Consider the following 52,802-nt stretch of genomic DNA (forward strand, 5'->3'; position numbering starts at 1 on the left):
CTTTCCCGCCCCTGGTCTGGCCCCGAAAACTTTTTCTCACGCCGTCGTTTTAAAAGTTTAAAGGATTCGAGTATGGATTTGGAGGTATTAAGTTTTGAATCAATTTGTTGGAGGGAACTTTTTTAAAGGGGGAAAATTGCACCTCTTTTTTCGCCGGAGTGTGTAAAATCGATATTTTGGGGTTCATCTTCACGATTTTGTTGTTTTTATAAAAAAACTTGAACATTTGGGAAAAATCAAAATCCGTTTTTACCATTTAAACGAATTTGTTTTTATCTCGATTTAAAATGATTTTTCAATTTTTTATTTATCGTTTTACCCTCTCAAATTTTTGTAAATCACTTGCATTTGCTCGTTGACATAATAACGTTTGTTGTTGACATGAATTATAAAAGGGAAAAAATTTTATAAAAAATGTTGTGACATGAGTTATAGTAAAAACTTTTTTTTTGAATGGAAAAACATTGTTGTTGCTAAATAATATAGGTTGTTGACATGAAAATATTTGTGGTTACATTAATTATTTTTTTGATTTTTGATGATCAAAGACATAATAAGTGTTTTTTGGTTCATATGTTGGAAAAATGAATGTTTGTTCAACGAAAAAATTGAATAAAATAGTGTGATTGGTGGTGGAGAAAGATGTGGAAATATGTTTGGAAGGTGGGGAGTTGTGGATGAGAGGGGGGGTAGGGTGAAAGGGGTTAGTTTGGGTTTGTATTTTTTGTGTATTTGTTAACCTCTGGGTTTGGGTGTTTAATATTTGAAATTTAAATTTGCGCGTTTTAATTTGATGAAATTTGTGAAATATATATAGTTTTTAATTCGATTATGTTGTAAATTTTTTGAGTTGTGTAGATAAGGTGTTTGGATATTGCCTAAAATAGTATTTTGACAAAAATTTATATAAGTTTTTGACATGAAAATGTTTATTTTTAATAATTATATAGCTCTTTAATAATAACGTTTTTTTTTGACATGAATTTTTAAATTTTGGGGTATAAATTTTATAAAAAAGGGTTTGAATAATTATATGTAAAACATTATTTTTGAAAATTATGTAAAACTTTTGCATAAATAATATCGTCTTGACAAAAAATATTTGTTTTTGAAATAGTTGTAAATAAAGTTGTTTTTCCCATTATTGGCTAAAAAAGTTTGTTGTTAAGGGGACATAAATAATGTTTGTTTTGCTTGATTTTCCCCGTTTTGATAGGAATTATAAGTTTTTTGTTGTTGTTGACTTTTAATCGGTTGTTGACTTCGATTTTCCCGATATTGACATGTGAATAGTGTGTTATTTGTTAGGTGTTGACATTTTAATCGAGTTGTTGCTTCGATTTTCCCGGTTTGTTTGTGTTGTAAGTGTTGTTTTTAGTTGTTGACATTTTAATACGTGTTGTTGCTTATATTCTGGGTATTGATTGAATTGTAAGTGTTATTTGTTAGTTGTTGACATTTTAATGAGTTGTTGACTTCGATTTTCCGTATTGATATGTGAATTATAAGTGTTATTTTTTTAATGTTGAAGATTTGAAGATTCAAGATTTAAACTTTGAATGTTGAAGATTTGAAGATTGAATGTTGAAGATTTGAAGATTTGAAGATAGAATTTAAGATTTAAGATTTAAGGAAGTTTTAAGTTTTAAGATATAATTTTAAGTTTTAAGATTTGAAGATTTGAATGTTGAAGTTTTAAATTTTGAATATAAATTTTGGAATTTTTAAGATTTGAAAAGTTTTAATTTTTGAATTTTAAGTTTTAAGATTTTTCAGAATTATAAGAGGATTTTGAAAATATTTAAACCAATTTAATAAAAAAAGACAATTATCCCCCCTTTTTGTAATGTAGTATTTGTTGACATTTTGTTAATCTTGTATTAGGGCCCCATTGATCTCTTTTTTTCAATTTATAAATAATTCCCCCTAACAAGACCCTATAAATATATATATATATATATATATATATATATATGATTTAAAATGGATCAGTCAAATGGCATAATCAGTTGGAGGGACGTTTGCACTATGCCCAAATTGTAATCTTGTACTAATAATTTGTATGCCCGCAAAAAAAACATGATCAAGACATTTGAATTTGGAGAATTGTGTTTTTGAAATATTAGTTGGATTGACAACATCGATTAGCTTCTGCTATAAACTATGGATTATAATGATTATATGAGATTTGGCATTATCTTGTTAATGATGTATGTTTATTTCAGTATGAGGCCCGTTTACTTTCATGCCTTGTATATAAATTCAAAGGGAAAAAAAAATTTAAAATTTTGACTACTTCTAATTGCTCGATAGTTATGTGAAATCTGAAAACTATGCCCAACTTGAATAGTCCGATTAACATGGATTAGCTCAAAATCTGAATGTATGATTTGTCTATCTATATTAATCAAAATGTGTACATAAATGGTTAAAAAATGCCCCGCTTAACAAGTGACTAAATCATGAACTAGCTCAAAAAATGTTTGCTATTAAAGATTAAATTTTAGTTGGATAAAATTTCAATTGGATTAGCCCAAATCAAAATAGAATCTATATATGAATTCATAGACATTTATTTGTATATATATCTATAATAAAAATAATAAATTTAGTAACGAGTTATTTACTTGTTGAATACTCCATATTTTCAAATTTGGAATGTATGGTTTTAGGGAGTATATAAATATGTTTAAACCTAATCAAAGCGTTCAGTTCGGATAGTAAAGTAGTAAATTAATAAATATAATTCGTTATATTACAAATTAAGGAGCAGATTAACATGAAAGACATAATCTTCTAACACAAATTATTATACCGTTAGTTTAAATAAGGCAAGTAAAAAAAGATCTTAAAATTTCCTTATATACATTAGTTACGGAGTAGTTTGAATAAGGTAAGTTTTTGCAGATCATTACTACTTTCCTTAAGAAACAGCGGAGAAGGGTTACATATAATCTCTTATATATAGATGTGCAGTTCAATCGATCAGAAATATCGAGAAATCAGAAATATCGAGAAATCAGAATTATGGGTGTGGTAGTAAGAAAGGTTTGGCAAAGCAATCTGGATGCCGAATTTCGTTTGATCAAAGGGTGTTTGAAGCAATTTAGGTCATCGATGGACACCAAATTCCCGGCACCATCTTCAAGCCGGAGGGGAGCGTCTCGTCTCTCTCAGCCACCCATCTTTACGCGTTGATGAAGAAAAACGTGGACGCTTTGAACATCATCCAACTCGGCCTCACCCTCGCACGCCCGCGGCAACCTCTCAACGCTCGGCACACCGGGCACATTCTACGTGTGGGAGTTCAACTTCCGCGACTTCGACTCTGACTACGACCGCTACAACCCGGGAGTCTATCGCGTTCCTCCGCGATCAGGGCATCAACTTCTCCAAGCACAAGCGTAGGGGTATCAACTCCCGATTCTTCGCTGCCTACTTCCTCAAATCCGGCCTTGGAACGGTTACCTTCCACGGGCTCTACGACTTTGGGTTCTTGATCAAGATTCTGACGAGGGGGCTGCCCAACCATCTCCCAGAGTTCATGGTGCTGCTGCGTCGCCTTTTGGGGGTCCAGGTCTACGATTTGAAGCCCATCTCACGCTCCTTTGCGCTTCACGGTGGGCTCGGAGTTTGAGTGTCGAGCGGGCTGCTGGGAAGAGCCATCACGCCGGCTCAGACAGTCTGCTCACTATGCAAGTCTTCATCCGGCTTGTGCTCAACTCCAACTACACTTCCATTTGTGTTATGCTTCACCAATTCAACTATCTTTTGTATGGACTCACCTGTTAGAATATATATGGAGTATTCATTTTGTTGTAATTTGTGATTATAAATCACCTTTTTATTTTAACGCAAATAAAAAAGGATTATTCAATTGTTATATATAGCTTCTTTTAGTATTTATTTTCGATCAACAACAACATTATATTTTCATTTTGAGTAAGATTACAATTTATTTTTAGCGAATACTAGTAGTATACTAGTTTGTTTGATAATGCATCTCTTGATGATAGCATTTGTGACAACATGAATTGGTTTGGTCCCAATCGTACCCTTTAATATGTTCTTGAATTCATTTTTGTTGGTTTCAAAGTAGTGAATGGAAATATTCAATTTTCATCAACGATTTTTTTTATGAAAAAAAAAAATGCTCAAGCCATAAACCGGCGAGCTATAAAAGGCAAGCCAAAAGCTGAGACAAAAAGAAGTTCGAAACCCCTACCTTCAAGAGTAGCGGATCCAAAACAAGCAAAAACAAGCCTAACACTAAGCATCCCAAAAAAGTAACAAATCAACCATCCATCATCGAGCCAAACCCACAACAAGTGGCACAAGAGAAGATAAAACCAACAAGAGCCAAGTATTCAACTGAAAATCAGCACAACATACCTCTTCGTGAAGCTCTTGCTCCCGCCCAGCTCAATAACTTTCAACTCATCCACTAACAACCCCGGTGCAAAGTGAAAATTCGGGCACCATCCTTTCGTTCAAGTTCCAAAACCACCTTTATTCTTTTGAAATTTTCGAACCCCCACCTTTTATTTGAGAAAATCCTATTTTTTCGGATTTAATTTAATTCTCGGGATATTTATCCAAGTTAAATCCAGAACCCAATTATTCTCTACTTCTTAATGAGAAAAAATCGACAATTTATTTATTCTAGGTGATTTTCGAAAATCACCTATTTTGGAAGGAGGAATTATTTTATTTGTTTAATTGATCCCTTATTGATTTCCTTCCATACCTAAAATTAAATATTCTAGAAATCTTACCATACCTCAAGGAGATCTTGCCATATCTTGTCTTAGTTAATATTTAAAATCCATTCCTTATTGAATACCTATATTACACGCCTATTTCCTACTTGAATGGGAGGATTTTTATTTTTATTTTGCTCCGTGATATTTTATTCTACTCCGAAAAAAAAAATATACCAAACAAAATCTTGGCTAAATACAAGCCATGATTTTCGAAAATTCATGCCTTGAACCCTAGCTCACTTTTTTTATTTCTTCTTGCCCACTCCACAATATTTGCTTTATTTAATTGTGGAGAATCAAATCTTCCCAAATATTCTTTTAATTACCTAAAGATTTTATTGAACCCTATAAATAAGAGAAATACCTTAAAACCCTTCAACCCCTTTTCCCATTTCCCGCCCCCCCCTTTTTTCCCCCTCTCTCAATTTTTTTTTTATTTTTCCCCCAAATAATTCTTCATCCTTTAAAGAATTAGAGTTAAAATTTAAAAGAATTGTTGAAAAATAAGTCTCACTTTGTTTTGGTTTGTTTTGACAAGAAAAGGTACCTACATATTTATTTCTTTTTTAACCGTTTTGGGGGGTATTCTTGAACCCTCTCATCTAGATTAATTAAAAAAGTGGGTTTAAATTATCGGGAAGTGCATGTGTGTGTTTTATGCGTGCGCGTGTGTGGTGTGTGTATTTTGGGCATAAGTTGATGAAAAATCAGGATTGAAAAGTGAATAAAACATATATGATGAATATGCCTTGTTTTGAATGTTTAAATTCCGGATCGGTGGGAAAAAGGGAAAGCTTTGGGGAAAACATGCATGATTTAAAGTTGATTTAATGTTTAAAGTGAATATTTTTTTATGTGTTTAAAAAGATGAAACTTTGGTTCGGAAAACCGGATAAAAAAAGGGGGAATCTACTTAAACCCTTTAAATCGGGGGGGCTTTATTCTTAAACTCTTTTATGTTGCAAATTTATAAAGTGGAGAGAAAAAGGGTGGTTTCCCCCTTTATGCCATGCCTTGATTATTTGTGATGATGTTGTGCGCTGATCCCCGAGTTTGAGAGTTCGCTCCTTTGGGGGCGGGGGGAACATGGAAAATGTATAAAAAAGGGTTTTCTGAGAAAGGGCCGAAAACCCTCCCAATTTAGTGTACATGGGATGGGGGCCCCGCCCTTGCTAGTCGGCGGTCTCGGGGGAAAAAGTGTGGGCCCCCTTTGGCACTATGGAAAGGTTTTTTGATTGATGGATTGTTGAGAAAGTGGGGGTTGTTTGGGGGAGTCTATGAAAATATTTTTGTGATACTCGATGATCTTTATTTTGATAATTTTAAAACTCGAAATTCCTTTTGGTAAAAGGGGGGCATAACTATTAAAATGTTTGGGAACGAGTTCCCTTTGGGGATTTCAAAATACTTTTGGGCCCCTGGGGTTTTCCTTATGCGGGTTGAATTTTCGGCAAAATGGCGGGGGTTGGGGACATTTATTAAATAAGATGGAAATTTTTTAACTTGAGTGTGGTTTTGTTTAAAAACATTTGGGTTCCTTTCTCTTGGTCGTTTAAAAAGAAACAAAAAAATTTTTGTATCTTTTGGTTATTTTGAACTTATTTCCCCTTTGAGTTAGAAAATTGAGACTTGTGGTGGTTTTTGTTCATTCATATGACTTTTTATCGTAGTTTATGGTATCTATTCTTCATTGATATTCTAGGTTAAACAATTTTTTTTATTGCTTGAATAGTTCGTTTTTAAAACCTTGGTCAAATCTCTTTAAATGAAACCCTACTCCCATGTTTTTTTTTCTTTTAAGTCCGTTTTTTTTAACGCTGGCCCCTTTATTGCTTTCCCAAAAGGGTTTATTTCATTACGTGTGTTGTACGTACCATGAAATTATGATAAATATAGGATCCTCGTTTCTGGGAAAAAACATCCAAATTTAAATATTTGGCTGGAGAGAGGGAAAAAATTTGTGGGCTTATTCGGTCATTACTAGCCATGAAAAAGGATCAAGATAATTTTGATTTAAGTAAGTGGAAGATTTGTTTGGTGTGAGCCTCCATTTTTCCCAAAATTTTGCCTCAAAATCTTCCCCCCAATTTTGTTGCATTTCTTGTAAGCTCTTTTCCTCTGTGCACTCTCCAAATCCATAAACCTCTTGACAATCCCCCCAACCCCATCCCCCTTCTTTAAATTTGTGGCATCAAACTCCCTATCCAGAAACCTCCATCCAACTTTCCAATCCTGAACAATGGCCTTGGCATCCGGGTCTGGTCCATAATGATAGGAAAAGTAAGCACCGCACGCCCGCCAGTAGTGCCTCCTTAGTCGAGTTCCATCCACAGTGCGACAAGAACCCCCGACGAAGGATGAGAGAGCACTCTCAGCTGATCACACCACTCAACCAACACGCCCTTTTCCCCACATTTTTCTGTAACCGAGCCGCCTCTCGTCTAGCCACCCACAAGAAGCTAACACCGCTCTCGTGCAACCCTGCAGCAATCTCATCCATCTGGGCTGCTGAGATATGAAAGAAGCTGCCAAGGGAGATGTACAGCACTGAGCTTGGTGGCTGGTGGTCTAGCCATCTCAAGTAGTCATCGGTGGCTGCGGCCACGCCACTGCTCGTTTTCAAATCCCTGAGCTTCGAGTATACGGCAACAGGGCCCACGGTATAGATTGCTAGTGAAGATTGGTGCTTCAGAGCATCGATAACTTGGGATTCTAGGTGGTAATAGGATGTGAAAATGAGGTGTTTTGCGTTGGAGTCTTTGGGTAATATTTGTATGAGCTTTGGCATGGATTCCTGGTCTCTTATGATTAGTGGTAGATCAGCAACACGAACTGGTGGGAGCCCCGGAATATAGTCCACAACCGCTTCTCCATTAACTGTGAAAATACATGATGTCAGTTTGTAGATTATGAGTACTTCCTCCGTCAGTCCATATGCCAAATACACAGTTTTGTTGGACACGAGTATTAAAAAATTGACTCACTTTATAAAGAAAATAGATGATAAAATTAATTGAGTCATATTTTTACATACTATTTCCGTCCTATAAAAATAGTTTACTTTTTTCACTTTGGTTATTCCTATAAAATTACTCGCTTTCTATATTTGGTTAGTTTTCTCTCATATAATATAAGTCATATTCTCCACTAACAATATTCAAATTATATTTTTCTTTCTATTTCTACTTTACCAACTTTGTACTACTCTTATGCTGTCCCAATCTATATTTTTTTTTAGAGTGGAGGGAGTATTAGTTTAGTAAAGTGTGTGTAATGAGTTGGCATAATACTGAAATTAGTATTTACTAAAAATGAAAAATATATTTTTTCTATTATTAATTGGTGGATAGTACGTAACAAAATAACAAAAGGAAAAAAATCTGTCATATCATCACCCACACTACATTCAAATAAGAAAAAGGAGACCACATTTTGTTAGACAAATCAAATCGAAACTTTCTTCTTGCTAGTCTCATTAAAGTATTAAACTAATTTCATTCTTTCATCATTCTTGCTAGTCTCATTAAAGTATTAAACTAATTTCATTCTTTCATCATTCTTGCTATAATCAATCATTTATTCATCCCCCTTTTTTTAACTCGATCTATTTTTCATGTATACTACTAGTAGGAGTATTATATTGTGAGCTTCCAAATCCATGTTTATCACTCACATAATTATATCATTATACATATATGAAATAAAATAGTTGAGCAAAAAACGAGTACTAACAATTAATCGGAAACGAATAGTTATATACGTGAGTGAAAATGTAGAAAACGAGAGAGGAAAAATGAAACCTGACAAATCAACGGGGTAGTGGCCGTTCTGAACCAGAAGGTCAAAATGGTAAAACACAGTGTAGACCGCCGCCGACATGATCCACATGTGAGCCGACGGAATATTCCGTTTGGTGGAGACTTCGTGGACCCATGACAAAAACGCATCGCCTATAATGAAATCCGGCGGCGGCAGCGATCCGCCGTCCAGAAGCTGCTCGAACGGCGCCTGCATTTTGGTGAGAACCGCTGCAACGAAGGCCTGAAGATCGTCGCCGCGCGCCTTCTCCGACGGCACCACGTTGGGGATGGCGGCAAAAGCGACGTTCGATGGCTTTTTCTCAGAGGCGAGTAAGCCGAGCCACTCCTCTGTCACCACCACGGTTATGTGGATGTTGGAGCTCTGATCGGCCATGGCTGTGCAGAGGCTGAGCGCGGGGTTGATGTGGCCGCGCCCAGGGTACGGCATCACCACCACGTGGCGATGGGATTGGCTGCTCGTGGACCCGAGACATGGTTGTGTTGTGGCTAACCTTATTGAGTGGGGGAATATATAAAGGAATTACTCTCAATATCAGATTTATATATGGAGTAGTATATATTCGTCAAAAATAATACAAATAAAATGATACTCCATAGTGTTTGTGTCCTAATTGTGTCGATTGAAAATTTTAACTTAATTATAATTATCGATTATTTGTATATTAAATGCTAAATCGGCCATGGAAAGGAAAAGCAAACACAAGTCTACAAGTTTTTCATCAATTAAGCACAGTACCGTGTTGTGATTCGTTCTCGATTTGGACTTTGTATTTGTCTTTCTATTTATTAAATTAATTTTAGGAAATTTTGTGCAGGGGAGAGGTATTCATATGGTTTCAACTTTCTACACATGCGATGACCTTTTTCTCCCACAAATACTTTTCAAATGCCTAAAACTTGACTATGCTTTGTGGAAGTTTGAATCCTGTGGATGACCCCCAAGTCATTATTACAATTATATTTATTAATCTTCGATCAGTTAAGATTTATACGTGTAATTAGAATTTAATGATTATACTTATAACTAAATATGGGTGGATAGATGTACCACACATCCGGGTGGCTGTTTTGTTTGTGGTTCATTTCATTGTCGAGTGACCGATCTATTGTAATTTGTAAATTGGTAAAATGAAATACAGTAGTATGAAATCAAACAACAATAGTAGTCACTGAAAAACACTACTTATAAATATTTCGAGCACCAATATGAGCAATAATAGTTGGACCGTTAAAATAATTGAGCGCTTACGAGCACATTTCGAGCGGTCAAGCGTGCTAGGAACATGTTTTGGCAATTGCGAGCATCCTATGAATGTGGCAGGAAATTCCCGGACACCTACTACGTGTTCACAATAAACAGAGTTCCGAGCACATTTCCATTGTAGATATATGCGATTTCCAAGCACCAAAGTGCTCGGAATATAATTTAGCGACTACGAGCAATGTGAAGCTCCTAAGAATGTGTAAGGAATTCCCAAGCACTTACTATGTGCTCATAATAAGCGAATGATTCGAACACTTTTGTGCTCGGTTGTATCCATTGTAGGTATTATGAGGTTTCCGAGCACTAAAGTGTTTGGAATATAATTTGGCGACCTGAACAATGTGCAAGAATCCTAAAAATGTGCTAGGAATTCTCGAGCACGTAATGAACGAATGATTCCAAATAAATTTAGACAATTTATTTTTGAATAAATTTATATAATAAACTCTATTCCACCGGCGTTTCCGAGCACCACTTGAATGTGCATGGAAAATTCGAGCACTTGTAAGGTGCTCGAAAAATGAAGACATTATGTCGACCCCATCTCACCCTCTCTCATTTTACTTTTTCATTTTCTCTCCAATGCGATTTCTTCAATCTCTTCCTACAATTTTTCTATCTTGCCATGTTATTTCTTCAAATCGGAAGTAGTCTCTTTGCCCGTAGCCACCCTGTCCTCGCTATCTCTTCGTTATCTAAAGGTATAATTTTATTTTTTAGTTATTTTCTCTAAATTCTTTATTAATTAATTGAAAATATTATTATATTTGTTTTGATTTATACTCCCTTCGTCCCACTTTAGGAGTCCCGGTTGGAATATTCCATAAATGGTATTAGGCCTCACATTCCACTAACTTTTTTCCCTCACTTTTTATTATAAAACTAATATATAAAAGACACCACATTCCACTATTTTTTTTCATCAATTTTCCCTTTACATTTTTAAAAACTTTTTAACTCAATTGGGACCCCAAAGGGGGACATAGGGAGTTTTAATTTATCATAGGATAGTGAAATGGATAAAATTTGGGGACGAGTGGATGTATGAGAGAAAAATATCCCCAAGAGAATTCAATCGTTTTTATTGATGGTTAGATATGTTTTAAAATTTTTTTGGTGCTCACTTCTAAATGGATGGTTCAAAATTTAGATGTCAATGTACCTTGTGATAATAATAAATTTCTTTCTCGATACACGGAAAAGCCCCTTTTGGGGAAAGGGGTTTACACTAAATTATTTGATTAGAGATTTTATTGCAATGTTAAAGCGACTCATCAATCATGTTGAATCTATGCATTTGACCATTTTTGAATCCTTACCAACATATGGTACACAATGCATGGAGAAAACAATAGGTGACGACCCTTATTATTTACATCAGTGGTGAAGCCCCCTTTGGGGGCCCCCTAGTCCCCCTCAATTTTCCTATTAAACAAATATTGACATGTATATTTGGTACCCAGTTGGTTGGAAAAAGTCTCTTGTCCAATGTTGTTCTGGGTTTGATTCCTTTAGCGATGTTTTTACCTAGTTTTTTTTTTATCTCAACTTTCTTTTCTTCTTCTTCTTCTTCAATTTTTTTATTCTTCTTTCTTTATTCAGATAATGTGAATATTTTGTTTCTCTTTACTTTTTTTTTGGAAAAAATTGATTATTTAATTTTATGTCACAAACGTCAAATTTATAAATATTAACGGAAATTTTGGGGGGATTTTAAAAAATTTAGGGTTCACCATATTTATTTAGAGACTTTTTTTATGGATGGAGATGATACTAATTGTTTAGTTCTACGGGTATCAATTTGGGAGCAAATAATTCTTGGGGGAAAAAAAGGGTGTTGTTAATCAATTAACAACGGTGACATTTCCCCTGATAGCTATCTATTTCATTTTACATTCATCTATATATTCATTAAAAAAAGGAAACTTTTTTGGGCACATTTTTTTTTTTTTTTTATAGGGATGTGCTTTTAATTTTCTTTTGATAACCACTTTTTTCCCAAAAATCCAATGACACAAACTTGACTATGTAACTCGGTAGAAGTTTGAATCTTAAAAACAATAGCAAAATTTGGGTTTTCTAGTTTGAATCTTGTGTACGTTTAAGCTTTGGAAAATCTTCAGAAATTCAGAGGAGAATTTATAAAGAATTTGGTTTTTGAGTGATAAGATATGACTTGGTTAATTATTTGATTTTGACTAGGTTTATTGATAATTTGGTTTTTAAAAATGGGTTTATTCTTTAATTATCAAATTAAATTTTAATGAAAAAAAAACATAAATATTATCACAAAAAATTTTTTTTTTTATTCCTTTATTTTATGTATTTTTGCTGATTGTAACAAAATGTTTTGTTTTTTTTAAAATTTTGATTTTAATCCTTCAATTAATTTATCATATACCACAGGGCAAAGCAAGATTTAGACGAGAACCAAGTCATTTTAACAATTATAGGATAATTTTTTAATTTTCACTCTAGGGTGTGCATTCGGTTTCGGTTCGGTTTTTTTCCCCCAAACGAACCCCGAAAAACCGTTTCTTTAAAATCAAAAAAACCGAACCGAAAAAACCAAAAAACAAAAAACCGAACTAAAAAATCGAATTAAAAAAGAAAAACCGAATTAAAAAAACGAAAAAAAATGGGGCATATATTAATATATGAGTCTCATTATCCACAAACCCACTCTTAAAGACCAACTACCAACCATACAAAATTAGGGTTTAGATCTGTTTTTATGGATGATATTCACAAATTTATAAATTATTTTCGCCCTGCTATTTTAATTCATCCAATAAATAAGTCATACTAACAGTTAAAGTTTTAAACTTCACCAAATATTACTTTTTTCCCAAGATTTTATTCTTTCCCAATGGGATTATTCTTCATTCCTTTTTTAAAATAGCCACCCCCATTCCATTCTTTCTTTTACAATATCTATCACCCCCGCTACCGGCGATATGGTGTAATAAACACATGAAATAATATAATAAATTATTTGAATGAAGATGTGACATTTAAGTCTAGGGAAAGAAGAAAAACCTTATCCAAGAAGTAATAACGTTTAATGAAGTAATAAACCCACTTGAATAAATTGCATTTTTTTAAAGTGAATAAAGTAAAAGCTATGTCAATGTTCAATGGCATATGTTGAATCATTTCAAAACCTACTTAAGCAAATAAAAAAATGTTGTAGTTTAAGGTATTACGAAATGAAGTAATAAACCTATACAATGAAGTAAAATTCTTGTAATGGGGCAAAAAATTTACATGAACATCTCATCAAAAAAACTGATCTAATGGCCTAGATTTGGTCTCTAGTTCGGGCTTTAAGAAGAGTTGACATTGATCACAACTTTAATATATATATAATAGAGAGGAAAAGTTTTTCTCTCTTCTCTCTCTTTTTTATATATATATAGGTTTGTGTTAAAATGACAACCCCCTTTTTAAAAAGACAACGTGACACCCCTTAACAACAATATTATAACCTACACAACAATATTACAAACACTACACAACAATCTATAGATTGCCGTATAAATTTTTCGGATATTTTGTTCAAAAAATTTTGTTTAAAAACCGACATTGTTCCCCCAGTTTTTTTCCACGTGGGGCCTTTTTATTGTCCCCGGTACAAATGATCGGGTAGAAATGATGGGATGGTGTTATTTTATACTTTATTTTTAAAAAATATATATAATACATATTATATAAAATATATTAAAAGAATATATATATTTCCATATAATATATTTAAATTAATAGAATAAATATATAATATTATATTTAAAATATAATTTTTCTTTTTCCCGTTTTTTTTTTGCCCGAACCAAACCCGGGAACCGAACCAAAAAACCCTTTTTTTAAACCAACCGAAAAATCAAAAAAACCAATTTCAAAATTTAGTTTTTTTCGGGTTTTGGGTATTCGGATTCGGTTTTTTTTTCTCACCCCTAGTCGGCTCCACCAAAACGGAGATGTGGGATGGGCAAAAGGGGGGATTTGAAAGAAAATTAATTATTCCCCCCGTCCCCAAAGAGGAAGGGAAAATTGGGGTTTGGGACGAGTTTTTAAGCATTTTGGAAGTAAAGAGAGAGATATATAAAAGTTTTTTTAAATATTGTTAGGGGAAGAGTCTCACCTCATTAGAGAGGAGAGTTTCCAAAAAATTAAAGTTCATACTCTTTGAGACGACGGGAAGGAAAAAACATACTCTTCGGACAAGAGAGTAAAAGATATGTAATAGAAACTAAAGTCACAAGATATATTTATATATTTAACATTATCAAAAATTCACATACTTATTCAATAAATTATGCTATAAATTTTTGTGTTTTAAAATGATGATTTTAAAGTGGGGAAAGAAATTAAACTAATTAATTAATAGGGGATTTGGGGAAAATAATTGATTTTTAATGAATAATAATCAAAAAAAAAAAATTTCCCGATATTTTTAGAATTTTTGAAAAAATGTAAAAATCTGGGAAAGTTGATGCAACTAAAAAATAAAAAAAATGTAAAATAAAGCAATCAATGGACTATGATTCGAAATGTGGAAGCAAATGTAGGTTAATAAAAAAATGAACAGTGGTAAAGTGTAAAATAAAATACTTTTTTCCCCTGTTTTTTTAAAAACGGGGGGAGTAATATATTGTATACTTGGATTATTTTACTTGGAATTCATGATAATAAATTTTTTCATGCTATTTACCTATTTGGTCAAATATACTACTGTAATTTTATATCTGAAAATTATAGTACTATTATATCTTATCAATGTAAAAGACTCCCTCCGTAAAACGAAAATATTTTAAATTTTTTACCATTTTGGAATATCCAAAAAAATAGTCTATTTATAAAACTAGAAAGTTTCTATTTGATATTTTACGTTCTTTTTCCTCATCTCATCTTTACCTATTTTTTCCCCATATCTCTTTAACCTACTTTTTTTCATCTTTAATCAAATTTTTTTATAAACTGGGCTTTTAAAAGGACTGTTTTTTGACGGGGGGAGATGATAAAATTAATACTTAGGTAAAAGTTTTTTCCCAAAAAAATTTTTATAGATAATTTCTTATAAGGGGTCTTTTTTATGAAATTATGATATGAAAATCCAAGAAAATTAAATATGGAAACAAAAGATTTTAAATTACCTTCCAAACAAGTAAAAAAATGCCAAATTTCCCAAAGGATTATTCCAAAAAAGAAAATAAAATAAAACAAAAACAAATTTAAGACATTCCAATTAAAAAAAAAAAAAAAGAAAAAAAGTATTGATATTTACACCCGAAAAAGAAAAGAGAAAATTAAAAACCCGGCAACTGAATTTATCAAGTAAAGAAGCGGGTTTGTCAAAGAAGAACCTCCCTCTGAAACCGCTTGTCGAATTACCTCGAAATTTCTGGGTCTTCCCCCCATCTCTTTCTTCACTGCTATCTGCATCCATGAATTTCTTCACAATCTCAGTTATTTTCCCGCTCCTCAGTATATCTCCGGGCGCCAAATCCTTTTTTGAATCCACTCCGATCTTCCAATCCTCAACCACATGTTTCCGGATTGTTGTTTGATCAAGGATTATCGGAAAGCAGATCATAGGCTTCCCACCGAAAAGACACTCCATAGTCGAGTTCCATCCACCGTGCGTCCAGAATCCCCCGATACTAGGATGACACAACACTCTAAGTTGGTCGCACCACGGCACGACTTTCCCCGCAGCCTCCCGCACCGTTGCTGCAGTCTCTTCGCCTCCCCTCGAGCAACCCACAAGAAGCTCACCCCACTTGCCCGTAATCCATCAGCAATCTCATCCATCTGCTCAGCCGAAACAGACAGGAAGCTCCCCAACGAGACGTACAGAACCGAACTCGGTGGCTGAGAGTTCAACCAATCAAAATAGAGCTGATCGTCATCGCTTTTATTAGTTGAGAGAGCTGTGACCTTTTCGAGATTGAGATAAGGTATAGCAGGGCCAAAAGTGTATATAGGAAATGAGAATTCCTGGTTTAGGGCTTCCATTACTTGGGATTCCAGCTCGTAGATAGAAGAGATTAATAAGTATTGAGCCTTGGTTAAGTTGTGGAAAATTCGACGGACTAGATTGATGAGGCGCTGGTCTTTCAAGTAGGCGATTGATGGAATGTCGATGAGTCGGATCGACTCGATTCCTTCAATGTAACCTATTCGTTCCTCCCCTCTCTAAAAATCGTAATCCAATGTTAACAAAGAGTAGTAATCAATATTAACAATCCAATTTGTGACTGTTCGATTTGCAAGTTTATATTTGGTTCATGAAATTGAATCTCAGCTCAATTTTAGATGATAATTAGTTATAATCATCCCCTTCAACTAAAATAATCAATCAGTTCAATTTCTAGACTACATTTTCATGATCATTTATGTCTAACAAATCAAACAGTCGCTTTAAGTACTAAAAAGGGTGTGCTAACCTGAAACGTCAAAGGGTGATCGCCATTCCGCTCGAGGAGGTCTAAATGGTAAAACAGCGAGAACACGGAAGCAGGCATCGGCCAGAGAGATGCCACCGGAATATTCACCCGGGTTTTCCCGAAGTCAATCGCCCAGAACAAAAACATGTCCGCGATTATGAAATGGATCGGCTCCTCGCGCCGGGCCATGAGCGCTCGAACGGCTCGCCCATCTGAGTCTGTGTGGCGCCGACGAAGCTAGGCATGTCGGCGGCGCGCTCACGCTCCGAGGGGAGCACGTTGGGGATGGTGGCAAAGCGGATACCCGGCGGCTTCTCCTCGGCGCCGATCAAGCGAGCCACTCCTCCGTCAGGACGACGGTGATGAGGAGATCTGGCTTCAAACTCGCCAGCAGTTTGCACAGATTCATCATGGGGTTGACGTGGCCTCTGCCGGGATACGGCACGGCCACCACATGGCATGCTGTAATTGGCTCGCTCCTCGCAGCCGGCGCCATGAGTTTTTTTTTTTTTTTTTTTGCGTGTGTTGAATAGGAAGTTCGGTCGAAATTTAAGTATTTATAGTTGACGCCAACCTTAGTGTTCTTTTTATTTTAGTTTCATTATTTTTTACTGCCAGCTACCAACTCCATTCTAATGTGCATTTCTAACTTGGTTTCTACTCCTTGTAAGCTTTTGTTTTTTGTCTCTTAGTAATTATTCCGATCATTTTCTATGCTTGGGGTTCATTTTCGTAAATCTGAATTACTGTCATTTTTAGTTTAAAGTTAACTTTTTAGTAATCGTTTGTATTCACGGTTAATTGCTTCATGATAATATGGAATTATTTTACTTTTAGTGATGATTGTGTTCAGGGTTAACTGTTTTATGGGAGTTTAAAACAACCCTTATATTTTGAGTTTGTCCTTTCAATTAGGTGAAGGGGAAAACCGAAGATAACCTGGTTGAAATATATTTATTCGACTTGACCAACTATACCAGTATAAGTTTACCTACTTAGATTATATGACTCACTCAAATATAAACAACAATAGCCATTTGACCGTGTCAATATGTAGTAGGTGGCGCTTGGGCAATCCAATTTGATATTTGCCACATTTATATGTATTTTCTTCACTTTTTCATAATGAATGTTTTAGGTTTTTGGTTTATACAAAACTCAATTTTAACATATGGAGGTCAATTTTAAATATAACGATAGCTTTTAGGCCACTTTAGAAAACGGCCTAAAATAATTTTAAAATATCTCAAATTTGAATTTTATAAAATAACCTAAAAACTACTGACTAGTAATGACATCTTTATAAGATGTATTTTTATTGACCATCAGATTGGCAAAATCTCATAGTGATGTCAATTTGATCTTGATATTGTATTAAATTTAATTCTTGTTTAGACCAGAGTCCTATATATATAATCGACAAATTTGGTACAAATAAAAGTTACGAGAACTAAATGGGAGGGGGATAATTTATCCTATATTTATATTTGGTTTGCCATTTATTCAGGAATTTTGCATGATTCATTTTATATCAAATATACTGACCAATATAGGATTGCGAAATGATCCTTTCATTTAATGGAAATCATGACTTATCTCATTAGAAACTAATTTTACAATAAATAGATAAATAGTACTCCTCCGTTTATTAGTAGGAGTCTCATTTGAATTTAGCACGGGTTTTAAGGAAGTGAGAAAAGATAATGGAATATTAGTCTCACTTGTATATATTAGTTTAAAATGAAATGTGAGTGAAATGAGTTAGTGGAATGTGAGACCTTATACCATTTATGGTAAAAGTGAACCGAGACTCTTATTCACGGATGAGGGAGTATAATTTTTATAATAGAATGTGATTGGAATGAGTTAGTGGAAAATGAGGTCTATCTACCATTTACGTATAAGTAAACCAAGATTTCTAATGGCGGACGAACTAAAATGGTAACCGAGACTCCTCGTGACGAAGGAGTACTTCTCTGTCCCATAACTTTTTCAGTTTTTCATTTTGGTAATTTCTTATTAATTTTCCCTATTTATGGTAATAGACATCATATTCCATTAATTAATTTCTCTTACATTATATTACTATAAAACTAATATATAGAAGTAGGACTCACATACCACTAATTTTTTCAACTCAATTTCCTTTAGATTTCTTAAAAGTGGTGCTGAGTTAAAAGTGGGACACGATTAAGGGACGGAGGAAGTACTTAGTATTAGGACTAGGGACAAATACCGAAAAAAATGATATATCACTCGTATCGTATTGAAAAATATCAAAAAATTATCGAATTTTTGGTAGTATATCGTAATTTTCGATACGATACAATACCGTATCGTAAGCATTCGATACAATAACGATATGAATTTCCTTATACGCGATATATCGTTTTATATCGAATATACGATATACGTATATCGATATTTTCGTATACCGAATTATATTGAAAATCAATACATATTGAATTATCGATATATACCGTATATATCGAAATATAGTGAAATTTTGATACGATAGTGAAGTATCGAACTTTGATATCTGAACGGTATATCGAATTTGATGACGATATATCGAAATATCGATACGGTAATGATATTGATATTATCCATATCGAAAGTTCGATATATTGAAACTTTCGATACGATAACGATATGAAATTTTTTCATACCGATATTTTCGATACAATATACGATACAAAGTTTTCGATACGATATATCGTATACAAACTTAGTATTCATCGTTCAAGGAAAATGACTCCTTCATTAGGGGTTGAGATTTAGTTTTATGCGACTTTATTTTATATGTTAAATGCAGAGAATAATTTAAGAGAGAGAATAAAGTAGAGATAAACGTGTTTCCGTTTTTTAGTAATGAGTGGTATTGTTTGGAATAAAGCTGAATAATTAAATATAGTATAATTCAGCTGTGATTGGAGTGAAGCCCAATTATCAAATACTCCATGAATTTGTCTGTGATTGAGATATTATCGGTTCAAAACTTCTGCCCAAAAATATGGTGTCATGCGTGCAGCACTAATATCTTCAAATTTGATGATTAAAAAGTAATTGCAATTTGAATTATAAATTTATATTAACTTTTAATTAATTCCATAATGCTCATCAAACTTAAAATCATAACTTGTCAACATTTCACTTTTCATAATTGTTCCAAGTATCGAATTGGTAGTGAAGTGGTAACGGAAATATTAGACATGAACAAAATGTTCTTTCTTCAAAACGATGGCATGTTATGATGATCAAAATAATATTGTTTCAACAAAGCGTTTTTTTCTTTTTATCAATCCCATCTCCATCCCAATTTTGTTTCATCCTCATTCATACAAGAAGTTGTCGTTGTTTTCCACCATCTACGTATCACACCCTCCACCCCAGATGAATTCACTAGTTCAGGGGTTTGATTCTCACAAACTATCTCAAGTTCACCAATTTTCACAAATAAAACATGTCTAGACGAAAATCAATGGTAAATTCATCAATACTTTCGCATCCACCTCTCTTTATTTGTTGTTATCATTTTATTTGATGAGCCGAGGTATCCAATGAGGTAGCGTTCGATTTCCTAGATAAAACAGTATCAAAATATAATCTATGGACTATGATTGAGTTGAAATTATTTTAATTGGAGGGGTTAACTATGACTAATTATCACATGATTATCCATCTAGAATTGAGTGGTAGGATTCAATCTCATGATCAAACACGATCATATTTAATCTCGAGATACAATATTGCAAATCGAACACCTCCTAAAGGGATTAGATGGTGAATTTGTAGATTTGGGGGATGAGGTTCATTTAAGTCAATTCATTTGGTTTTCATAAGGTAGAACCATTTGGGAGATGTAGGCGGTTGGGCGGGACCGCGGAAGGAGATGGTAGCAAATGGTCGAGGAATGGCGACACAGTGACAAATGAGATTTTGTAAAAGTGAAAAACTCTCTTTGTTGGTAATTAAACTAAAAATATATAATACAACTATTTAATATCGGTGTACAAATAGAATTGAAATCGCTATATAAGTTTCATGGACGGACCTTTTATCACCAATTGATTTTAGGTTTGAACTTATGGATTTCTATCAAAATTTTCTTAGGGGTGCACAACTTTTCGTGGCTTAAACTTCCTCCATTCGATGCAGATGAATGTTAACTCTGTGTGATAGCTTAGACAAATTACAAATGATAAAGGTTATTATGCCACATATAATGATGTATTGTACTAGATTACGAGTACTACAAATTTAAGAAACGAAATAAAACAGGCCCAGATCTGATATACAAAGATGGGGTCCAATTCAATTACCAGCGCAGCCCACAATATGGGCGACACCCGAAAAATAGATCAGACATTTTTTACAGAGAATAAAATAAATCAAAATAAAATAAAAATAAAAATAGAGAAAGTGAAGGAAAACGAAGACGAAAGACCTCTAAACTCTAAAACACCATTGTTACATTAAATTCTCACGCAGAACATACACTGGCATATACATACACGTAGTCTGCCTATCTATCAACCAACATATTCATATTTTCGGAATTGCTTTGATGATTTTCACGTAATCTAGGGCACAAATAGTCCTTTGCTTTGAGTTGAGGTACCTTGTGCATCAAAAGCAAAACCCTAGAGCAGGACCAAAATTCTTAGAGGCCTCACGTTTTACGAGCCCTAGATTGCAATTCGTTCCCTCATAATCGTAATTCAGGTAATATTTTCGCACTCCTAGCTCTGGAACCCTAGAATTATGAACTCTGCTCAACTTCGTTCCAACCCTAGAAAATTTCCGCCCAATTCTTGATTGAATTTGGGGTTTAAATTTGGGGGAATTAACATTTGCGTCTTCCTTTACATGCATTTTGGTTGAAATGCAGCGACGGCATGTGGTATTGAGTTGTGACATAACATACGAGCTCGTCCAACTATTGCCATTCAAGCATTTATCTCTTTAGCGTATTGCATGCTGAATTAGTTGAATTCTGCTTTAACTGCGTGTGTTATGATTTTCCTGGAGCTGCAGTTGCTTGTTTGTGTAACTTTGAGCATGAGGGTTGGATAATACGGTCTGCGAGGTTTGCGTTGGGAATATATTACTAGTTGATGTGTATCTCTTTTGAACACATATGCATATATTTGAGTTAGTGTGACACACAAGAGCCTCAGTATGATTTTGGTTAAATGGTTCTAGTTAACTTTGACTGGCTTTAGTAAAAGTTAGTCACCCAGTAGTGTGCCATATGGCTTGATTATTAGATTATGCAATCAATTATTTTTTTCTCTGTATTCCTTTTATTAACTTGCAATATATTTTAATCTTCTTAGTAGGAGTTCTTTTCCATGATTATAGTAGAGACCATGTGTAGCAGGTGAAGTGGGGAATGCATGGGATGTAGTTCAGCACATGTTCGCATAGTCAATGCCGAAGTTGATTCTATGGGAGGTGTTGTTGAGGGTGGAGTTGGAAATGCTATCAAATCTTCTCCGCATAAAGTAGCAATCGAGAAGGTTCAAGTGGAGCTCAGGTAATGCTACTAAGGTGCTTTTACTTTTATATGGGGTGAAGCATGAGATGCTATTGTCATGTTCTGGTAATAACATATTTTGTCCTACAGGCAAGAATGTGGCGTTCGGGATGAACGAAAAAGAGAATTGGAGTTTCTTGAGAATGTATGATGATTAACTTTATTGTCTTTACAGTATAGTTCTTTGTAGAGTGCTTGATTCTTTTCTGTTGTCAGGGTGGAAATCCCTTAGACTATAATTTTGGGATTGTTGCTTCAGTTAGTGTTCAGTCTACTTCATTACCGACCAACATCCTGACCAGTTTGTGACCAGGTACCCTTTGCCACATGCTTTTATAAGTTATGTAATCTGACTTCCAATTTAGTTTTTCTATGTGCTCAGATTTTTGTTCTGCATTATAGTGAAGCAAAAGGCAGTCTTGCGTTTGCAGCATCACCTCATGGAGACTCTGTTGAGAGTAGTGATAGACCTGGGACAACTCCTTGTGATCCCAATAGTGCTGATAATCTCTTGTTATTTGACGCTGAAAACGAATTTTCTGAAGGTGGTAGGAGTTTGGGCCGTAGGAGTAGTGTTATGCAATCTGAACAATCATTCCAAATGGATGGGGGTCTTAAAACTCAGGAACAAGGGGATTTGGCTATTTTTTCTCTTCCTAGAAAAGCATATAAGAAGGAACAGATCCGGTCCAATCGTGATGGAGCTAAGTCGAGTTCTGCTGATGTAAATCCTCCTCAGGGGCTTCATGGAGCTCCACTACCTTATCTCCATGTCCCCAAGGATGCTGAAGTATTGTCATCTGATGCAGATAATAAAATATAATGTCACGTCTGAATTTAAAACCTACAAGCCCAAGTAATGATATCATCTCTAAGGCTGTAGCAATGGATTGTCAGGATATTGAGTTGGAGTTGAAGTCTTCAAAATCAACAAAGGACCAGGTACAAGGTGTTCCTTGGATGCTGCATCAGATGTTTCTGAGAACCCTTTAAACGGACAACTTAACCAACAATCACTTTTGGTGGTCACAGACACTCGTAAACAAATAGATTCTAATAGGCCTGAAGCAATCCAGACAGCAGAAATAACTTCTGCAGCTATTGAGTGTGTGCCAAGTGCTACTACTATTAAAGTTGAGAATCAATCTAGTTCATGCCAGTATAATGGTTTTGGCAGAAAGATAGGGATGATACCATGACCGACACTCATAATAATGGTGCTTCTCGTGGCCAAAGGTTTTGGTTCAGAGTCATATTGCACGAGACCAGCCTAAGTAATGATGGGAACAATGACAGTGAGATGCGCACTGCAGTGGGAAACCTTGACGCCAATGTGAATCTTAAAAATCGAACTCCACAAGATGGCATCACTGTTACAGAAAGTGACAAGTTTGGAAAAGAAATGAAAGATACTGAAGAAAAAAACAGCCCTGATTTTGTGAACAAGGAGTGCACCTCTGCTTGTCATAGTAAGATGGATAAAGATTCTTTACTCCCCAAAAATGAAGTAGATCAATTTGATTCTGTATTAGAAGACAAGGTAAAAGATCAAGGTACCACTGAGGGCATGGAAGCTCCTTGCACCACTCAATCAGATTCTGGGGCAAAACCCACTGTTCCATTGATTGATAATCCTGGACAGCCCAAAACATCTTCGACTATTCAGCATCAGGAAACTTTTAATCCCTCAAAATCAGATCTCCCTGATGTTGCATTTTCAAATAGGGTTTCGACTGTTCCTATTGAGGCTCAAACTTCTCCAGGGTCCGACTTAAAATTGGCAAGCAGAATCGATGAAGATTCAGTGTTGAAAGAAGCACAAATTATAGAGGTTATCCTACAAGTATTTGTGTTTGATTTGTGTCGTCTATATGTGCCTTAAGAGTTACTTAATTCGTTTGTGGGCAAAAGGTCTAATGCAATTTATAAACAGGCCAAACGGAAGAGAATTGCAGAATTGTCTATTGTAACATCACCAGTGGAGATCTCCCAGAAATCTAAGTGGGATTATGTACTTGAGGAAATGGCGTGGTTGGCTAATGATTTTGCACAGGTTTGGTTTCATTTGTAGCTCTTTATTCTCAGTGTGGATATCTAGCTGCTCTCAAATTTTCTTGAAAATTCATTTTTGTAAACATTCATGTATTGCATCTTCTCATGTAGGAGCGTATTTGGAAACTAGCTGCTGCATCTCAAATATCTTACCGAGTTGCTGTTGCTTCCGGTTGAGAAAACAAGAAAGCCGTTTGGCTTGGATGCAAAGGAGTTGCCCATTCATTGGCTAAAGCCGTCATGGAGTTCTGGCACTCCATAAAGTTGCAAATTCACGTATGAACCTGAACTTTTATTGCTTCATTTCCTCTGATCCCATTTACTGTTTAATGTGGTTCAAACTTATCTACTTCATAATGGATTGGAGCTTGGAACTTGGAACAGCTTCTTGTTTGTCCCTTATTTACCAGAATTTTTGATGATGTATAGCTTCTTATTATTCAATATGATGAGCCATCTTTGATATGATACAATATGATATGATATATGTTAAAGTTGTAAAGCAATCATTGATCCATGTCTTCTACAGTGGTTAAAACAATAGAAATTTGATTCATGTAAACTAGGTGATTATATGGTTTTATCAGTGCATAACTATTTTCCTTAGCTTTTCTTAGTATGTTGTCAGCTTCCTTCCTGAGTATGTTTTCAGGCACAATTTGGTTGTAGTTAAATTCAGCACATTAACTAAGAATCAATGGATTCAAATGAAATATACATGCTGTTTCTTTGTTTTTGTTTAATTTTGTGGTTTGCAGGATACAAGCAAAGAACTGGAGCAGCATCGTCGAAAAACGGGCACTTTCAATCCAGGCTTATGCAGTCAGTTTCTTGAAATGTGATAAACCAGATGTTTCATATAACCAAGCAGAGGTGCCATTAACACCAGATAGAATATCTGAATCTGGAATAGACCTTTCATGGGAGGATAGTTTGACAGAAGTATGGATCATCACACTATATCTTTGTATATTTCATGAGAATTTTCTCTCTCCTCTCTCACCCCGTAGACTCTTGCATACCTATCTCCCAGATAGTTTGTTTAATTCTTTGATATTGCTATCAACTTGCTGTGTTTACTCATCTACTTATTATGTTTCCTCCATTATCATTCAGGAGAACCTTTTCTCATGCAGTACCCCTGGAGCTGTCGAGGCCTACAGAATGACATTTAATTCTCACGTGGCTCAGTTTGAGGTAAAGCTTTTGCTGAAACTGTTTACTATTGAATATATCATTATCTCATATTTTTCTGCTTGCTGCATGGTTTGAAATTTGTTTATTCCTTTAAAGGGAGCAGTTACCACATTCTTTTCAGCTCTCTTCAATGGTTCATTAGTGATCAGGGAATATTACATGAAGAATATCTTATCTCTTTTAGCCTTTAGGTGTTCTGGCTCTTTCTAATATCACTTTCCTGAATTACTCTAATCCTCCTCAGAGAATTGGGAGTTCTGCGCAAGAGGAAGTGGAGACATTGCTGGTGATGCTGCAGCAGGCAAATCTTATTCAATTTCTGTTTTTTCCACTTACCTTTATTATGATTTGACTGGAAGTTTATTTACTACAGACTTGAATCTCATGATAATGGATATGATGAGGATGAGGAGAAACAAACATTTATAGCATGCGATGGCCTTTGAAGGTACCAAATCTTCAAGATATGGCCAAAAGAAGCGTAAACACTTAGTTGAGCATATGGTGCAAGGCCATATGAACTGGGCTCTGATTTGTTACCTATGCAGCCTTCGGAAAATAGATTAGTACTCCACAGTTTGCTATATTGGCAAAACGACCAGGCAGCAATATTAATCGTGTCAATTCCTACGAAACGGATGCGAACTGCTTCCGGAGAGTTATAAGTCCTTTTGGTGCAGGGGCATCTGGATGCATGCAGGTTCCAAATAAAACAGATGCTTCAAGTTGTGATACAAATTCATTTCAGGATGATCAGTACACCTACATGGTGGATTGGCTATTCCAAATAGCTTGGAAGTTGAGTCAGCTGGGGAATTTGATAAGAATTACCATTGACTTGCTGAAGTATCAACAAAACCTAAGAAGAAGAAAAAGCAAAGCATCGGTACACTATAATGCACTGTGTAATATACATAATCTTGTGAACGTCTCAATTATTGAAAACTTTGGAATTTTGGCAGAATGCATCACATGAACAGAGATGGCCTAGTGATTCTAGTTTTCAAAATGAGCAGGTGAATCAATTTTGTCAGTGAATTCAGCTACTTTATTGGGTTGTACGTTCTAACTAGGCATGTTGGTGCACTTGACCTGATGATTAGGTGTTTTGTTCCATTTCTTCTTTAACAAATTACTCCCTCCGTCCTGGAATAGATGTCACACTTGGGAATGACACATGATTTTAGTATATATTGCTAGTGTGTTAAGTGGAGAAGAAAATATATGTAAATATATTGATGTGAGAGGGAAAATTGAGTTATAATGTAGAGAGAGAAACTGTGATTGGATGTATTAATAGTGATTTTTCAAAGTGAAATGTACTCTTTTAGTTGGACAACAAAAAAGTGTGCACTTCACCTTGGAATGGAGGGCTCTCTTAAATCATTGGAAACATGGAGAGGTATATTTTAATGTTATGACCTCAAAATTAGGTAGACTGACTTCTGTTATCTTTATGAAATTATAACATTGTTGGTTTCATTGTTAAGAAGTGCAACTGAGCAGTCATCTATCTATCCTGAAAGGATATATTATGATTATTTCCATCAGAAAGTGTAGGCATCTTTCATTTAAATGCTTTAAATTAAAATTTCTTGCAGAGTGTTTTCTTTCTGGGCTTTTGTTGTATTCTTAGTTTACATTGTCTCTATTTTGTCCACCAGTTTCATAGGGATCTTTACCAAAAGAGGTCTGAGATTAATCATCCAGAGGCAAATGGAAATAATGGTAAATTGTATTACTTTAAAGACATTAAAGTGTTTGTAGATACACACTTCCTATCCTTTATATCCTTTGAAAGGGTTACTGGGTCAACACATTGCAAAGAACCAAGCTTATGCGGCAATCCAAGATAACCTTTTGACATCCCCAAGTGCTCTGTCGTTCCTTCCCAGGGGCTCCCAGAATGAGTAATATGTCCAATCCAAACCAATTCATTAAAATGCTTGGTGGTCGGACTGGGGGCAGAAACCCAAATCTTAAGGTATTTATGCAGATTGCAATCTCCTTTTATCTGCTCCACATTTTATGTCCTGATACAACAGCATGTAGTCAAACTCTTAACTTGAGGCATTTTGATTTCTTTCAGATGCCATCTGGCAGTCAGGTTCAGGAAGTCCGTGGTCACTCTTTGAGGACCAGGTTGGTTTTGGTATATTAATATGCATGTATTAGCACACGGATTATTTTGTGCTGAAGCATGACATGTAACTAAATATATTATTTATTCATGTTAGGCCCTGGTTGTCCTTGCACATGACCTGGGGCCCAACTGGGAGCTTGTAAGTGATGCTTTTAATAGCACTTTACATTTCAAGGTAGGGTTATTTGAAACTTCTCATTTACATCTTTCTTCAAACAACCTTTTGTAGTAAAAATTAATTATCTCCTTGTTTCATATGATTTTGTTTTTACAGTGTATATTCCGCAAAGCTAAAGAATGCAAAGAGCGGCATATATGTTTGATGGATAGAAGTTCTGGTGATGGGGCTGATAGTGCTGATGACTCTGGGTCTTTGCAGCCTTATCCATCTACATTACCTGGCATCCCAAAGGTAAAGTGCCGATTTCTAGATTCCTTGTTTGCTTTGGTAATCTAATTGTGACTACCATGTAGTAATATTTAATCTCAAGTCCTTTTATTGCCAAGCATCTTATTACTTGCAGGTGTGTGATAATCATTTTCTGTTTGCCTGTATGCAGGGAAGTGCCAGACAGTTGTTTCAACGTTTACAGGGGCCGAATGGAAGAAGATACTCTGAAATCTCACTTTGAGAAGATAATTGTGATTGGACAAAAACAACTTTATCTGAAAACTCAGGTATTACCATGAATATGCATTTTCTAGGTCAAAAACAACAGTTGAACATGGGATGCATTTAAGATATTTATTGTGTCCTGTTGAATTTTAGTAAGACCCTGGCTGAGTTTAGCATAATTGGTCAACTCATAATTATCTGTGGTCTTTTCAATGTTATCTATGCTTTTTATGGAATATTTCATGTTATATATGAAAGTTTAATCCCATTAAATTCTTCCAGAACCCTTTGCATTTCATTATTCAATTTCTGGATGAGATTAAACATTCTTCTAAATTAGTCAACTGATTTGCTATGCTATTTTGTTTAATTTCCTTGATCTATCTGTTTTATGATTTTTTAATAGTACAATTTCTTTTAAGAATGATAATCAGGATCCAAAGCAATTTCAGCGCCTCACACTCTCACCATATTGCTCTTTCTCAAGTGTGTCCAAATAATCAAATGGAGGCCCGTTTTAACGTAAGCCATGTAACTAAGTTGTTCTTTTCTTTTCATGTTAAGTTTTTCATGTTTTGCAATTATGCAATTTGTATGCAGAAACTGGATCCCTGTATAAAATTAATTGACTCACTCACATTTCCACAACCTTGTTCTTTGAAGGCCTTCTAGATCTGTGCGATCAGAACTTTCTGGGCCGATGTACTTCCTCTTGGGTATCAAGGGGCACATTCTAGTGGATTGGTTATTCCTAATCAGGCTCCATGACTCAAATGCTTCCTGCATCTGGTGCCACTGCTCCATTGCAGGGAGCCTCAAATATGATTGGCAATAATTTCTCATCTTCACCGGGTCCTCTTAATACATCTACGAGGTAAATATTAAGGACTTGAAATTTTACAGTTGATTTTGTTATTTTCTAAGGCCACATTCTTTGTTTCTGTAGGGATGCTAGATATGGACTTCCCAGGTCTGGATCATTGCCTGCTGAAGAACATCAGAGGATGCATCTCTACAATCAAATGATAACTGGTAGAAACATACCACAATCCAGCATCTCTGCTCCTGGAGCCGTCTCCAGGACCTGATCGTAGTGCTCGTATGCTTTCTAGTGGCAATGGCATGGGTATGATGTCAGGTGCTAACAGAAACATGCCTATAGCAAGGCCTGCAGTGCAAGGAATTCCTTCATCATCTATGGTTAATTCTGGCACTGCAGTTTCCCCGGTTTGTCATCCTGGAAATATGCACACTGGGGTAGGTGCTGGTCAGGGAAGCTCAATTGTCAGACCTAGTGAAGCTTCGAACATCCAGCGGGTAAGCTTTGGACATATTATACACTTACAAACCTTATCTCTTTTTGTCTTTCTTTCTATGCCTTTGATAATGTATGATTCTTTGGTCACTGGCGTTGCAGCCTGGCCAGAGTCAAGATCCACAGAGGCAAATGATGGCGTCTGACCTCCAGACGCTTGGCAACAGTCCAGGAGTGTCTCACGTTGGTGGATTAAGTTCCTCTTTTACTAACTCGACGACTTCACCGCCTGTGCCATCTCACCCTCTTCATCATCAACCACCCCATCCGATATCTCCACAGCAGCCTCAAGTTCTCAGTCCTCACCAGTCACATTTTCAAGGACCAGCAAATCATGCTCCCAACAACCAGCAGCAAGCCTATGCATATCGTTTGGCCAAAGAGAGGCAGCTGCAACATCGTTTTCTGCAGCAACAGCACCAGCAGCTGCCACAACAGTTTGCTTCTCAAATTCTGTGATGTCGCATGTGCAGTCGCAGACTCAACTTCCTGCATCGGCACCTCCAATGCTAAACAGTCCACAAGCACAACCCCAGACAAGTTCTCCAACGGTACCACTTTCTCCATCGACACCCGTTCCTTCGATGAATACAATGCCTCAGCACCAGCAGAAACCTCAAATGCCAACTCAAGGAGTTTCACGAAATGCTCAGTCTGGTGGAAGTGGTTTAAACAATCAGACGGGTAAGCAACGGGCAAGGCAACCACATCAGCCTTCACAAGCTAATAGGCAACATCCTCAGCAGCGACAGCAGTTACAAGCTCAGCAACAAGCTAAGGTCAAGGGAGCTGGTAGAGGGATGCAGCAGAATATCTCAACTGATGTCGTCTTACCAAATGGAGTTTCGACAATTCCTGGGAACCAATGTTTGGAGAAAGCAGAACCTGTCACCAGCTCTATGCAAAGTCAAGGTTTGTCTACTGGTTCGGCACAAATGCTGTGCAACCATCAAGGCAATACATGGCTTCACAATCCAATCAAGCCCTACCCCAGCAAAAGATGTATTCAGGCCAACCAACGCCTCAGCCCGATAATAGCAGTCAAAGTCATGGTCCTTCTGCTTCTCCTTCTGTTTCGTCTGCTCCCCAGCAGTCCAGTTCATCTGTGGCTGTTGCTTGGGCCAAACAACCAAACACCATCTCACCAGACGTTTTTGAATCAAAATCAACCAGCTCTTCAGAGACTTGGTCAACCAATTCGCCAGATTATGCCCAACCCATTAAGTAAACCCCATGGTAGATATTCTAATGTCAATCATCATCCAGCAAGTGGCTCTGCTGGAACGGATGCAATGACAACACCACCTCAGATTTCTAACATCGGTTCAAATGCAGTTCCAGTTGTTTCACAGCCAAGTTCTCATAAGTGGCATGCTTCCGAACCATTAGTGGATTCGAATTCATTAAATTCACCCCAAAGTCTTGGTCTCATACCGTCTAACTCAAGTGATCCTGTGCCGCAAGAAGCCCAAGGGCTTGGCCCGAGACCACCTTCCAGATTGCCCATAGCTAGGCATGACACTAATGCACAAAGGCAACAGCTACAGCAATCACTACAGGCTCCTCTCCGGCACCCCAACCTCAGCAGCACCAACAGCCACTGCAGCCCTACATTCTCAGCAGCAGGCACAGCTTCTCAAGCAGGGAGTGGCAATATGTATGGTAGGTCAAGCGACACTAGATTGGAATGAATGAAGGCCACTCAACACATAGGTGCAACAAATATTGGTCATGACTCGTGCCCATATTGGGTTAACATTTCCTTGCGATAGCAGTGTACAGGTATGATATCTCAGTATCATTCATGCATTTTCCTTGACTATGAGATATTTGTTTCCTTGACTAGACTATATCTGAAACTTAAGTATTCAAATGCAAAGAAAGAAAAGAAAAAAGCTAGTGAGTTTCTCCTTAACTGGGTTTTGCATTTTGTTCAGAGAAGCCCATGGGCACTGAAAGAGCAAGGTAAAGATAACCGCTGATCGATGGTATGACTTCTCAGCAAACTGGAAACATTCTCATTGATCAAAATTCCTGTTAGTGTGCTGTGTAAATTATTTAGACAAATAGGGGTAGATGTACAGTATGTCTCACATCTCCTTTAGGTACTGTCGATTATTTTTAGTGCTAACGCATGTGTAGATCAGTCATGTATAATTGGCCGTAAAACTTAGGAGCTCGTTGTTATTTTGCTTATATGGCCGAAGGCTGTGAAAATTTGTGAACATTAGTCTCTCCTTGTGTATTCACTAAACCGCAATTTGTCCAAAATAGTTCCCACCAGCTAAATTGATTAATCTTATTGCTCATATCACCAGGCATCACATCAGCCGATGAGATGGAATATGTCAATGCACTGCGTGGATATGTCTGACGTTGTTAGGATTACGCCTTAGGATTATGGTGATACGGGGTTATGCTATATTGAGATTGGGATTGGGATTGGGATTCTAGAGTTGATGAACAGGGATTATGCTAAGAAATAGTAGTACTACTCTCTTCGTCCCTAAAAGTAGAATTTTTTTCTTTTTAGTCATCACTAAAAATAGAAACTTCTTTTTTAGGAAATTTCTTCTCCGATAAGGTGAGGCTCAGTTATCCATAACATACTTTCTTCTATCTCTTACTTTTCGATTTTGTATTAAAATAAAGTTTGTTTAAAATGTTTCTATTTTTAGGGGATGAGGGGTATGTGTTTACTTCATTGGTTGACATAAAATTTGTTATTTTGAGCTAAAAAAGGGGAAATTTTGGTAAGCAAAGAGAATTCTGAAAAAAGACCTTTTAAGGTGTGATTTCATACAAGAAAAATATAATTCTGTTTGAAATATTTCGGATTGAATCAATACATCGAAAATCTGTTTACAATCATATTTCATCTTTTGGAAAAGTTAATTTTAGATAGTAGCAAATACACCAAAAATTGGTTTCCTTAATCATACATTCAAAACCCTGTATATATACCAAAATCCTAGAATCCTGAAAACAAATTTATCCTTCTAAATATGCATTTAATTGCTCGAATCTTTAATGTGCAAAAACGCATGGCATTTCTCTACTATCACAAAAGAGACCAAAAAGATGAATGGAAAATATTGTATTCATTGTTCACCAAATGCCAAAAACAGAAAATCAATTACCTTTCTAAGAACTAAATCACAAAGCAGAGGAAAAAAGAAAAACTATATAAGTTGGATTAGAAGTTAAAGCCTCAGCATCCATACTTCCCTAAAGAATACAAACAGAGCAAGAAAACTCCAACTTCCCTAAAGAATACAAACAGAGCAAGAAAACTCCAAACTTCCCAACAATGGCAGCAAGATTGTTAGAGCAATCTTTTGCCCTTTTATGAGCTCCAAACTCGCTCAAGATTGCTTCATATTATTTCCTAAGCAACACAGAGAAACCAGCAATGACTGTCAAGATTCTCGACCCACTTACGCCCGTTTATGAGACCAATGTCCTCCATCTTTCTCTGCCTCAGAAATCATCTCCTTCCCCTTCTTCTCCATCTCCATCTCTGTCTGCAGCATCATCTCAATCTTGATACTCTCCATACCAATAAACCTCTCTATAAAACCCCTAATTTCATTGAGTAAAACTATAAAAACAGAAAATCTACTACATTCCTAACAACTAAGTCACATATCAGAAGAAAGAAACACTCTGTATAAGCTGGAATCAGTAGTTGAAGAAAATCTATTACATTCTACAATACTTCCCAAAGAATACAAACTGCCCAACAATGGCAGCAACCCTCACTACATGTTATATTATTCCCTAAGCAACACAAAGAATCCAGCAATGGCTGTCAACATTCTTGATCCACTTTCGCCCGTTTATTAGCTCCAAACGCCCTTCCATTGTATCCACCATCTTTCTCTGTGCCTCAGCAATCATCTCCATCCTCTTCTTCTCCATCTCCATCCTATACCTCTGCATCTCCTGCATCATCTCAATCTTCTTACTCTCCATCCCCATAAACCTCTCTGTAAAACCCCTAATTTCTGCCGCCAGCTCCATCCCTCTCCCACCACTTCCTCCCGTCTCCGCCTTCACCTCCTCCTCCTCATCCGCAGCATCCTCGTCGCTATCATCACCATCGCCATCGCTAAAACCCCCACCATAATACTCCACTGGCCTCCCCTTCACAAAATTTTCACCACTCTCCCACCCCTAAGCCCTCGACCCACCACGGGCGCTGCCTTTCCACCCCTGACCGCCCCACGCACGATGTTATTAATGCTCTTCGACTTATTCCTAGCGGCAGCAGCCGTGTTCCATTTCTCATCGCTATCATCGGAGACGCCGCTATCCCTCCGGCGCCGCCGTCGTTATGGTAAAAAACAGCCGAATTCGAATACAAACTAGTGAAATTGCCAACACTGTTATTGCTATTGCTACTGATGTGATTGGGGAAGGACTTAGCCATGGTGATTGGGCGCGCATCGAGAGGGATGGGGCCGCGCTCCATCTGATCCATGAGCTCGAAGTATTGCCACGAATTGAGGTAGGGTTTCTGGAGCTCGGAGCGGTAGCGTTTCCGGAGCTTCTCGATTTTGTGGCGGCACTGAGTGGCGGTTTTGGAGGGCTCGTCGAAGCCGCAGCGGGCGGCGACGGTGATGGAGACTTCCTCCCACTGGAAGGCCTTGAGCTGGCCTCTTTGAGGGAGTACCATTTCTCCTGGTAGGCCTGAATTAGGGCTAGGGTTTCCTGGTGCGACCATGGAAGGGGCGGCGAGCGTTTGGGGGAGGGGATTTCGATTCCGGCTGGGGGAGGGCGCGATTGGGGGATGGGGAGGGGGAGAGGGAGGCGGAGAGAGAAGCCGCGGCGGCGGCGGTGGCGGCGGGGAGGCGGAGGGGAGGAGGAGAAGGAAGTCATTGGTGAAGTGGATTTGGTTTGTGAGATGAGTGATTGGTTGATTGGTTGGTGTATTAATAAGTGCGGTGGTGGTTGTGGTGGCGGTGGAGGCGGTTGTGGCGGTGGAGCGGCGGAGGCGGCGGTGGGCTGGAGTTAGATGGGCCTTTTCTTATTTGAATGATTTTCTAAATGGAAATATTTTTTCTATTTGGTTAGTGCATTTTAATTAAAAGAAAATCGCTATAAATTATGCGTTTTAATTTATGTTTTTTTGGTAGAAATTTATAATCTGTCAAGGATGGGAGTAAACAACATTACCACGTAGAAATAATAGGAATGTTAGACTCTATCTCGTCTTAATTAAACTTAAAATCTGATAGATATTTTGCTTTAATAGTACTAAAAACCAATCTCATTTTTGGTTTTTGAGAAAAAAATACCTATCTTTAAGTTTACACTAAACCAAAATCTAAAAGTTTTTCAAATTTTGTGAGTAAAAAAGGCATAACATAGAGAATATTCTTTTAAGTTGAGTTTTGTGTAAATGGTTAGAGTAAAATTATATTTGATGTGACATTTGCACTAAAATGAGTTTGTTTAGTGTAAATTTAAGATGCTCTTATAGGAAAACAAGATTACCATGTAGAAATAATATGGAATCCGTTATAGGAATCTATTCGATCGAATACTAAATATAAGTAAACTCAAAATACTTGCATTCATTAGATCCCATCTAACTGCAGGATTAATACCACGTGTCATCAATAATATAGATTTTTAGCCTAATAATGTAGCTCTGATAATAATTTTGCATTTTAGTCTAATAATGTACATTTTAAATATAATAATATAATTTATCACAAACATTCAATCGACAATCCAAAGGTGTGATTTGTGGGATGTTTTACACTAAGATGCTGTAAGTATCCTTTAACACACCCCATCAATTATATAGGCACTATGGTTTTATTGAATTGTTTTGTTAATATATTTGAACTAAAAAAGGGGTATAAGGATTTATATTAAACATACATAATAAAAGTAAGAAACTTAGTTTAGGGCATCCACAGTGGCTGAAAATTCAGCCGGTCTCGTCTCGGAGACGAGACGCCGGCGAGACCCGCTGTGGCGTCCATCTCGCCGCCTCCCGTCCCTCTCGTCCCGCGTCCGTCTCGCTGAGGCGTGGCGAGACGGTCCTGCAGCTACTGGGCGACGTGGCACGTCGTTGGCGTGACGCCCACTCGCTGGCAACGCGAGTGGGCGTCGAATATCTGATTTTAATTTTAATTTTTTTAAAAAAAAAATGATTTAAATTTTTTTTTTTAAATTAACGGTAATATTACCGTTTTTTTCAACGGTTAATTTTTTTTTTTTTTTTCTTTTTTCTTATTCTATAAAATACACACTACTCTCTTTCATTCTCCATTCCACACACAAACACTACAAACACCACATCTATTCTTCTCTCAATTCACTTGTCTTTCTCTCTCCAATTTCTTTAATAATGTCCAGTGATGGAAACTCCAGCCCGGTGGCTTCGATTTAAACGCGTTTGGCGACCGGGGCATGTACAACTAGCCGGCTCGTTCGTCAACGCCGGGCACCGAAGGCTCGGCTACGCCGGCGCCACCAAGCTCCACATTTCGATCTGGATGCATACTATCGTCCTTCCCTCCCGAGGGCAACGCATGGATTGTCCCAAATTAGGGAGAATTTTCAGAGGAACACATTCGGAATACGTTCCGTCAGCAGCGGTAGAGGCTCCGCCGGCGATACCGAGGACGAAGAGACCCCGGTAGAGGAAGAGGTGGAGGAGGATCTGGGCCGTCATCCATACAGCTCCAAGGATATGTTGGGTCTATACACCTCTTGCTCACCGTCTCGTACGATCCCATCGTCGGAATCAACAAAACAAATTGTGCTTTTGCGAAGGTCACCGAGCTTTACAACACGATTCAAAGCCAGGGGAGCGCCCGCACCGTGAAGATGCTCCCCGGTCATTGGGACCGGGTCGACAAAGATGTCAAAAAGTTTTGCGCGGTCTGGGGTGAAGCGAAGCATTACCAAAGCGAGCCGTGAGCCGACATTCTGCGAGCGGCAATGCGCGTCTTTAAAGAGGACGTCAAAAAGATTTCAAACATATCGATGTTTGGCCTGTCGAAACGAAGATCGGTGGGTCGCGGTGTCCAATCCTCGAGCTCAAACGTACGGCACACGGGGTGGCTACTCGTCTAGTGAGGGCGGCGGATCGTGCAACGCTCACAAGCCGAGGGACACGCCCACTGGCTCTGGGGCCCCTCATCCGGTTCACGACGTCCGGCCGAAAGGGACCAAGGCGCGAAGGCGGCTAGAGGAGAGGGAAGGGGAAGGAAGAGTCGCGACCGAGCTGAGGTGCGGGCGCGGCATGGCTCGAACACTTCCCCGTGGTCCGTATACATGCTCTCCACGATGGCCGACACTTCCAAGATGACGCCACCCAATACGAACATCATGTTCTCTAATGCGGCGATGGCAACGCAACTTGGTCTTCACCAGGTCACCGCCACGGCTTTGGGATGATTCACGTGAGTAGTTTTTTAAGTGTTTTTAATTTCTAGTATTTTAAATTACGGTGTTTTTATTTTTTAGATTTTAATTATGTGTATTTTTATTTTTTAGGATTTTAACTATGTATTTTTTTTATTTTTAGGATTTTAAATTATAATTTTATTTTATTTAATGAAGTGTGTTTTTTATTAATTGGATTTGTTGAAAATAAAATGAAAAATGAAATTGAATGAATAGTTAAGAGATGAGATGTTACAGATTGATTGACGTGGGTCTATCTCTTAGTTAAGAGATAGTGAAGACTAAATGCAAATAGCTTAATAATACAGAGCATAAAGTACGGATTACAAACACACTGGATGCTCTTAGTAATTTCACAATTAATTAAATAAGTTTTTTCCCTTCCAAAAAACTTAGGCAAAGTTAGAAATTTTAAATTTAACTCCCAACATAGAATACATTTTCGACTAAGAACAATTACTACAATTAATTAAAAACTTACCAATCCTATAAAAATAGGCGAATTCATGTTCATATCTAAATTTGGGTCTGAGGAGAAGATGAGAGAACAAGCATTTGGCTCTAAATTTGAGTTTGGATTGAAAAATAGCAGTTGAAGAAGCTAAGAATCGATGTCTACTATCTTCAACATTGCAAAAACTCAAAGTATTGGTAAAAAAGGGTTCTTTTCCTCTCACAATCGATCAAGATTCATCTCAGCCACAGCCGCGCCGCCCTCTGTTTTAGTTCCAACAAACAACCAAATCACCCACCTCGTTCTGGAGCAGAAATCAGCCAACGAAGCTCTGAAACCTTCCAATGGGCTTCCACAATCCCCAATTTTTCACACGATGTCTCCACATACCGAGCTTTGATCCACAAGCTCTGCTCTTTTCGACAATTTCATGTCGTAGACCAGGTGCTCGACGAAATGCCTAAGAGGATTGGTTCTTTACCAGATGAAGACATTTTTATCACGATCGTCCGCGGGCTAGGGCGGGCTAGGATGATCAGGGGAAATGGTTAGAGTTCTTGATATGGTGGCTAAGTTTGGTAAGGCCTCGCCGTCTTTGAAATTATTGAACTCGATTCTTGATGTTTTGGTGAAGGAAGACATTGATATTGCTAGGAGTTTTATAGGAAGAAAATCATGGAAGCTGGTTTGAGAGGTGATGATTACACTTATGGGATTCTGATGAAAGGCTTTTGCTTGACGAATAGGATCGGGACGGGTTTAAGCTGCTGCAGGTGATGAAGAATCACGGTGTCGAGGTTAATGTGGTTGTGTACAATACTTTGCTTCATGCCCTTTGCAAGAATGGGAAAGTTGGAAGAGCTAGGAGTTTGATGAATGAGATGGAGAGGTACAGTGACGTCACGTTTAATATCTTGATATCGGCGTATTGTGGCAGGGAATCTAGTGCAGGCTCTGGTGATGCTGGAGAAGTGTTTTGGCAATGGCTTTGTGCCCGATGTCGTTGCCTTGACTAAGTTGATAGAGATTCTATGCAACGAGGGGCGGATTTCAGAGGCGGTTGAGGTGATGGAGAGGGTGGAGGCGAAGGGAGGGACTCACGACGTTGTTGTGTACAAGACTTTGGCGAAGGGTTTTGTGAAGGCGGGAAATGTTAGAGGAGGGTGTGGATTGATTAGGCAAATGGAGGTGAAGGGATGTTTGCCAATACGGAGACCTACAATGCTCTGATTTTAGGTTTCTGGCGTCTCAGAAGATGGATTCGGGTCTTGATTTGTTTCATGAGATGAAAAGGGCCGGCGTTCGTTGGGACTTTGTCACGTTTGAGACACTGACACACGGGTTCTGCTCAGCTGGGAAGACTCGTGAGGGAGTAGAGATATTCGAGCTTATGCTTGAGGATAGAGGCGGATGTGGTGGAAGAATCGCGTGTTGCAATAGCATCCTATACTCTTTGTACAAGAACAACGACGTTGGTAAAGCGCTTGAGTTTCTTGACTACATGAAAAAATGGTTCCCTCAAGCTGTGGATCGTACTTTACGATCCTGCACCTATGCAAAGAGGGAAACGCAGACGAAGCTAGGAAAGTTCTCGATGAGATGAGAGAGAGGGGCAGGGCTCCAAGTGCTATAGTGTATGCTAGTTTGATTCAGGAACACTGCAAGAAAGGGTGCATGAGGGAGGCAGTTGAGCTCGTAAACGAGATGATAGGGATCGGGTATTTTCCCGTTGCATCAACTTTTAACGCCTTTGATCAGTGGGTTCTGCAAGCAGGGGAAAAGCTGGGATTGCAGTGAGGCTGATGGAGGACTTGAAGACGAGAGGCTGCCTGCTCGATTCGGAGAGCTATGGAGTCGTGGTCGAGGCGTTGTGGCGGAAGGGGACTTGCAACAAGTTTTTGTGATGCTTATGCAGATGATGGAAAGAGGCATTGCTCCAAATCATGATACATGGAATTTGTTGATTAGGGCAGCTATGGAAGGGAAGTCTGAGAATAGATTGTTGGAATTATTGCCAAAAAATTGTAAATTTTGATGGTCTAACCACAAGTTTAACAATCCACTATTTAAAAATATCTCAATTTTCTTATAATTTCTATGAGGATGAGATCGCATGTAGTATATATTTTCATTTTTCTCTAGCACATTTAGCAATACGTCAATTTGAAACATGTATCCTAAATTATCAACATATCACAAATAAAAAATTGGAACATTTCGTCATGATAAAAATAATCCATAGGTTTTTATAGCCAGACTTTTAAAGTTGTTTTATACTACTATAATTTTATCAAAATTTATGATTTTTTGAGCAATTTTATCAAAGTTGTGATTATCTATTTCATGACTATCATATAACTAAAGTGTGAAATGAATATTATTATTATTATTATTAAATATTGTTTTAAGGAAAATCGAATAGTTACCAAAAACTAGATTTCTTATTTTCAAAATTTAAGTTAAGAAATATTCAATTTAAATGTGATGAATCGATCTTCTTCCCTAGAGAAGAATTAACGCCACAACCCTCTTCTCATTCCTAGTATGTTTTTTAATTGCTTTCTATTTCGATTTTGAATTGAGGTGATGGCTTGTTCATCATCTTCTTAATAGTAACTTGAATTACTACTTGTTTGGATTATTAGATCATCAATACTCCATAGATAGATGAATTAGAATCGACATTCATCATCTTCTTGATTATAACTTCAATTACTACTTGTTTGGATTATAATATCATCAATACTCCATAGATTTACTAATTAGAATCGATATTCATGCTATTCTTAGGGCTAATTTCATTGCTTGTTCATCATCTTCTTAATTATAACTTGAATTACTACTTGTTTGGATTTTTAGATCATCAATACTCCATAGATTTACGAATTAGAATCGATATTCATGCTATGGCTAATTTCATTGTTTGGTGGCTTATTAGTTTCATTGATTCAATAGTAGTGTATACTATTGGTTAATCTTGTTGTTTGATAAAATTATTAAATTTCAGGAAAAGAGCTGAGCAAAATGAGTCTATTAGCTGGTGATGACTTGAGCAACCTACACTATGATGAAGAGCTGCTTGATCTCGACCACCAGATCGAGCTCTTGCTAGCTCGAAAAGCTGTAAACTCATTTACCTAAGACACACACAACACACAGTCTTGTTATAATATTAGTCAATTTAACTTTTGTTGCGATATTATGATTCTAGGAGCTTCTCATGAAGATGAAGAATCAAGAAAAACCGGTAAATGATTTACTCAAACATTAGATCAATTTCTTTTTGCGTTAAGGAAAAAAGAAATATATACCGTACGTGAGTGATGGATTTCTTGGTTGATTCTTAAGGAAGAAGATGGGCTATAGTTGTTGCAAATTGCCATTGAATTGTTGTGTTTATATATGTAGTTGAATAATTATTTTCTTTACATGACTAATATTTTGTGTTGGTTTTCATTCAACAGGGCGGTTTACGCTTCACGATGCTTTGGTCTGCCCTGGATGATACTATGCACTATCATAGTTTCGACGAGTTGGGCTTGAAGGATTGTAGTGATCGAGATCTTGTAATATCCAGATTTGAAAGAAAACTGGAACCCAAACCTTTTTGTGTGGGATTTTTCTGTGTGGGTGATACCTTGTTTATGGCTGGGGGCATGATTAATATTAGAGATGAAGAAGAAGATAGAGAAAAGTCTGAACCGACAAACTGTTTGTGGTCTGCAGTGCCACCAGCTGATGGTTCTCTATGTGAGTCTTGGACACTTTGCCCCGCCACTATGAAGGTAAAGCGATTCCCTCCATTCTAGTCCCGTTACATGATGGCAGGATATTCATCTGCGGGGGCACAGCTGAACGAGAAGGTTGGGCTGAGTTGTACGACCCGGAGAAAGGAGAGTTGGATGCTAAGAACTTGACTGTTTCCATGGGTAAGTATCCCCGTCCACTCACTGCCCTTGAATTGTATGATCCGGAGAACGGAGAGGACTTGCCTGTTCCCACTCCCATGAGTATGTGTCCCCGTGCAATCTCTTGCTTTCAGTGGACCGATGAAGTTGTCATGGTATACTATCATCACTTGCTTTATGGCAGAGGAATAGGATGTGCCTTAGATTGTAAACCATCTCTCCTCTCTTACAACATTGCTCAAGACAAATGGGCTATATTTGCAGAAAACATCCCTCGACCGTTATATGGTCGTGACATGGGATATAGGAACCTCGTATATGTGGGGGCGACATTCTATTCATTATCGATTATTCATGTGTTTGGTTCGTCTACGATCTGTCCTCCAAAAGGAGGTGGGGGAAGTGTTCGTGAAGGCGAGGCCTAGGGGTAAGAATGTGCGAGTGGTGGAAGCTTTCTATACCGGCAACAAAGATATTAAAAGTAGTAGCTGGGTCTTCTACGTGTTCATGCGTATGGCTGGCCACTGTGATCTTGAATATGCCAAGGTCAAGTCGTCCAAGGCATGGGCGGGGATTACCTTTCTACAGTTCTAATGAAGGGTGTCCTGAAAATCGGTCCCTTTTATGACATTTATATGTAAGCCCGTTGATTTGAATTTATTTTGATAATTAGTTATGTTCTTAAATGTGGTGATATGTTCATTTTTGTATGCAGATTCGCGAGAAGGACAAGAAAAGGAAAGAGAGGATAGAGATGATAGACAAGTGAATGAAAGATGATGTTGAATAAGCTTTATGCCTTCTGCTCATTCATAGCACATTCCATTCTCCCTTTTGTAGGAGTATCTTTTGTATATTGTCCTAGCTTTGTTTTGTGTGTGTTTATGCCTATAAGAAATATAGCTACGAAATCAACTGTTCATTATTGTTTCACCACGCTGCTCGGTCAAAAATCGAGACCCTTTCTAGACTAAATTTTGGTCTGTTGTATCAATACAAATTGTTATCTTAGGTTGAATGCAAAGAATTTAGAGCATGTTCTTGAGTTCAGTTTGGTGAAATTGAAAATATTGTTCCTTTTTTTGGTGAGTTGTGACAAATGGATTATTATCTTAAAAGCTAGATAATCTCGTGGTGTTTTTTTATCCAATTTAAAATTAGAGTGAACTCCATAAATGGTACTGATGTTTTACTTTCGCATAAATGGTACACGATCTTTATTGTACATATAAATCACATTTTTTTGGTACTGATGCAATTTTCACTCCAAAATGCCTTCTAAACAAATACTATTCCCTCCGTCTCATAAAAGATGTTACACTTTCCTTTTTAGTTTGTCCACAAAGATGTCACATTTCCATATTTGAAAAAAATTCTCTCTTATATTAATATAAAAATTATATTTTCTCTCTCTATCTAACACACAAACAAGACCTCCTAAAATCATATGTCATCCCCCAAGTGTGACATCTTTTGTGGGACGGAGAGAGTCTATATTTTTCCATTTGTGTCATTGAGGTTATTTGCATACACAAAAATAAGTATCAAAAGTGATACTATAATGTTTTCTCTCATTCTTCTCACTCTTTATACTAGTATTATTAATCAATATTAATATTATTATTTTAATATTATAAATTAATAATTAACTTATTTTAAAAATCATTCAAATATAGGGAGTACTTAATTATAATTATAATTATAATTATATTTAATTATTATAATAATATTATTGTTATAAGGGTTATCTTCTAATGCTTATAACATCATAATCCAATATTAAAACTAAATCTACACTCTTAGATTTAGAAATAAGTGGATGAGACTAAAGCTCACAAATTTCAATAAATAGTAGACAAAATATCAACAAAAGGGTAATATTGTCACTATGTTATCATATGATAATTTTCGTGGATGTTTTTTATATCAATATAGTGTATTACAAATATCAACGTATGACATGAGAATATCAACAGTAAGTCGAAAATATCAAACGTTTATTGAGATTTTGCATACAGTATATAGAGATTTTTTTTGCATTTGTTGATACTGTTTATCAACATTTATGAAAATTGAAATATAATTTGTCAAATTTCATCACCCGAATATCGTAGAAACATATACAATTGAGATCTCGTTGGAATCCTTATAAAATTATCTTTAATTCGATATATTTTTTGCGAAAAAATAATTTAAATCGAAGAGTTACTGTAAATTTAAAGTTTTGAGATGATTTTGATGTGAGAGAATTGACATTAATACTCCTTTAAATTTATTTAATAACTTTTTAATTTACAATATAATCCATGTACATGATTTCAACCGCTAGATTTTCTATTCGATGGGTATGAGTTGGTCTTAATTTGTGATTGATAATTAGTTTAGTAATTGATCACTCCTCATTGCTATAATACTTAATACTAGTTGTAATTAATAAATATTGTAGTATAATTATTTAAATTCTAAACACACAATATTATATTAATTATTATTATTTATTATTATTATACATTAAATTAATAACTAATCAATAATAAAAATTTAAATTTGTGAATTGTATTAATAATGATATTAAGATTTGAATATTTTTAGTTAGGTGTTTCAATCATAAAATAAGAATAAAATAATTTAATAAAAAATTATTTAATTGATCTAATTATTTTAAATGATCAATTTAATTAGGTGTTTGTTCTTAATTTATATTATGAATGCAATTAGATGTATGTGTAAAACACTAAAAATAAAGAAGAAAAAGAAGAGAAAAGAAAAAAAGGAAACATAAATTAAGAAGAAAAAGAAAAGGAAGATATAATACTAAAAAGAAAGAAGAAATGAAGAAAAAGAAAGAAGAGAAGAAAATAATAATCACATATTTGGTACTCTCTCAGTCCCATAGTAAATGTCACACTTTTTTTATTAGTTTGTCCCACAAAAGATCTCATATTTTCTCTTTAAAAAAAGTTTCCTCTCACATCAAGTATAAAATTATATTTTCTCGCATTTAATACACAAAACAACATCTCCGAAAATCTCGTACCATCATACAAGTGTGCCATCTTTTTGGGACAGAGGAGTACTATTTAATGGAAATTTACAAAAATTTTCTCCCTAAAAAAAAAATCACATATTTGGTAGCTAAGGTTATTTTGTCATAGGATACTAAAATCGATATGAAATAAATATCGAGTACCATTTGCGTGCGAAAGTGAAAAATAAGATACCATTCACCTAGTTCACCCTTAAAATTAACGTGTTAATGTATGCTTATTTATGCACTTGTGCACATTTCGAATAGGAAACTATTTTATGAAAGATATTTGTAAAACTTGTAAATATGACATGTAAACAAATCATGAGATGTGAGCACTTAACTTATACACACTCAAATTATACTTATTTGTTACAAGTGAAATATTTTCATTACACACTCAAATTATACTTATTTTTTACAAGTGAAATTATTATTTAACCACCTGGATTTTAACATTCAGAGGATTAAAGCAGTTAGCCTTATTTGAAGTTGATCTAGGGTTTATACGTGGCTTTTCAGATTTGCAGAATATATGATCAAATTAGATTTATTCATTCATTAACTGACTTATGGAAAATATTGTTTTAAGGAAAATCGAATATTTACCTAAAATTAGATTTTTTAATTTCAAAATTTTAGTTAAGAAATTTTCTATTAAAATGTGATGAATCGCTCTTCTTCCCTAGAGAAGAATTAACGCCACAACCCTCTTCTCATTCCTCTCTATTGATCAGTATGTTTGTTTAATTGCTTTCTATTTCGGTTTTGAATGGCAGAGGGGTGATGGCTTGTTCATCATCATCTTCTTAATTACACTTTAATTACTACACTTGTTTGGATTATTAGATCATCAATACTCCATAGATTTAATTTACGAATTAGAATCGATATTGATGCTATTCTTAGGAGCTAATTTCATTGTTTGGTGGCTTATTAGTTTCATTGATTCAATAGACTACATGGTAGAAGTTAATCTTGTTGTGTGATGAATAAATAATTTCAGGAGAATTAAGGGCTTGGCCAAATGAGTCTCTTTACTCCGAGGTACACGGTGATGACTTGAGCGACATACGATGATGAAGAGCTACGTTCTCTCAGCCGCCAGCTCGAGTTCTTGCAATTTAGATATCAAGCTCGAATAGTAAATTCAATTAACTAAGCCACACACACACCCCTCATATTATAATCATAGTCAATTTAACTTTTGTTTCGATATTTTGATTCTAGGAGCATCTCATGGAGATGAAGAATCAAGAAAAAATGGTAAATGATTTACTCAAGCATTAGATCAATTTCTTTGTGCATTAAGGAAAAAAATAAATATATACAGTATGTGAGTGATGGATTTCTTGGTTGATTCTAAAGGTAGAAGATGGGCTATAGTTGTTGCAAATTGACATTGAATAGTTATGTTGCGAATTGAATACATTCATGTCTCATGCAATTCTTGGCAATAATTTTATTGATCCTGAACTTTATTTTATGATGGCAAATTTACTAATCCATTGTTTGATGGATAATTATTTCCGTTACATGGGTAATATTTTTATGTTGGTTTTCATTAAGCAGCATATGGAGGGCGGTTTACGCTTCACGATGCTTTGGTCTGCCCTGGATGATACTATGCACTATCATAGTTTCGACGAGTTGGGCTTGAAGGATTGTAGTGATCGAGATCTTGTAATATCCAGATTTGAAAGAAAACTGGAACCCAAACCTTTTTGTGTGGGATTTTTCTGTGTGGGTGATACCTTGTTTATGGCTGGGGGCATGATTAATATTAGAGATGAAGAAGAAGATAGAGAAAAGTCTGAACCGACAAACTGTTTGTGGTCTGCAGTGCCACCAGCTGATGGTTCTCTATGTGAGTCTTGGACACTTTGCCCCGCTGCTATGAAGGTAAAGCGTTCCCACCCCATTCTAGTCCCGTTACATGATGGCAGGATATTCATCTGCGGGGGCACAGCTGAGCGAGAAGGTTGGGCTGAGTTGTACGACCCGGAGAAAGGAGAGTTGGATGCTAAGAACTTGAGTGTTTCCATGGGTGAGTATCCCGTCCACTCACTGCCCTTGAATTGTATGATCCGGAGAACGGAGAGGACTTGCCTGTTCCCACTCCCATGACTATGTGTCCCTGTGCAATCTCTTGCTTTCAGTGGACCGATGAAGTTGTCATGATATACTATCATCACTTGCTTTATGGCAGAGGAATAGGATGTGCCTTAGATTGTAAACCATCTCTCCTCTCTTACAACATTGCTCAAGACAAATGGGCTATATTTGCAGAAAACATCCCTCCGCCGTTATATGGTCGTGACCTGGGATACAGGAACCTCGTATATGTGGGGGCGACATTCTATTCATTATCGACTATGCAACTTGTTGGTTCGTGTACGATCTGTCCTCCAAAAAGGAGGTGGGGAAGTGTTCGTGAGCGAGGCCTAGGGGTAAGAATGTGCGAGTGGTGGAAGCTTTCTATACCGGCAACAAAGATATTAAAAGTAGTAGTTGGGTCTTCTACGTGTTCATCGTATGGCTGGCCACTGTGATCTTGAATATGCCAAGGTGAAGTCGTCCAAGGCATGGGCGAGGATTACCTTTCTACAGTTCTAATGAAGGGTGTCCTGAAAATCGGTCCCTTTCATGACATTTATATGTAACCGTTGATTTGAATTGATTTTGATAATTAGTTATGTCCGGAAACGTGACATGCTCATTTTGTATGCAGATTTGCCGAGAAGGACAAAAAAGGGGAAGATAGAGATAATAGACAAGTGAATGAAAGATGATGTTGAATGAGCTTTATGCCTTTGCTCATTCATAGCATTCCATTCTCCATTTTGTAGGAGTATCTTTTGTATATTGTCCTAACTTTGTTTTGTGTGTTTTATGCCTATAAGAAATATAGCTACAAAATCAACTGTTCATTATTGTTTCAGCACGATGCTCGGTTAAAAATCGAGGCCCTTTTTAGACTGAATGTTGGTCTGTTGTATCAATACAAATTATTATCTTAGGTTGAATGCAAAAAATTTAGAGCATGTTCTTGAGTTCAGTTTGGTGAAATTGAAAATATTGTTCCTTTTTTTGGTGAGTTGTGACAAATGGATTATTATTTTAAAAGCTAGATAATCTCGTGGTGTTTCTTTATCCAATTTAAAATTAGAGTGAACTCCTAAATGTGCACGATGTTTGTTTAGCCGTAAATGGTGCACGTCTTATTGTACTTATAAATCACTATTTTGGTACATGATGCAATTTTCACTCCAAAATGCCTTTTAAACTCACATAAATGTCTCGTTGAACTTCATTTCATTCACCACTTGTGTTGATAAGTTTCTCTCTCTAAACTCTATTTTCAAGTATTTCTAGAATGGCTAGTAGTCGTGCGGGTGGTAGTGGCGGGGCGCTAGTAATAGCGATAGTGAGGATGAATTGGATGTTGCTATGGAAGGGCGATTGATCGATTGCTACGGCCGAGGCAGCGCGGTGGCAGCGAGCGCGGTACCTCGGCCGATCCATCGCCGACGTCATGTACCCGGGACCACATTGCTTGCACATATTCGGTTGTATCGGGACTACTTGCTTTGTACCCAGCGTTTTGGGGATGCACTTATTCGGTGACGTTTTAGGATGCATCGTCGCTGTTTATGCATATCGTGGGTGCTTTAGAGAGAAGATACGAGTATTTCGGGATCGGGGAGGATTCGGTGGCAAACCGGGACACACGTCCTTACGGAAGTGCATTGCCGCAATCAGGCGCGCGTACGAAGGCCCGGCCGACATGTTCGACAGTACCTCCACATTGGCGTGTCGTCGGCCGTCGAGTGTCGCGAGAATTTTGCGCGGGCGTTAGAGCGATATTCGGGATCGCTATCTTCGGTCCGAGCCCCGGGGCCGGCCGGCTGATAAATATGCACGGGTCGGTGCACGGGTTCCACAGGGATGTTGGGCAACATAGATTGTATGCATTGGGAGTGGAGCGCCCGCCACTGGAAAGGGATCCACACTTCCGGCTTCAAAGCCAAGCATCCCATGATGCCTTGAAGCTATAGGCCGACTACGATTTGTGGATATGGCATGCTTATTTTGGAGTCGCGGGTCGAACAACGACCTCGCGTCCTCCGGTCGTCGCCCTGTTCAATGATCGGTCTATGGTGTTGGTCACGCCATCGGTTTGTCGCCAACGGCAACTGGCTAATGTGGGATACTATTTGGCGGATGGGATATACCATCTAACCCGTCTTTGTGAACACATGCGGTCGGACCAAAGAAGTCCTACTTTGCGAGCCGTCGGGAGGCGCTCGCAAGGTTGTTGAGCGGACATTTGGTGTTCTCCGAGTCGATGGGCGATGGTGAAGGGTCCTTCACGGATGTGGTATATTCACAACATCGGCGACATCATGTACGCATGTATCATTTTGCACAACATGATTATCGAAAGTAAGGTGACGACGACTCAATGGACCAACGAAGATGATACGGGTGCCGGTCCAGACCACGCGTGGCGGCGAAAGTGAACATGGGGGTACCTCATGGAGAGGTTGAGCGGTTGCGCGCATTTGCCGACATGCGGCAAAGAGATGCCCATATTCGACTTCGGAGGATATATCATCAAAAGGTTTGGACGCGGAGGGTGGACGTTGATGTGGTTAATTTTTTTATTGACTATGTAATTTTTTTCGAATAATGTATGTTTTTTTTAATGAAATATTCGCTTTTCCCGGTTCGTATTCGTGTCGAAATTTTAATTAGTAAATTGAATAATTGTGAATTTAATTTTTTTGCGGGAAGTCTTGAGTGCAGATGGGAAGTCTAGTGATGACGTGGCTGAAGTTCTAGTGGGAAGTCCTAGTGGAAGGGCGCTCGGAGATGCTCTTAATTGGTCTTAATTTGTAATTGATAATTAGTTTCGTAATTGATCACTCCTATTGTTATAATACTTAAAACTAGTTGTAATTAATAAATAATTATAGTATAATTATTTAAATTATGAATTACACAATATTGTATTAATAATTATTGTTATTATTATTTTACATTAAATTAATAACTAATCGATAATACAAATTTAAAATTGTGAATTATATTAATAATAATATTAAGAATTGAATATTTTAGTTAGGTGTTTCAATCCTAAAATGAGTATAAAATAATTCAATAAAAAATATTTAATTGATCTAATTATTTTAAATGATTAATTCAATTAGGTGTTTGTTCTTAATTTATATTATGAATGCAATTAGATGTATGTATAAAACACTAAAAATAAAGAAGAAAAAGAAGAGAAAAGTGACATACTAGGATTTTGCTTGGTTTTAGAGAGTAATCTTGCATGGTTTTGATCACATTTAGTCTATTATCGGATATTATTATGATTACTTTTCTATTATTTTGGTATATGACCATTTTGTTAAGAATGTGTAGAAAAAGGTACAAAATATGTGGATGTGCAGCAACCTTAGTTTGAGACAATATTTACTCAAGAATTTGAAGTCCAATCAGCCCCTAAAGCATATCAATCTCTTCTTCTTTGAAAGAGCTTCGCGTCGCACGCCTGATCGGAGTCGTGGAAGAAGTTATGGCGTTTCTACGAACAACTGCGCTCTAGAAAATTCACGCGGCCGGGTGAATTTAGTACCCAGTAGATACGATGATTATGCTGAAACGGCGAAAGCTGGTCGAAAATGACCACCGGCCGGGTGAATTTTGCTCCTTGTAATTCCCGGCCGGATACGCTATTTTGGCGTATTTTTATGCCAAAAATGCGATTTTGATGGGGATAAAAGGAAGAACGCCTAGGGTTCACGGGATTCAACATTCCACCGCCTACCACACATTCCAACACTTCCCAAGAACACTTTGAGAGATTTGAAGATTGAAGACTACAATCGAGAGATTGGATCTCTAATCCATAGAATCATTCCACAGGAGTATTTATTTGCTTTCTTTGATGTATTTGATTGAATCCATTGTTTTGGTTTTCATGAACATCATGAGTAGCTAATTTTATTGTGGAGGTTTGGGTGAAGATTACTTTGAATATGTTTTGTTTTGATTTAATTGAATTGAACCTTCGCTAGCTCTTGTGGTTATTTTGCTTGTTCATGTGCTTTTATTGTTCTTTTGTACGGCCAACTTTAGAACTATGTCCGTTAAACTAGATTAATCGAGAGATAGCTAGTTTTACGTGGTTAAAGGAACAGAGTACAACACATAGGTTTATCTGCACTCGAGAGAGGGGACCACTTTGTGAGGACTTGAGTCTTAGGAACTTAAGGAGTTAGAATCTAATCTATTAGAAGGAGACTTTGATAGTTAGAATCTAATCAACGGTAGGTGCACTCGAGAGAGGGCTTATCCTATGGTAGCGACTTTCTAATAATCCTAGAGACACAAATAGGTGAATCGATCTTTGAATGTTATCTTGACTCATGTAGTTATTTTGTCATTCCCGCGCCTTTACATTCATTGGATTAGCTACCCGTTTGAATGCATCTTTACATTGTTATAATATATGAGAGTTGATTAACAAATGTGTGATTTGGGAGTGGACAACACCTTAATCAATATCATCCAAGAGGAGTGAGGTTTTGTGTGAGGGTAAAAATCTTAGGAGTCTTTGGAGTTGTGTCTTTACACTATAAGGAGACTTTGGGCCTAGCATGCACCTACGGGTCATGTGCATTCGAGAGAAGGCATGATCTTACCTTCATGATAACTTAGTAACTCTTGAGACCCTAGTCGGCATAGCTCGAAGATTGATTTAGAGGTTTAGTGAGATTAATCAAGACTATAACATTGTAGTTGGATCCAAAGCTCTCTCTTTCTCCACTTTCTCTTCAATTCACTCATCTCATTTTATTTACTTTGTTTCGATTCATTGTTCTTAGGATTTAGATACAAAAACCCAATCTTCGGTTGTCTAAATAGCGAATGATCTTGATTCGAGGTACTTAAGCACTTAATTAGTCTCTGTGGATACGATACTCTTGACTTGTCTATCTGCGATAGCCGTACACTGCGGGTATTTCTCATGTTAAAATAATTCGAGTCAAAAAGAAAAAAAGAGGAAACATAAATTAAGAAGAAAAAGAAAAAAAGAAAGGAAGATATAATACTAAAAAGAAAGAAGAAAAGAAAAAAAAAGAAAAAAGAAGAAAAAAATAATCACATGTTTGGATACTTCCTCCAGTCGCATAGTAGATGTCACACTTTCTTTTTAGTTTGTCCACAAAAGATGTCACATTTTCTCTTTTGAAAAAGTTTCCTCTCACATCAAATATAAAATTATATTTTCTCTCACCAACATCTACAAGTGTGCCATTTTTTTTTGGGACGGAGGGAGTTTTATTTAATGGAAATTTACAAAAATTTCCTCCATAACAAAAAATCACATATTTAGTAGCTAAGGTTATTTTTGTTACTAGATACTAAAATCGATATAAGATAAAGATCGGGTACCATTTGCGTGAGAAAGTGAAAGATCAAGTACCATTAATATAGATCGAGATACTAAAATTAATGTGTTAATGTATCTTATTTATGCACTTGTGCACATTTCCAATAGAAAACTATTTAATGAAAGATAGTTGTAAAAGTTATAAATATGACATGTAAACAATTCATGAGATGTGAGCACTTAACTTATACACACTCAAATTATGCTTATTTTTACAAGTGAAATTATTATTTAAGCTTGGATTTTAACAAAAATTGCACATGCACTATAAGAGCATCTACGGTGGCTATAGGTCGGTTATAGGCCAGCCACTCTCTCCGCTCGGCGCACTAAAAATCCACCTGCATCGATTTAGGTCGGCCATGACTCCGCAATAAAAATAATTCAAAAAATACTACATTTACGAAATTAAAATTAGGAATAAATTACGGAATTAAATTGACGACACATATACGGGAAAATTCATTAATTGCATTAAAAAAAGGTACATAGATAAAAAAATTACATAATAAAAATAAAAAACTATGGTCGTGCGAGTCCTCCGTGCCCACAACTCTTCAATTATATCCTTTTGGAGTTGAATATGAGCATCCACTTGGCGCATGTCGGCATATTCCTTAAGGCGGTCGACTTCATCGAGAGTACCCACGTCGTACGTTAGGGGTGGCATTCGTGGCTTGGACCGGCTTCATCGTCATTGGCCCAACTAGTCAGTTGTACGCTTTCGTCTTCGACAATCATGTTGTGCATGATAATGCAGGCGTACATTATTTGGGAAACGCATTGGACATCCCACAAACGCGTTGGACCCTTAATTGCCGTCCATCGAGACTGGAGCACACCAAATGCGCGCTCCACGTCCTTGCGCGCCGACTCGTCGTCGCAAAGTAGGCCTTCCTTTCATCACTTGCGTGCCTAATCGTCTTCACAAAGACATGCCACCTAGGGTATATCCCATCCGCATAGTAGCTCATATCATGCCGGTTGCCGTTGGCCACAAATGAGGCGGCTGGACCGATGCCCGACACTTCTCGTTGAAGAGGGCGACGAGTTCGGGACGTTGAGGTCGTTGTTCGAACCGGCTACCCCAAAATACGCATGCGGATCCACACCGGATCGCTACGACTTCGAGGATCATCGTGGGATTCTTTCCCTTGTAGCCGGTCGTGTAGGCCCCCTTCCAAGCGTCGGACAGTTCTTCCACTCCCAATGCATACAATCTATCTTGCCTAACATCCGGGGAACTCATGCTGCTCCCGTGCATCGCATCAAATTCGACAATCTTGGGGAGTAGGGCTTGAAGGTGCTGCTCACCTGAAAATGTTTATCACGCCACGCGAAAAAATTGACAATCAGACGGTCG

At 36.9% G+C, this 52,802-nt stretch overlaps 5 pseudogenes; 2 read left to right on the top strand and 3 right to left on the bottom strand.

Annotated features, from left to right (window-relative positions):
• Positions 1-6,776: 6,776 nt before the first annotated feature.
• Positions 6,777-9,057, bottom strand: LOC125199661 (annotated as a pseudogene).
• A 6,071-nt stretch (positions 9,058-15,128) lies between these two features.
• On the bottom strand, positions 15,129-16,805 carry LOC125199662 (annotated as a pseudogene).
• A 3,905-nt stretch (positions 16,806-20,710) lies between these two features.
• LOC125199663 lies at positions 20,711-30,754 on the top strand (annotated as a pseudogene).
• A 2,550-nt stretch (positions 30,755-33,304) lies between these two features.
• On the bottom strand, positions 33,305-34,037 carry LOC125199664 (annotated as a pseudogene).
• A 3,089-nt stretch (positions 34,038-37,126) lies between these two features.
• On the top strand, positions 37,127-39,082 carry LOC125199660 (annotated as a pseudogene).
• Positions 39,083-52,802: the final 13,720 nt, after the last annotated feature.

The sequence above is a fragment of the Salvia hispanica genome, unplaced genomic scaffold (genome assembly GCF_023119035.1).
Source record: "Salvia hispanica cultivar TCC Black 2014 unplaced genomic scaffold, UniMelb_Shisp_WGS_1.0 HiC_scaffold_612, whole genome shotgun sequence".
Taxonomy (NCBI): domain Eukaryota; kingdom Viridiplantae; phylum Streptophyta; class Magnoliopsida; order Lamiales; family Lamiaceae; genus Salvia; species Salvia hispanica.